Source organism: Phyllobates terribilis, unplaced genomic scaffold (genome assembly GCF_046119375.1).
Source record: "Phyllobates terribilis strain yellow unplaced genomic scaffold, ASM4611937v1 Scaffold_4__5_contigs__length_816908805, whole genome shotgun sequence".
In the NCBI taxonomy this organism is placed as follows: domain Eukaryota; kingdom Metazoa; phylum Chordata; class Amphibia; order Anura; family Dendrobatidae; genus Phyllobates; species Phyllobates terribilis.
Genome location: NW_027362764.1, coordinates 683,867,547 through 683,939,035, shown reverse-complemented (window position 1 = coordinate 683,939,035; position 71,489 = coordinate 683,867,547). Strand labels below are relative to the sequence as shown.

General features: G+C 46.3%; 2 non-coding genes and 14 pseudogenes across 2 annotated transcripts; all 16 read left to right on the top strand.

The window, feature by feature from the left end:
- The first annotated feature begins 3,750 nt into the window (after window positions 1-3,750).
- Window positions 3,751-3,870, top strand: LOC141269945 (5S ribosomal RNA; annotated as a pseudogene).
- A 2,199-nt stretch (window positions 3,871-6,069) lies between these two features.
- On the top strand, window positions 6,070-6,188 carry LOC141269047 (5S ribosomal RNA; annotated as a pseudogene).
- A 982-nt stretch (window positions 6,189-7,170) lies between these two features.
- LOC141267662 (5S ribosomal RNA) lies at window positions 7,171-7,289 on the top strand. The gene has a single exon (XR_012321326.1). It is a non-coding gene; the product is annotated as a 5S ribosomal RNA (ribosomal RNA).
- Window positions 7,290-12,907: 5,618 nt separating this feature from the next.
- LOC141267050 (5S ribosomal RNA) lies at window positions 12,908-13,027 on the top strand. The gene has a single exon (XR_012321068.1). It is a non-coding gene; the product is annotated as a 5S ribosomal RNA (ribosomal RNA).
- Window positions 13,028-14,708: 1,681 nt separating this feature from the next.
- Window positions 14,709-14,828, top strand: LOC141268949 (5S ribosomal RNA; annotated as a pseudogene).
- Window positions 14,829-15,769: 941 nt separating this feature from the next.
- Window positions 15,770-15,888, top strand: LOC141270114 (5S ribosomal RNA; annotated as a pseudogene).
- An 18,953-nt stretch (window positions 15,889-34,841) lies between these two features.
- LOC141267665 (5S ribosomal RNA) lies at window positions 34,842-34,961 on the top strand (annotated as a pseudogene).
- A 943-nt stretch (window positions 34,962-35,904) lies between these two features.
- On the top strand, window positions 35,905-36,023 carry LOC141268008 (5S ribosomal RNA; annotated as a pseudogene).
- Window positions 36,024-36,641: 618 nt separating this feature from the next.
- LOC141270258 (5S ribosomal RNA) lies at window positions 36,642-36,761 on the top strand (annotated as a pseudogene).
- A 934-nt stretch (window positions 36,762-37,695) lies between these two features.
- On the top strand, window positions 37,696-37,804 carry LOC141270059 (5S ribosomal RNA; annotated as a pseudogene).
- An 8,820-nt stretch (window positions 37,805-46,624) lies between these two features.
- On the top strand, window positions 46,625-46,744 carry LOC141268653 (5S ribosomal RNA; annotated as a pseudogene).
- A 927-nt stretch (window positions 46,745-47,671) lies between these two features.
- Window positions 47,672-47,789, top strand: LOC141268751 (5S ribosomal RNA; annotated as a pseudogene).
- Window positions 47,790-48,410: 621 nt separating this feature from the next.
- Window positions 48,411-48,530, top strand: LOC141268153 (5S ribosomal RNA; annotated as a pseudogene).
- A 941-nt stretch (window positions 48,531-49,471) lies between these two features.
- On the top strand, window positions 49,472-49,590 carry LOC141267550 (5S ribosomal RNA; annotated as a pseudogene).
- A 9,660-nt stretch (window positions 49,591-59,250) lies between these two features.
- On the top strand, window positions 59,251-59,369 carry LOC141267669 (5S ribosomal RNA; annotated as a pseudogene).
- A 621-nt stretch (window positions 59,370-59,990) lies between these two features.
- Window positions 59,991-60,110, top strand: LOC141267787 (5S ribosomal RNA; annotated as a pseudogene).
- The last annotated feature ends 11,379 nt before the right edge of the window (window positions 60,111-71,489 follow it).

Here is a 71,489-nt window from a genome sequence, read left to right as displayed (position 1 = left end):
TGCTGTTTGAGAAAATCCACATACATTATGGAGTTCATCTTTAGCGCCTTCAGGGATCCTAAAGGGGCCGACAATCTCTCTCCCCATGATTCCAGCCCAAAACATTACTCCACCTCCTCCTTGTTGGCGCTGTAGCCGTGTTTGCGTGGGGTGTCCATCAACCAGCCATCCTCCACTCCATCCATCTGGACCATCGAGCGCTGCACGGCACTCATCCGTGAACAAAACAGTTTTGAAATCAGTCTTCATGTAATGTTTGGCCCACTGGAGCCGTTTCTGCTTGTGTGAAGTGGATAGAGGAGGTCGACAGGATGGCGTATGCACAGCTGCAAACCTCTGAAGGACCCTGCATCTTGTTGTTCGGGGGACGTTGGAGGCACAAGCAGCTTCAAAAACTTGTCTGCTGCTATGACAAGGCTTTTTTGCCGCTGCTCTTTCAACCTGACGTAATTGCCTGTAGGAAAGAGTCCTCAATTTGCCCTTATCAGCACGCACACGTGTGTACTGTGAATCAGCTACATACTTCTTGATTGCCAAGACACTTCATCCTGATCATCGCACAATGTTGATTGTAGTCATGCCTTGACCTAAACACTCCACAATTTGTTGCTTCTCAGCAGCCGACACATCCTTTTTCTTTCCCATTTTGGCAGAAAATGTAGGCTGCTTAATAATGTGAGAGAGCCTTCTTAAGTAGTCTTGCCTTTCATTGGACACACCTGCCAAACTAATTAGCACAGGTGTCTGCAATTGCTTACAGTGATATAAAGAGCCCTGACACACATCACCATCAATGAGTTTAACTGACAAACAAACCAATTCTTCCCTTATCACTCCTAAACACTTTTTGCATAATAATTTGGAACGCAGTGTACATGTGCTTTTCCACAAAACACCAGTGGTTCACGTAGTGAATCTTACAGTTCTAACTTGCCAACCGTGGTCTGTATGGAGTTGTTCAATAAAGGGCCCAAAATTAAGATAACATAGATGGGAGAGGTCTCTATGAATAGGAATTCCTAAGTATTTGATACCCTGTGAGGGCCAGGCAAAGGGAAAGTTGGACTGGATGGAATCCTATATGGATTTGGGGAGGGAGACATCGAGGGCCTCAGACTTCGCTGCATTGATTTTAAAATTTGACCATGTAACAAAGTCATCTATTTCAGCCATAACAGCATGGATGGATATATGTGATTGAGTGATATATACTAGGACATCATCAGCAAATAGAGAGCACTTGTACTCGGTGCCTCCCACCTCAATCCACCTAATATTGGGGTTATGGCGAATTGATGAGAGCAGGTGCTCTGTCACTAGGATGTATAAGAGAGGGGACAGAGGACATCCCTGCCTTGTCCCATTGGTGATTGTGAAAGGTGATGAAAATGTTCTGATGCACCCCCTGGGCCTTGGGACACCCGGAGCCGGACCCTTTTTGGTGGATGCTGGTGGTTGTAGTATTCGTGGCGGCGACCCGGTTCCGTGGCTCAGGGTGGTCAAACCAGTGGCGGAACTATTTATGTGGTTTTGATGTTTAAATGTCCGACTACGCCACCCGTGGATTGCGGTCAGAGTGAACCGCCGCTGCAGGGCAGACCGCTGAGGCTGGTGTTGTGGGTGCAGCAGAGCGTAGCATAACTCCCCACGGGAGGAGTATAGCCTCAGGGCAGTGTATGCGGAGGATGGGGGTGATGGTGCAGGGCAGCAGCAGTAACGACACGGAGTCAGTGATGCAGTCCAGGGCCTTTACTCACTGTTCTTATTATCCAGACCACGTCTGCAGGTAACGGCTGCCCACGTCGTACTGTGCTCACCAGGTGAGGGGCTCAGACAACTCCCAGATAACTTTGGAGCGCTTCACAGGACCCCCTTTGTGTGTCCTTTGTCTGGCCTTTCTTACCAACCCTTCTGTCCGGCTGCCTCGGGCCTCCTCTTGGTAAACTTGGCGCCAGTTTCCCTGACCCTATGTGGTGCCTTCCTAGCGGGTGTAGCGAGGGGCTGCGCCACATAAAATGTCACAGCCTCCGTTTTCTAGCTGAGGGTCGTTTCCTGCCTCCACTAGTTTCGGGGACCGGTCTCCCCCTTTGGCCTGACCCCTCCACGCAGGTGGATTCGGGCGTGCGGTGGCGACTCGCCCGTCCGCACCCCTGGGATCCCTTCATTCCTCGTTCCTGGAGCCTTCACCGCTCCTCTTCCTTCCTTCTCCCTCTTCCAGGCCTGGGCCTCTGTTACTATGCCCGCCTCCGGAGCAGAGCTCATGCAGAGCCCCTGCTCCCTGCCACTTCTGCTCAGACTTCTCTGCACTGAACTAAGATGGTGCCCACCTTTTAAAATCCCTTCTCAATTCACCCAGGAACTGCTTCCTCCCTGCTCCTGCACTACAGGGTTCCCCTTCCTCAGTGTTCCCTCCCCCCACTCCAGCCAGGGACAGGGACTGTCGTGCCCATCTCAGAGGCATATTGGTCGCCCTGCCCCATGGCAATGTGGTGTAATGCATGCAGGTGTCGGGTCCTGATCCACACTCCATCCTTACCTGAGAGTGAGATATCACACCTCTGGGTGAGGTGCAATACCTCTGTAGCAACCGAGCCCTCAGGGTGCTACAGTTCCATTTATCTTCAGCCTAGGTGACGTATTGTGATACAGGGCCGTGATTTTGGCTATAAAAGGGTCATCTAGACCCCTACCCCAAGCTTTTTAAGAGAATCATATATGGCGTGCCAGGAGACTCTATGGAATGCTTTGTCAGCATCCAACGAGAGTATCTAATTACAAATTTTTAACTGCATCTAGCCCAGGAAATACTTTGTGCCTAGTAGCAGTGTCTGCTAGTCAGCGGATTATCCCGGCTGTTAAGCAAGCTACACCACCTGCAGTTTAGACACTTAATTTTTTCAAAGGAAGTGCTTCGGGACCATGGGATACTCAGTGAAGAGCATCAGGAGGCACCCCAAGGCATAGGGGCTGCGACTGGCAGTAGGATGCCTTGCGGTGGACAGCCAAGATCGATCCTTATAAAAGCTTTTTTACTGCAGCAGCTTTAGTCGACGCTACTGGAGCTGGAATTACGCGGCTGCTGGCATGAGACTTGCCCTCCAATAGATCCTTGTAAATGGATTTAAAGTGTATTCATTCAAATTAGAGAGACAATTTAAATTAAAAAGCTTAGAGCTGCCTCCACCACAGGGGGGCTCGCTTGACCCACCAGCGGACAGGCACCAGTATTAGGAGAGGGGGGCTTGCCATCAGGGTTCACCGCGGCTCTGGCACAAACCCGGCGACACGGAGGTGGCATGGGCAGGAGCGGACTGGCCGTGTCGGCTTCTCACTTTTTGGATTTTAGAAGGGCATGACATGCCTATATCTGTGTCTCCCCCTCCTTTTACTCCTCCACCTCTTTTATTTTCGCATGACTATATGTACTTGTCACTTTTCCATGTGTTAGTTATGTCTTCTGAGCAGTTTGTCAGCTTTTGGACACCTTTGAAGGTGTTTTCTATGTGTTTCTATGTGTTTTTGTTTGCCTGCCATTGGTTTTAACGGTGTTCGAAGGTGTTCGACGAACAGTTCGGCGAACACACGGGTGTTCGACGAACCGAACCGAACTCGAACACTACGGGGGTGGCTCTACACTAGTAGGGACGGCACAGCCTTAGCATGGACCCTGCGGAGCCCGCCCCGTCACGGCCAGATTGCTCGCCATCAAGCGATCCTGAGAAAGGCTGGCCGGGCGATGGATCGAGCAACGTCTACTGGCCATGCCACCTTGGATACGCCCGATCTCCTCTGATTTCGGAAGCAAAGGAGGGCTGGGCTCGGACAGTACTTGGATCGGAGACCTCCTGGGAACACCGGGTGCTGTAGACCATTTTGATGACGTTTTGCCCTACTGCCCAGCTCGGCTAGCATGGAACGGCGCCTTGCCGGACACCGACCTTAAGTAACTTAGATGATGGAAGCCCCAAGGCCTCTGAGCCAGTTGGCAGCTAAGTACGCTACCCCGCCGCCTTCACGCAGGCCTGACACCGAGCTCCTTGCCACGGCTAGGAGTGCTTATTGACTCCGCAGCTCGCCGTGTTGAAATGATGGCGTTAAAAGCACTCGGGGCCGTGAAGGGGCCAGGCTTTCAGCAGGTGCCCAGGGAAGATTTTCGATGCCGGCGGCCTAGCGAGGGCCAGCAGAAGTAACATGTTTCTCTGCAAAGAAGCTTGTGTAACCAAGCCAGACGGCTGACAAAGAGCTAACCTCAGTGCAAGGAAGGCAAGGAAGGTGCGGAAGGAATTGGGGAGGGGGGGGTGATTCCTGCTAGGGCCCTGAAATCATAAAACAGGCAGGAGAGTCTGACGCATGGTGACGGAGAGGTTGTAGGGGCAGATAGGGGGTGTTGTCACGTGCGAGCACGTGTGCATGCTGGCTTGTGTGTGAGAGTGCGCTTCCTAGGTGTGGCGCGCTGCAGACAGTCAAAGGGATTGTTCCCTTTCATTAAAAGTTAATCCCCGGCTGCAGGCTATTATAAAGCAACTAACCGCGCTCTACTCACCCTACCCGGGTCTACCGGTGAGTCTCGCCTCTGCTCCCGGCCTGTGGCATTGGCCGTGAAGCTGACGTTCCGTCGACAGCGCTGCAGCCAATCAGTGAGCTCAGCGGCTCTGAGTGGGGCGTTGTGTCTACAAGACCTTTTTAGGAAGCCAGCAAAAAATTGAAGAGAAGGGAAAGCACAAAAGGACCTGGTCTTGCTGAGCCCTGGAAAGGGCAGCCGACAGCCAGACGTCAAAGTAGAAAAGCAGCAAGTGAGAGGCTTGTCTCCGCCTATTGCCACACCACCCTGAACACGCCCGATCTCATCTGATTTTGGAAGCTAAGCAGGGTCGGGCCTGGTTAGTACTTGGATGGGAGACTGTAAAATAATACTCTAACCTCTATTATTTTTTTCTACTGAGGACTTCTCAAAGTATCAATATCACGATATTCTTATAAAAAAATGTATCTATTTATTCTTGGATTGTCCATTAAAAAGAATCAGATTGCAGCAGGTACATACAATAATTAGTTATAAAGTAATTGTCCATTTGTCCAAAATTAGCTTAATTGTTGAGATTCACCCATCTTTCCTTGGATCCTGGCTGGTAAATCATGTCTTTGTCCAGCATGTGTCCAGGCCTACATGTCATCTGCTTCTCAGCATGAAGATTCTGTGTCTTGTGGGGTGGGCAGAGCAAGAGAGCCCCCCCTTTCTGTACCATGGGCTTTTATAGCCAGTCGTATGGACACCTGTTCTACATATGATAGTGAACCAAAAATACACACACAAATAGCGCATGTCAACTAGACACGATGGCTGAGGCATAGAACTCAGAAAAATGATTATCGATTAACATTCCAAATGAATTTCCATAATTAACCATTTAACAGAGACCGCCTGGGAATGCCAGGTGATGTAGGCTTTTGCTTTTTCCTTCCTTCCACCAGCAGGGGGCACTCTCTTCTATGCCTTTTTTCCATTCCCTTTCACAAGTGCACACATTCATTCTCTTTTATTTTTTTCATTTGCTTTCTCTCTTGCGCTATTTCATCTCTGCAAAATACCAGCATCCTATTGATCACCGTGGGCCTCCAGCATTGCTGCTTCTTTACTTTTAATACTAGGCTCCTTTTCACCAGGACCGGCGTCTCCCGCGTGGCTGGAGGCAACAACCGTTAACCCCAAGCAGAAGACCTTTGCAGGCAACACGACCCTCCCCCCTGAAGAGCAGCTCAAAGTTACTGGCAACCATCTCACCCTCTTCCTTCATTCACCCCTGGACGTCTCGCTCCGCCCCCAAGTTACGGGTCCAGCTTGCTCTTTCTGTCACATTACCGCAATGAAGGGTTTAGCCTGCAGGAGACCCTGCGCCGAGCCATTTTTGAAGACACCTGATGCGGCGGGTGAATCACTGCTAAACAAACCACACCTGTAGGGACGGCACAGCCTTTTCATGGACCCTTTGGAGCCCGCCCCGTCACCGCCAGATTGCTCGCCATCAAGCGATCCTGAGAAAGGCTGGCCTGGCGATGGATTGAGCAGCGTCTACTGGCCATACCACATTGGATACGCCCGATCTCATCTGATCTCGGAAGCAAAGCAGGGCTGGGCTCGGACAGTACTTGAATGGGAGACTTCCTGGGAACACCGGGTGCTGTAAAACATTTTGATGACGTTTTGCCCTACTGCCTAGCTCGGCTAGCATGGAACGGCGCCTTGCCGGACACCGACCTTAAGTAACTTAGATGATGGAAGCCTTAAGTCCTCTGAGCCAGTTGGCAACTAAGTACGCTACCCCACCGCCCTTCACGCAAGCCTGACACCGAGCTCCTTACCACGGCTAGGAGTGCGTATTGACTCCGCAGCTCGCCGTGTGGAAATGATGGCGTTAAAAGCACCCCGGGGCCGTGAAGGGGACAGGCTTTCAGCAGGTGCCCAGGGAAGGTTTTGGATGCCGGCCGCCTAGCGAGGGCCAGCAGAAGTAACATGTTTCTCTGCAAAGAAGCTTGTGTAACCAAGCCAGACGGCTGCCAAAGAGCTAACCTCAGTGCAAGGAAGGCAAGGAAGGTGCGGAAGGAATTGGGGAGGGGGGGTGATTCCTGCTAGGGCCCTAAAATCATAAAACAGGCAGGAGAGTCTGACGCATGGTGACGGAGAGGTTGTAGGGGCAGATAGGGGGTGTTGTCACGTGCGAGCACGTGTGCATGCTGGCTTGTGTGTGAGAGTGCGCTTCCTAGGTGTGCTGCGCTGCAGACAGTCAAAGGGATTGTTCCCTTTCATTAAAAGTTAATCCCCGCTGCAGGCTATTAGAAAGCAACTAACCGCGCTCTACTCACCCTACCCGGGTCTACCGGTGAGTCTCGCCTCTGCTCCCAGCCTGTGGCAGTGGCCGTGAAGCTGACGTTCCGTCGACAGCGCTGCAGCCGATCAGTGAGCTCAGCGGCTCTGAGTGGGGCCTTCTGTCTACAAGACCTTTTAAGGAAGCCAGCAAAAAAATTGAAGAGAAGGGAAAGCACAAAAGGACCTGGTCTTGCTGAACACTGGAAAGGGCATCCGGCAGCTAGCCTTCAAAGTAGAAAAGCAGCAAGTGAGAGGCTTGTCTGTGCCTTCAAAGTAGAAAAGCAGCAAGTGAGAGGCTTGTCTCTGCTTACGGCCACACCACCCTGAACACGCCTGATCTCATCTGATCTCAGAAGCTAAGCAGGGTTGGGCCTGGTTAGTACTTGGATGGAAGACCACCTGGGAATACCAGGTGCTGTAGGCTTTTGCTTTTTCTTTCCTTCCACCAGCAGGGGGTACTCTCTTCTATGCCTTTTTTCCATTCCCTTTCACAAGTGCACACATTCATTCTCTTTTCTTTTTTTCATTTGCTTTCTCTCTTGCGCTATTTCATCTCTGCAAAATACCAGCATCCTTCTGATCACCCTGGGCCTCCAGCATTGTTGCTTCTTTACTTTTAATACTAGGCTGCTTTTCACCAGGACCAGCGTCTCCCGCGTGGCTGGAGGCAACCACCGGTAACTCCAAGCAGAAGACCTTTGCAGGCAACACGACCCTCCCCCCTGAAGAGCAGCTCAATGTCACTGGCAACCATCTCACCCTCTTCCTTCATTCACCCCTGGAGGTCTCGCTCCGCCCCCAAGTTACGGGTCCAGCTTGCTCTTTCTGTCACATTACCGCGATGAAGGGTTTAGCCTGCAGGAGACCCTGCGCCGAGACATTTTTGAAGACACCTGATGCGGCGGGTGAATCACTGCTAAACAAACCACACCTGTAGGGACGGCACAGCCTTTGAATGGACCCTTCGGAGCCCGCCCCGTCACGGCCAGATTGCTCGCCACCAAGCGTGTTACAACTCTCCTGTTAGGTTTTTTTTAGTTTGCTGGTCACATGACCATTTTGCCTATTTTATCCGGCTCCGCCCTCCTGGCTTTGCTGGACTTCATTTGTATTTACTACTGTTGAGCTAGCTTGCTGCTCTGTTGCCGTTCTCTGTTAGTTTTGCTAGGTCTTCTGACCCCTATGCCTTTTTGTTGTGTGTTTGTCTTTGACTGCTACTATTTCTGCTAGGAGGTGTCCAACTTTTCCCAGTCCCTAGATCTTGTAGGGATCCCTCCCTCACATCTATAGGTCTGCGTTCAGACTAGCCGAGGACTTTAGCGGGTCTGATCGCAGGATCAGGTTCCCCGCTACATCGTAGGGATCTAGTTTAGTTCTATTGTAGGGATAGATCTCCTTTCTTTCCTTAGTCTCTGTAGCAGATCATAACAGTAATTCCAGCCATAAAAAAAAAAAAAAAAATTCTCTAAGGAAAGACCTCCAGTTTTCCATCATGGTCTCGGTGCAAGATTTGGCTCAACGCTTGCAGGGACTCTCTCTGGAGGTGACCAAGCTCCAACAACACGTGAGTAGCTGTTCTGGAGCGCATTTTGTGGAACCTAAGGTACGTCTGCCTGATCTATTTTTTGGCGAAAAACAAGATTTTTTTTCTTTTAAAAATGCTTGTCTATTATATTTTCGTTTGAGACCCGGATCCTCTGGTGATGAATCACAGCGCATAGGGATCATAATGTCACTTTTGCGCAAAGATCCTCAGGGATGGGCCTTCTCTCTCCAACCTAGTGATCCGTGCTTTAGATCAGTGGATAGTTTTTTTTCTGCTTTCGGTTTGTTGTACGATGATCCTGATCGTGTCTCATCTGCTGAGTCTGAATTAAGACGTTTGAGGCAGGGATCAGGTAATGTGGAAAAATATTGTTCTCACTTCCGTCGGTGGTCTGCCCAGGTGGGGTGGAGCGATTCTGCTTTGAAAAGCTTGTTTCTTGCAGGGCTATGTGAAAGGGTAAAGGATTTACTAATTGCTTATCCCACACCTGGAAACTTGCAGGAGGCAATGCAATTAGCTATACGGGTGGACAGGAGACTGCGTGAAAGGGTTAATGAGAGCAAATCCTCTGCTATGTCAGCTTCGAGTCCTGAGAGGTTCTGTGCTGACAATGGAGAGCCGATGGAAATTGGGGCGATGGCACCCCGCTCTCAGGAAAAAGACTGCCGACTTTCTGAAGGCTTGTGTTTCTATTGCGGAAATTCTGGTCATTTTATTAAGAGCTGTGTGCTTCGTAAGAAGAAAGAAAAAAAAAATGGTCAGTCATGCTCGTATTGCCTGTTTAAATTCTAAGGGAGTATTCCTATCTGCCACTACTGCTGCTCAGGATGAATTAATTGAATTTCGGGTATTTGTGGATTGTGGATCTACTCTGAATGTGATTGATGGGGGATTCTTGGAAAAACTTAGATTAGAACCTAAAACTTTGTCATCCCCTATTGCTGTGGTTTCTGTCGATGGCTCTCCCTTGAAGAGTGTTACTCACAAGGTCTGTGAATTTCCCCTCACTATTAATGGTATTCATCAAGAGAATTTGGATTTGGTGGTATTGGATAATTTGCCTTCTCCAGTAATATTGGGGTTACCCTGGTTAAAATTGCAAAATCCTGTACTGGATTGGTCTACCAATGAAATTAAGTCCTGGAGCCCTAAGTGTTATGACAAGTGTTGTAACGGGCACATTGCTGCTGTGGATAGAGGGGAATTGCCTGTACCTATTCAGGATTTTTGGAGAGTTTTTTCTGAGGAGGAGTCGCAGGTTTTGCCTCCCCATAAAGACTATGATTGTACCATTGAATTTGTCCCTGGCGCGACTCTTCCTAAGAGTCGTTTATTTAATCTTACTATTCCTGAAAGAAAGGCTTTGGAAGAATACATACAGACAAGCTTGGCCGCCGGTCACATTAGGCCTTCCAAGTCTCCTGTGGCTGTTGGATTTTTTTTTGTAAAAAAAAAAGATGGCGGTTTACGTCCTTGTCTGGACTTTCGTGAGATTAATAAAATTACTGTACGCAATCCTTACCCACTGCCATTGATTCCTGATTTATTTAACCAGTTAGTGGGGGCCAAGTGGTTCTCTAAAATTGATCTCCGGGGGGCATACAATTTGTTGCGCATGAAGGAGGGTGATGAATGGAAGACTGCTTTTAACACTCCTGTGGGTCATTTTGAGAATCTGGTTATGCCTTTTGGTCTCACCAATGCTCCAGCATTTTTTCAGAATCTTATTAATGATATCCTTAGACCTTTAATCGGCAAAAATGTGGTTGTGTATTTGGATGACATTTTGATTTATTCGCCGGATCTGGAGTCTCATTGGCGGAGCGTACGTGAGGTATTACAGTTATTAATGGACAATTCGCTTTTTGCTAAGCTGGAGAAATGTGAGTTCGCTGTACAGAGAATTAGTTTTTTGGGCTACATTATCTCCAGTGAAGGTTTTGAGATGGACCCGGTTAAAGTTCAAGCTGTGCAGGAATGGCCTAGGCCTATTGGTTTGAAATCGATACAGAGGTTTTTGGGTTTCGCCAATTATTACAGAAAATTCATAAAAAAAATTTCTATTATTGTCAAACCGCTGACCGATCTCACCAGGAAAGGTGCTAATGCGGTTCAGTGGACTTCTGAGGCCATTGAAGCTTTTGTGTTTCTAAAGGAGAGGTTCACCTCTGCTCCCATCCTTATGCAGCCTGATGTGACTAAGCCGTTTTTGGTTGAGGTTGATGCTTCTTCGGTGGGGGTTGGTGCGGTGTTGTCTCAGGAAAACAAGGATGGAGTACATCCCTGTGCCTCTTTTTCAAAAAAAATTTCCGAGACTGAACTTAATTACGATATTGATAATCGGGAATTGCTGGTGATTAAACTCGCATTTGAACACTGGCGTCATCTCTTGGAAGGTGCTGAATTTCCCATTCAGGTTTTCACTGATGATAAAAATCTGATCTATCTTGATGCTGCCAAGCGCTTGAATGCCCGTCAGGCTAGGTGGGCACTTTTTTTCTCGCGGTTTAATTTTTCCGTTACTTACATCCCGGGTACCAAGAATGTTAAAGCGGATGCTTTGTCTCGCAGCTTTTCTCCCATAGTCGGTGTTGAGGAGGAAGAGGAGACCATTTTACAAGAAGGTGTTGTGATTGCTGCTTTGGACTCCGTTTTGGAGGATGAGATTCTTAAAGCACAGGAGAATGCCCCATCTAACACTCCCCATGGGAGGTTGTTTGTGCCTAGGACCTTTAGGAGAGATTTGTTTGTTGAGTGTCATGAGTCTCGGTTGGCAGGTCATCCAGGAATTTCTGAGACCAAGAGACTTGTGGGTCGCAGTTTTTGGTGGCCTGGATGGCAGAAGGAAGTCATTAAGTGGGTGCGCCAATGTACTGTGTGTGCAAGATCCAAGTCTTCGCATGCTCCTGCTGCGGGGTTGCTTTGTCCTCTGGAGGTTCCTAGTGCACCTTGGACACATCTGGCTATGGACTTTATTACTGACCTTCCTCCCTCTGAAGGTTTCACGGTCATCTGGGTGGTCGTGGACCGTTTTAGCAAGATGTGTCACTTGGTTCCCTTCATCAAACTGCCTTGCGCTAAGACACTCGCTAAGGCCTTTGTCAAGGAGATTGTCAGACTACATGGTGTTCCTACTGACATTATTTCTGATAGGGGACCTCAGTTCGTGGCTCATTTTTGGCGTGCCTTTTGTGACAGGTTGGGAGTTCATTTGTCGTTTTCATCCGGATATCATCCTGAGTCTAATGGCCAGACAGAAAGGAAGAACCAGGATGTTGAGCAGTTCTTGCATTGTTTTGTGGCAGACAATCAAGAGGGGTGGTCTGAGTTTCTGCCACTTGATGAATTTGCTCTTAACAACCATACATCCTCTTCTGCTGGGTGTTCGCCTTTTTTTTGTTGTTCTGGGAGACATCCGTCTTTTGGGTCATTTTCCAAATTGGTTTCGGCTGTGCCTGAGGAGGAGAGTTTTTCCAGTGATTTGGAGAGAGTTTGGACGGATGTGCGTGGTAATCTTCAGGAGGCTAACAAAAAATCTAAGAGGTACTTTGATAGGAAACGGCAAAAGGTTTTGTTTGCAGTTGGTGACATGGTTTAGTTGTCCTCTAAGAATCTGCGATTGAGGATTCCTTCTAAAAAATTGGGTCCCAAGTTCGTAGGGCCCTTTAAGGTACTTCAGATAGTTAACCAATCTGCTGTTAGGCTGGAGGTTCCTACGTCCTGGAGGATTAATCCGGTGTTTCATGTTTCTCTGTTGAAAAAAGCTGATGTGTCAGATGGTGACGCCTCTGCCACTGTTCCTCCGGTGGTGGAGGACGGGGAATATGAAATTTCCCGCATCCTAAATTCTAGACGGTATAGAGGGAGTTTGCAGTATCTCGTCGCTTGGAAGGGTTTCGGACGTGAGGATAACTCATGGGTGAGAGCGGATTATGTTTCTGCCTCCAGACTTGTCCGAGCGTTTCACAGGAGGTTTCCTGGTAAGCCTGGGCCTAGGGGATCTGGAGGATCCTCTTAGAAGAGGGGGTACTGTTACAACTCTCCTGTTAGTTTTTTTTTAGTTTGCTGGTCACATGACCATTTTGCCTATTTAATCCGGCTGTGCCCTCCTGGCTTTGCTGGACTTCATTTGTATTTACTACTGTTGAGCTAGCTTGTTGCTCTGTTGCCGTTCTCTGTTAGTTTTGCTAGGTCTTCTGACCCCTATGCCTTTTTGTTGTGTGTTTGTCTTTGACTGCTACTATTTCTGCTAGGAGGTGTCCAACTTTTCCCAGTCCCTAGATCTTGTAGGGATCCCTCCCTCACATCTATAGGTCTGCGTTCAGACTAGCCGAGGACTTTAGCGGGTCTGATCACAGGATCAGGTTCCCCGTTACATCGTAGGGATCTAGCTTAGTTCTATTGTAGGGATAGATCTCCTTTCTTTCCTTAGTCTCTGTAGCAGATCATAACAAAGCGATTATGAGAAAGGCTGGCCGGGCGATGGATCGAGCAGCGTCTACTGGCCATACCACCTTGGATACGCCCGATCTCGTCTGATCTCGAAAGCAAAGCAGGGCTGGGCTCGGACAGTACTTGGATGGGAGACCTCCTGGGAACACCAGGTGCTGTAGACCGTTTTGATGACGTTTTGCCCTACTGCCCAGCTCGGCTAGCATGGAACGGCGCCTTGCCGGACACCGACCTTAAGTAACTTAGATGATGGAAGCCCCAAGGCCTCTGAGCCAGTTGGCAGCTAAGTACGCTACCCCGCCGCCTTCACGCAGGCCTGACACCGAGCTCCTTGCCACGGCTAGGAGTGCTTATTGACTTCGCAGCTTGCCGTGTGGAAATGATGGCGTTAAAAGCACCCGGGGCCGTGAAGGGGCCAGGCTTTCAGCAGGTGCCCAGGGAAGGTTTTGGATGCCGGCCACCTAGCGAGGGCCAGCAGAAGTAACATGTTTCTCTGCAAAGAAGCTTGTGTAACCAAGCCAGACGGCTGACAAAGAGCTAACCTCAGTGCAAGGAAGGCAAGGAAGGTGCGGAAGGAATCGGGGAGGGGGGGGGTGATTCCTGCTAGGGCCCTGAAATCAGAAAACAGGCAGGAGAGTCTGACGCATGGTGACGGAGAGGTTGTAGGGGCAGATAGGGGGTGTTGTCACGTGCGAGCACGTGTGCATGCTGGCTTGTGTGTGAGAGTGCGCTTCCTAGGTGTGGCGCGCTGCAGACAGTCAAAGGGATTGTTCCCTTTCATTAAAAGTTAATCCCCGGCTGCAGGCTATTAGAAAGCAACTAACAGCGCTCTGCTCACCCTACCTGGGTCTACCGGTGAGTCTCTCCTCTGCTCCCGGCCTGTGGTATTGGCCGTGAAGCTGACGTTCCGTCGACAGCGCTGCAGCCGATCAGTGAGCTCAGCGGCTCTGAGTGGGACGTTGTGTCTACAAGACATTTTAAGGAAGCCAGCAAAAAAATTGAAGAGAAGGCAAAGCACAAAAGGACCTGGTCTTGCTGAGCACTGGAAAGGGCAGCCGGCAGCCAGACGTCACAGTAGAAAAGCAGCAAGTGAGAGGCTTGTCTCTGCCTATGCCCACACCACCCTGAACAGGCCCAATGTTGTCTGATCTTGGAAGCTAAGCAGGGTTGGGCCTGGTTACTTCTTGGATTGGAGACTCCCTTGGAAAACCAGGTGCTGTAGGCTTTTGCTATTTCCTTCCTTCCACCAGCAGGGGGCACTCTCTTCTATGCCTTTTTTCCATTCCCTTTCACAAGTGCACACATTCATTCTGTTTTCTTTTTTTCATTTGCTTTCTCTCTTGCGCTATTTCATCTCTACAAAATACCAGCATCCTTCTGATCACCGTGGGCCTCCAGCATTGTTGCTTCTTTACTTTTAATACTAGGCTCCTTTTCACTAGGACCAGCGTCTCCCGCGTGGCTGGAGGCAACCACAGGTAACCCCAAGCAGAAGACCTTGCAGGCAACACGACCCTCAACCCTGAAGAGCAGCTCAAAGTCACTGGCAACCATCTCACCCTCTTCGTTCATTCACCCCTGGATGTCTCGCTCCGCCCCCAAGTTACGGGTCCAGCTTGCTCTTTCTGTCACATTACCGCGATGAAGGGTTTAGCCTGCAGGAGACCCTGCACCGAGACATTTTTGAAGACACCTGATGCGGCGGGTGAATCACTGCTAAACAAACCACACCTGTAGGGACGGCACAGCCTTTGCATAGACCCTTCGGAGCCCGCCCCGTCACGGCCAGATTGCTCGCCACCAAGCGATCCTGAGAAAGGCTGGCCGGGCAATGAATCGAGCAGCGTCTACTGGCCATACCACCTTGGATATGCCTGATCTCGTCTGATCTTGGAAGCAAAGCAGGGATGGGCTCGGATAGTACTTGGATGGGATACCTCCTGGGAACACCGGGTGCTGTACACCATTTTGATGACGTTTTGCCCTACTGCCCAGCTCGGCTAGCATGGAACGGCGCCTTGCCGGACACCGACCTTAAGTAAGTTAGATGATGGAAGCCCCAAGGCCTCTGAGCCAGTTGGCAGCTAAGTACGCTAGCCCGCCGCCTTCACGCAGGCCTGACACCGAGCTCCTTGCCACGGCTAGGAGTGCTTATTGACTCCACAGCTCGCCGTGTGGAAATGATGGCGTTAAAAGCACCCGGGGCCGTGAAGGGGCCAGGCTTTCAGCAGGTGCCCAGGGAAGGTTTTGGATGCCGGCCGCCTAGCGAGGGCCAGCAGAAGTAACATGTTTCTCTGCAAAGAATCTTGTGTAACCAAGCCAGACGGCTGACAAAGAGCTAACCTCAGTGCAAGGAAGGCAAGGAAGGTGCGGAAGGAATTGGGGAGGGGGGGGTGATTCCTGCTAGGGCCCTGAAATCAGAAAACAGGCAGGAGAGTCTGACGCATGGTGACGGAGAGGTTGTAGGGGCAGATAGGGGGTGTTGTCACGTGCGAGCACGTGTGCATGCTGGCTTGTGTGTGAGAGTGCGCTTCCTAGGTGTGGCGCGCTGCAGACAGTCAAAGGGATTGTTCCCTTTCATTAAAAGTTAATCCCCGGCTGCAGGCTATTAGAAAGCAACTAACCGCGCTCTAATCACCCTACCCGGGTCTACCAGTGAGTCTCGCCTCTGCTCCCTGCCTGTGGCATTGGCCGTGAAGCTGACGTTCCGTCGACAGCGCTGCAGCCGATCAGTGAGCTCAGCAGCTCTGAGTGGGGCCTTCTGTCTACAAGACCTTTTAAGGAAGCCAGCAAAAAAATTGAAGAGAAGGGAAAGCACAAAAGGACCTGGTCTTGCTGAACACTGGAAAGGGCATCCGGCAGCCAGACTTCAAAGTAGAAAAGGAGCAAGTGAGAGGCTTGTCTCTGCCTACGGCCGCACAACCCTAAACACGCATGATCTTGTCTGATCTTGGAAGCTAAGCAGGGTTTGGCCTGGTTAGTATATGGATGGGAGATTGCCTGGGAATACCAGGTGCTGTAGGCTTTTGCTTTTTCCTTCCTTCCACCAGCAGGGGGCACTCTCTTCTATGCCTTTTTTCCATTCCCTTTCACAAGTGCACACATTCATTCTCTTTTCTTTTTTTCATTTGCTTTCTCTCTTGCGCTATTTCATCTCTGCAAAATACCAGCATCCTTCTGATCACAGTGGGCCTCCAGCATTGTTGCTTATTTACTTTTAATACTAGGCTCCTTTTCACCAGGACCAGCGTCTCCCGGGTGGCTGGAGGCAACAACCAGTAACCCCAAGCAGAAGACTTTTGCAGGCAACACGACCCTCCCCCCTGAAGAGCAGCTCAAAATCACTGGCAACCATCTCACCCTCTTCCTTCATTCACCCCTGGACGTCTCGCTCCGCCCCCAAGTTACGGGTCCAGCTTGCTCTTTCTGTCACATTACCGCGATGAAGGGTTTAGCCTGTAGGATACCCTGCGCCGAGACATTTTTGAAGACACTTGATGCGGCGGGTGAATCATTGCTAAACAAACCACACCTGTAGGGACGGCACAGACTTTGCATGGACCCTTCGGAGCCCGCCCCGTCACGGCCAGATTGCTCGCCATCAAGCGATCCTGAGAAAGGCTGGCCGGGCGATGGATCGAGCAGCGTCTACTGGCCATACCACCTTGGATACGCCCGATCTCATCTGATCTCGGAAGCTAAGCAGGGTTGGGCCTGGTTAGTACTTGGATGGGAGACTGTAAAATAATACTCTTCGTGTATTATTTTTTTTCTACTGAGGACTTCTCAAAGTATCAATATCACGATATTCTTATAAAAAAATGTATCTATTTATTCTTGGATTGTCCATTAAAAAGAATCAGATTGCAGCAGGTACATACAATAATTAGTTATAAAGTAATTGTCCATTTGTCCATAATTAGCTTAATTGTTGAGATTCACCCATCTTTCCTTGGATCCTGGCTGGTAAATCAAGTCTTTGTCCAGCATGTGTCCAGGCCTACATGTCATCTGCTTCTCAGCATGAAGATTCTGTGTCTTGTGGGGTGGGCAGAGCAAGAGAGCCCCCCCTTTCTGTACCATGGGCTTTTATAGCCAGTCGTATGGACACCTGTTCTACATATGGTAGTGAACCAAAAATACACACACAAATAGCGCATGTCAACTAGACACGATCGCTGAGGCATAGAACTCAGAAAAATGATTATCGATTAACATTCCAAATGAATTTCCATAATTAACCATTTAACATTTCCCCCTTTTTTGAGAATAAAAGGACTTTACCTGAAAAATCTCAAAAGAAGATACATTCATCAATCATTTTTTCTTTCCTTCTTCCTTGGCAATATCATTAAATTTCCATAATAATAATAATAGTAATAATAGTATCAATATCGGATTATTGTTATATAATGATGTGAATTCATGTTATGGTAAGCCGTGACTAATATTCATTTAATATGTATAATTATACTTCCCTATATCTAAATTGAAGCAATCGCGGGTTCAATCGTCATCATCTGATGTCATCGGGTCGTCATCTTCTTGGTTCTTTTATAACACAGTCTTTAGATGAAAACTCCTTTGAAATAAATTACAGCATGTAGATATTGTACAGTCCATAATTGTGCTCATTATTGTTCAGTCCATAAACTGTACTCTTTATTAGAAAGATCATGTGTGTCAGTTGATAAGAAAACAAAGTCCATGGATGAAATGTAGCTTTAATATCTGTGCAGTGTCACCTGGACTTACGTTGGATCGTCTTTGGAATCTTCCGTGTGTCCGCACTGGTCTCGTGTCACTTTTGGAACAGATGTGACGTCTTTGGTCAGTAAAGCAAGGGTTAACTTGACACTTTCCTGCTTTATATAGCACCATAACCAGTACTCAGTCCTTTATATACAGGACACATATGCCAGGTATTACCTGTTCACCAGCTTTCATTGAAGCGTTGCAGGTGATAAGAAACCACTGGAACGTGATGAAACTTGAACACAACACAGTACATATAGGATCATCGTCCTCTGCCGTCCTGGTGATCAGTGGTGTGAATTGTATTGTATGTAATGGACACAGTCTATTATAAAACTCAGCATTCACACCTGTTACCTTCTGAGACGTCCGGATATCAGTTGCTTCTTCTTGTAACTTTTGAGAATCTCTTTGATTTATAAAAATTAAAAGTCTTTATTAAGATAGAATTCATAATTGCGATGTCTTGATTGAAGTCTTCATTCCCTAATCTGATACCAAATCTGGCAGTTTTTCCTAACCTATAATATCACAGCGTACCATAGCAATTAGTAATATCCATCTAATTATTATCAAAATATTAAAATAAATTATGTTTGGAATAATAAACAATAATAGATAATAATTCATTATCAATCAAGTTCTCCATATGATAGAACATTTTTATGTCATAGGTGTAATTACCTTTTCCAACCCATAGGTGTCAGTGTATTTTGAAAAAACAAGTTTTTATATCTTTATTAAACCAAGAATATCAAAGAATGTATACTCCTGAACCAAAATGAATAAATATATGAATGTATGAATGAATGAATGAATGAATAAATGAATGAATGAATTGTTGTGTTTACTCAGAAAATGTAAACATTTTTTTCCTTAGCAATATATATTTAATGAAGCAATACTCTTGTATTAGACATTACTTTATTAAATATTAATGTGTTTTCTCAATTGAGATTAGAGATGAGCGTTGTTCTACTCGAACTGTTCGCCAATCTCAAATTCGAGCTGTTTTGGGCGGTGTTCGAGCCGGTCGGCGAACACGAACAATTTGAGAAAAATTCGGCTGTTCGAGGTTATGTTCGATAACTGTTCGTGCACCAAAATCATAACTGGATTTTTTCTCAGTAATGATGAAAATTAATGTTAATACGCAGTTTGAGTGTACAGCGGGGCGGGGGGAGGGGCAGGGGATGGATCTCTGCAGGAACAATGAAGATCTCCATTTTTTTTTCTCTTTCCCGCATTTGCAGTGGGGAGGTGCAATCTGTCAGCCTATCAGCAGCGCACACACGGAGCGAAGTGCTTTTTTTCACACAAGCAAGGGCATGTGTGATTGGCAGTGTATGTCACATGTCCTTGCCCTATAAGACCAAGCCATTTTCCCCGTCGCCACCATTTTCTCACTGCTGCAGCTGCGTGTTAGACGGCACCGCTGTTGCTGTGTGCGCTATACCTTGTTAATTTCAAGCCAATTTTCGCACAAATATACAGATAGCTTGGGAGTAGGGAATAGTTGTGATTGCAGTCCTTTTAAGGACTAGGTTACAGCATTTCCTACGACTTTTATCAGGCAGGTCTGTGCTCTTAAATAGATAGATTGTGGGAGTAAAGACTAATTGTAATTGGAGTCCTTTTCAGGACTAGGTTACATCAGTTCCTATCAGTTTTTGCCAGGCAGGTCTGTGCCAGTGCTGTGCAAGTTTTTTTCACAGCATTTGGCTGAATCTAGCAAAGCTAATCCTTTTTGGCCTATTGCAGAGTGTGTTAGTCAGTGGAGTAGCCTATCTGTGTTGCAAGATATACCACCTGTGTATAGAATACCAATTTTTTTACTGCACCTAGTGAAGTAAAATCTTTTGGGCATAGCATCATTCTATTAGTCCATCTATACTGACCTCCATCAGGTTGCAAACTGAATATAATTTTTTTCTGCATCTAGCTCTGAAAAAATATTTGGGCTTCTAGCAGTGTGTGGGACTTTGTCTATTAGTCCATCTATACTGACCTCCATCAGGTTGCAAATTAAAAATAATTTTTTTCTTCATTTAGCTCTGAAAAAATATTTGGGCTTCTAGCAGTGTGTGGGACTTGTTCCATTAGTCCTTCTATACTGACCTCCAGCAGGTTGCAAATTGAATATAATTTTTTTCTGCATCTAGCTCTGAAAAAATATTTGGGCTTCTAGCGGTGTGTGGGACTTGGTCTATTAGTCCATCTATACTGACCTCCATCAGGTTGCAAATTAAAAATAATTTTTTTCTGCATCTAGCTCTGAAAAAATATTTGGGCTTCTAGCAGTGTGTGGGACTTGGTCTATTAGTCCATCTATACTGACCTCCATCAGGTTGCAAATTAAAAATAATTTTTTTCTTCATTTATCTCTGAAAAAATATTTGGGCTTCTAGCAGCGTGTGGGACTTGTTCTATTAGTCCATCTATACTGACCTCCATCAGGTTGCAAATTAAAAATAATTTTTTTCTGCATCTAGCTCTGAAAAAATATTTGGGCTTCTAGCAGTGTGTGGGACTTGGTCTATTAGTCCATCTATACTGACCTCCATCAGGTTGCAAATTAAAAATAATTTTTTTCTGCATCTAGCTCTGAAAAAATATTTGGGCTTCTAGCAGTGTGTGGGACTTGGTCTATTAGTCCATCTATACTGACCTCCATCAGGTTGCAAATTGAATAAAAAAATTTTCTGCATCTAGCTCTGAAAAAATATTTGGGCTTCTAGCGGTGTGTGGGACTTGGTCTATTAGTCCATCTATACTGACCTCCATCAGGTTGCAAATTAAAAATAATTTTTTTCTGCATCTAGCTCTGAAAAAATATTTGGGCTTCTAGCAGTGTGTGGGACTTGGTCTATTAGTCCATCTATACTGACCTCCATCAGGTTGCAAATTAAAAATAATTTTTTTCTTCATTTAGCTCTGAAAAAATATTTGGGCTTCTAGCAGTGTGTGGGACTTGTTCTATTAGTCCTTCTATACTGACGTCCAGCAGGTTGCAAATTGAATATAATTTTTTTCTGCATCTAGCTCTGAAAAAATATTTGGGCTTCTAGCGGTGTGTGGGACTTGGTCTATTAGTCCATCTATACTGACCTCCATCAGGTTGCAAATTAAAAATAATTTTTTTCTGCATCTAGCTCTGAAAAAATATTTGGGCTTCTAGCAGTGTGTGGTACTTGGTCTATTAGTCCATCTATACTGACCTCCATCAGGTTGCAAATTAAAAATAATTTTTTTCTGCATCTAGCTCTGAAAAAATATTTGGGCTTCTAGCAGTGTGTGGGACTTGGTCTATTAGTCCATCTATACTGACCTCCATCAGGTTGCAAATTGAATAAAAAAAATTTCTGCATCTAGCTCTGAAAAAATATTTGGGCTTCTAGCGGTGTGTGGGACTTGGTCTATTAGTCCATCTATACTGACCTCCATCAGGTTGCAAATTAAAAATAATTTTTTTCTGCATCTAACCCAGCCAATAGTTTTGGCCTAATACCACAGTTTGGCCACTCAGCTCTGCTCGGTTACCATCCATTGTTTTTTTGTGCAAACAACTCCAGAGTTGTGAATTAGTTAACCACCAAAATGAGTGGAAAAAGGCCTGCTGCTGGTGGAAAGGGGAATAGGCGTGTTGGGAAGGGGAAAAAAGGTTGTGTCCGTGGGGTAGGTGCAGAAGAAAGACCATCTTCCAGCCAAACTAAAATGTCTACTTCTTTTAGCGGACAATGTGATAAGATCCCTTTCTTACGGCCACGCCAATCGCTACAAATTCCAGATGAGGCACAAAAACAGCAGGTGCTTCAACGGATATCAAGTGCTCCTTTAAGTGGGCTCTCCTCCACATCAACTTCAACATCACAAATACTCCAGTCCTCAAAGGTGTAACCCAAATCGCACTTGCTTCCTCACAGCTCCCAAATCTCCAGCTGCCCGTCTGAGTATGAGGTAGAACAGATGGTTGAGTCTGCAGAGCTGTTTACTCATACTATAGCCTGGGAATCAGAGGTCGACTCCAGCGCTTCTGTGAATCCAGACGAGGAAATGATCTGCACTGATGCCCAGAATCTTTATGAGTCGGATCCAGGACCAGACGCAGAAGGTTCTGACCATAATGTAGACCCTCATTCCCAAACTGTAACTCCTGTTGGTGGAGACAATGAGGAAGACGATGATAAGACTCAAATACCTGATTGGAGCGACAACTTTAGTTTTTTGTCAGGGCAGGAACAGGTTGGCTCTGAGGACGACGGGTGTGATAACGCACAGGGTGATGATGATGAGGTCGGAGATCCCACTTACTGTCAACCCACAGTCAGCCAAGAGATGAGGTCAGCAGAGGAGGTGGAGGAAGATGCTAGTGACGACGAGGTCAGGTTGCGCCTTCCTGGACAGAGACGTAGTACTGGAAGCACGTCAACAACTGCATCCTCAAACACAACTCTGCCTCTTACCACAAGTCGTGGTGGCTCTTCAGGTCGCATGGGTGCTAAGCCTTGCATAGCCTGGGCATTTTTTCAGATCGATAAAGATGACCCAACTCGTGTTATCTGTAACATTTGTCAGCAAAAGCTAAGTAGAGGCCAAAAAATACATAGTTTGAGTACTTCATGCATGAACCGGCACATGGACATGAAGCATAAGTTGCAGTGGGAAGCTCAGTGTGCTACAATGCGGTCTAGCCGGCGGGGCCAACCACCGTCTGCCATATCTTGTGCATCCGCGGCCTCTTCATCCTCTGTGACTGGGGGGACAGCAGTCACACCTGTTTTGGGGCGCAGACCTGCCACCTCTTTACCCGCAACAGCCAGCGTGATTGGCAGGTCATCATTTTCTTTGGAGGTGGTAACACCAGCTGGTCTTGAGCGCTGTCCGACATCGATAGCACCACCTTTGGATCAAGGCAACCTAACATGTCCGCCTGCATCTTCCTCACAGACCGGCAGTTTGCCGGGGACACCCTTATCAACCCCGTCTAAGCACAATAGCCAGCCCTCGGTCCCTCAGATGTGGACAAGTAAAAGACCATTCATCCTAGCCATGAGAAAGCTAAGAGGTTGAATTTCACCATCTGCAAGCTCTTGGCTACAGAAATGCTGCCTTTCCGCCTGGTGGACACAGAGGATTTTCGAGACCTTATGTCCGTCGCAGTGCCCCAGTACCAGATGCCCAGTCGGCACTACTTCTCAAAGAAAGGTGTGCCTGCGCTCCACCAGCATGTCGCACACAACATCACCGCTTCTTTGAGAAACTCTGTGTGTGACAGGGTGCATTTCACCACAGACACTTGGACGAGTAGGCATGGACAGGGGCGTTACATGTCGCTGACTGGGCACTGGGTAACTATGGTGACAGCAGGACAAGGGGCTGCTGTCCAAGTCTTGCCGTCCCCACGAGTTGTGCGTCAATCCTCTTTATGTCATTTTTCCTCCACTGCTTCTGCCTCCTCAACCTCCTCTCGGTCTTCCACCTGCACCCAAAGCCTGTCTGGTCATGCCACAAGCTTTCTAACTGCGCAGAAGGGATCCTGCACACCTCCTTACTATGCTGGCAGTAGGGCTAAACGTCATCAGGCGGTTTTTACATTGAAATGTTTGGGAAATGTGAGTCACACAGCTGAGGAGTTGTGGTCAGCTCTGGAGAACCAATTTCATGAATGGTTGTCTCCACTGGACCTGAAACCAGGGAAGGCCGTGTGCGACAATGCTGCAAACCTGGGTGCGGCCCTTCGCCGGGGCAATGTCACACACGTGCCTTGTATGGCTCACGTGTTGAACCTGGTTGTCCAGCAATTTTTAGCCCACTATCCCAGACTAGATGGCCTTCTGCAGAGGGCACGGTCGCTGTGTGCTCACTTCCGCCGTTCGCATCCCGCAGCTCAGCGACTTACATCTCTACAGAAGTCGTTGGGCCTGCCACTTCACCGGCTAAAATGCGATGTGCCTACCCGGTGGAATTCAACTCTGCACATGTTGCAGCGACTGTTGCAGAATCTTACATGTGCTTTTCCACAAAATACCAGTGGTGCACGTAGTGAATCTCACAGTTCCAACTTGCCAACCGTGGGACCGTCAAGTGTTCAGCACTCAAACCGTAACAGAACCACAGTATCTGCTGGTAACATCAATTTTGCGGAATCATTTCACCACTTTTTTAGCCCATCCTTTGCAAGGCCACAGGAGACAAGAAGTCTGACACATAGTCAACGCCTAGAGACGATGGTACAGGAGTATCTCCAAGTAAACATTGAAGCCACGACTGTGTCACTGGACCCTTGCTCTTTTTGGGCTTCCAATCTGGATAAATGGCCGGAGCTAGCCACTTACGCCTTGGAGATCTTGTCATGCCCCGCAGCCAGCGTTCTGTCTGAACGTGTGTTCAGCGCTGCTGGTGGTGTGCTGACAGATAAGCGCACGCGGCTCTCCACTGATAATGTAGACAGACTCACGTTCATAAAGATGAACAAATCATGGATCCGAAACGACTTTTCTACCCCTGTGTCATCCTGGGGAGAGTAAAAGCTTGATGATTGGTTAAAATCACCCTACCAACCGTTTTAAGCTTTCAAATTACTAATCATGTTTATCTGTATCTTGACTGGAAAATAATTTGGGCTTTGTAGCAGTGTGCAGCACTGATCCTATTAGGCCATCTATAATAAGCTTCACCAGATTTAAAATTAAAAATAATTTTTAGCTGCATCTAGCCCGGAAAATAATTTTGGGGCTCCGAGATGCGCAAGACACATAAGTGCCTTCTTGCTGCACTACCTGCAGCATGACCCTCATATTGTCAGAATTCGAAGTAATCATGACTACTGGGTTGCCACACTCTTAGATCCCCCAAACTTTTCGATCAACCTTTTCATTTTAATAAAGACCAAAAAAATGGTCATTTTTGAAATTATAAGCATTAGCAGGTTGTTAGAAACTGAAATCAAACAGTTTTCAACTCAAAACTTTATTCTAGGTGATGTTACATTTTCACATAGGACCCCTTGTTCGAAAGGAGCTTCTGAACTCTCTCGTCCATTGAATTTGTCAGGTTTTGGATGGTTTCTGCTTCAATTGTTTTGCGTGAGGACAGAATACCCTCCCAGAGCTGTTGCTTAGATGTGAACTGCCTCCCGCCATCATAGACACTCCTTTTAATGATGCTCCAAAGGTTCTGAATGGGGTAGAGGTCAGGGGAGCATGGGGGTCACACCATAAGTTTGTCCCCTTTTATGCCCATATCAGCCAGAGATGCAGATGTTTTATGTGCAGCATGAGATGGTGCATTATCATGCAGAAAAATGATCTTGCTGTGAAATACACGGTTCTTCTTCTTGAACCATGGCAGGAAGTGCTGTTTGAGAAAATCCACATACATTATGGAGTTCATCTTTAGCGCCTTCAGGGATCCTAAAGGGGCCGACAATCTCTCTCCCCATGATTCCAGCCCAAAACATTACTCCACCTCCTCCTTGTTGGTGCTGTAGCCGTGTTTGCGTGGGGTGTCCATCAACCAGCCATCCTCCACTCCATTCATCTGGACCATCGAGCGCTGCACGGCACTCATCCGTGAACAAAACAGTTTTGAAATCAGTCTTCATGTAATGTTTGGCCCACTGGAGCCGTTTCTGCTTGTGTGAAGTGGATAGAGGAGGTCGACAGGATGGCATATGCACAGCTGCAAACCTCTGAAGGACCCTGCATCTTGTTGTTCGGGGGACGTTGGAGGCACAAGCAGCTTCAAAAACTTGTCTGCTGCTATGACAAGGCTTTTTTGCCGCTGCTGTTTCAACCTGACGTAATTTCCTGTAGGAAAGAGTCCGCAATTTGCCCTTATCAGCACGCACACGTGTGTACTGTGAATCAGCTACATACTTCTTGATTGCCAAGACACTTCATCCTGATCATCGCACAATGTTGATTGTAGTCATGCCTTGACCTAAACACTCCACAATTTGTTGCTTCTCAGCAGCCGACACATCCTTTTTCTTTCCCATTTTGGCAGAAAATGTAGGCTGCTTAATAATGTGAGAGAGCCTTCTTAAGTAGTCTTGCCTTTCATTGGACACACCTGCCAAACTAATTAGCACAGGTGTCTGCAATTGCTTACAGTGATATAAAGAGCCCTGACACACATCACCATCAATGAGTTTAACTGACAAACAAACAAATTCTTCCCTTATCACTCCTAAACACTTTTTGCATAATAATTTGGAACGCGGTGTACATGTGCTTTTCCACAAAACACCAGTGGTTCACGTAGTGAATCTTACAGTTCTAACTTGCCAACCGTGGTCTGTATGGAATTGTTCAATAAAGGGCCCAAAATTAAGATAACATAGATGGGAGAGGTCTCTATGAATTGGAATTCCTAAGTATTTGATACCCTGTGAGGGCCAGGCAAAGGGAAAGTTGGACTGGATGGAATCCTATATGGATTTAGGGAGGGAGACATCGAGGGCCTCAGACTTCGCTGCATTGATTTTAAAATTTTACCATGTAACAAAGTGATCTATTTCAGCCATAACAGCAGGGATGGATATATGTGATTGAGTGATATATACTAGGACATCATCAGCAAATAGAGAGCACTTGTACTCGGTGCCTCCCACCTCAATCCACCTAATATTGGGGTTATGGCGAATTGATGAGAGCAGGTGCTCCGTCACTAGGATGTATAAGAGAGGGGACAGAGGACATCCCTGCCTTGTCCCATTGGTGATTGTGAAAGGTGATGAAAATGTTCTGACGCACCCCCTGGGCCTTGGGACACCCGGAGCCGGACCCTTTTTGGTGGATGCTGGTGGTTGTAGTCTTCGTGGCGGCGATCCGGTTCCGTGGCTCAGGGCGGTCAAACCAGTGGCGGAACTATTTATGTGGTTTTGATGTTTAAATGTCCGACTACGCCACCCGTGGATTGCGGTCAGAGTGAACCGCCGCTACAGGGCAGACCGCTAAGGCTGGTGTTGTGGGTGCAGCAGAGCGTAGCATAACTCCCCACGGGAGGAGTATAGCCTCAGGGCAGTGTATGCGGAGGATGGGGGTGATGGTGCAGGGCAGCAGCAGTAACGACACGGAGTCAGTGATGCAGTTCAGGGCCTTTACTCACAGTTCTTATTATCCAGACCACGTCTGCAGGTAACGGCTGCCCACGTCGTACTGTGCTCACCAGGTGAGGGGCTCAGACAACTCCCAGATAACTTTGGAGCGCTTCACAGGACCCCCTTTGTGTGTCCTTTGTCTGGCCTTTCTTACCAACACTTCTGTCCGGCTGCCTCGGGCCTCCTCTTGGTAAACTTGGCGCCAGTTTCCCTGACCCTATGTGGTGCCTTCCTAGCGGGTGGAGCAAGGGGCTGCGCCACATAAAATGTCAGAGCCTCCGGTTTCTAGCTGAGGGTCGTTTCCTGCCTCCACTAGTTCGGGGACCGGTCTCCCCCTTTGGCCTGACCCCTCCACGCAGGTGGATTCGGGTGTGCGGTGGCGACTCGCCCGTCCGCACCCCTGGGATCCCTTCATTCCTCGTTCCTGGAGCCTTCTCCGCTCCTCTTCCTTCCTTCTCCCTCTTGCAGGCCTGGGCCTCTGTTACTAGGCCCGCCTCCGGAGCAGAGCTCATGCAGAGCCCCTGCTCCCTGCCACTTCTGCTCAGACTTCTCTGCACTGAACTAAGATGGTGCCCACCTTTTATACTCCCTTCTCAATGCACCCAGGAACTGCTTCCTCCCTGCTCCTGCACTGCAGGGTTCCCCTTCCTCAGTGTTCCCTCCCCCCACTCCAGCCAGGGACAGGGACTGTCGTGCCCATCTCAGGGGCATATTGGTCGCCCTGACCCACGGCAATGTGGTGTAATGCATGCAGGTGTCGGGTCCTGATCCACACTCCATCCTTATCTGAGAGTGAGATATCACACCTCTGGGTGAGGTGCAATACCTCTGTAGCAACCGAGCCCTCGGTGCTACAGTTCCATTTATCTTCAGCCTAGGTGACGTATTGTGATACAGGGCCGTGATTTTGGCTATAAAAGTGTCCCCTAGACCCCTACCCCAAGCTTTTTAAGAGAATCATATATGGCGTGCCAGGAGACTCTATGGAATGCTTTCTCAGCATCCAACGAGAGTATCTACTTACAAATTTTTAACTGCATCTAGCCCAGGAAATACTTTGTGCCTAGTAGCAGTGTCTGCTAGTCAGCGGATTATCCCGGCTGTTAAGCAAGCTACACCACCTGTAGTTTGGACACTTAATTTTTTCAAAGGAAATGCTTCGGGACCACGGGATACTTAGTGAAGAGCATCAGGAGGCACCCCAAGGCATAGGGGCTGGGACTGGCACTAGGATGCCTTGCGGTGGACAGCCGAGCTCGATCCTTATAAAAGCTTTTTAACTGCAGCAGCTTTAGTGGACGCTACTGGAGCTGGAATTACGCGGCTGCTGGCATGAGACTTGCCCTCCAATAGATCCTTGTAAATGGATTTAAAGTGTATTCATTCAAATTAGAGGGACAATTTAAATTAAAAAGCTTAGAGCTGCCTCCACCACAGGGGGGCTCTCTCGACCCACCAGCGGACAGGCACCAGTATTGGGAGAGGGGGGCTGGCCGTCAGGGTTCACCGCGGCTCTGGCACAAACCCGGCGACACGGAGGTGGCACGGGCAGGAGCGGACTGGCCGTCTCGGCTTCTCACTTTTTGGATTTTAGAAGGGCATGACATGCCTATATCTGTGTCTCCCCCTCCTTTTACTCCTCCACCTCTTTTCTTTTCGCATGACTATATGTACTTGTCACTTTTCCATGTGTTAGTTGTGTCTTCTGAGCAGTTTGTCAGCTTTTGGACACCTTTGAAGGTGTTTTCTATGTGTTTCTATGTGTTTTTGTTTGCCTGCCATTGGTTTTAATGGTGTTCGAAGGTGTTCGACGAACAGTTCGGCGAACACACGGGTGTTCGACGAACCGAACCGAACTCGAACACTACGGGGGTGGCTCAACACTAATTGAGATATTGAACTCAAATAAAATCAAATGAGAATTAAAAAATGAAAAAATAGAAAAATAAGAAGTATAAAGTAAGAATAAAATTGTAAAAATGAAAAATAAAATTAAGAGTAAAAATAAGAATAAAAATAAAAAAGGCCTTTAAATTTTAATAACAAATGCAGAGTAATTATATTCTCCATAAAAAATACCCTTATATCTCCATTATTTGGATGATTTCATATTTGTCATAACCTTGTACCACCAAAAAATATTAAATTATGCAACTTTGCATGTAATACCCTTCTTAATTATACCATAGTACCTTATTATTATTTCTTCTTTATTAAAATGTGTGGAAAATAAGTATTGATCAAAAGTGATTATGTAATCAGGATCAAAAACACATTTTCCCCCTTAATACCAAAAATATTATTTTATAAAATTTATGTATATATCAGAACCAAATTAAAAATAATTATTCTTCTAGAAATATTGTGCATAAATTTCATATCGATGAGTAGCATAGATTTGACTAAAGAGATGTGTGTACCTATTTAGGTAACCATTAAAAATAATATTATAGTTATTCAAGAATATTATCATGTGGAAAATTATTCTAAATATAAATTTGCTTTGTAAACCATTTTGATGTGTGGTTGCCCTTATCCACTATTAGTTAAATCAAGAAATAATAATTATTAAAGAAATATAGAAATATATATATGTAGATAATACCTAATTATGTATTATAATTTCCTCAGAATTAAATATATTTTTGTACCTTCACATAAAGAAACATTTTTTTTTTTCAAACATACAAACATACGAGGCCTCTGTCACATCAATCACACTTAGCAGCTGCTGATTTACTCATCTGTCACCTTCACTCTGACATTCACAGATCTGTTCAACTCAAACATTCCACATATGAAGTTTTAGATATATATACAGTGCCTACAAGTAGTATTCAACCCCCTGCAGATTTAGCTGGTTGACACATGCGGAATTAACTTGGCATTGTGACATTTGTACTGTAGATCAGCCTGGAAGTGGGAAATGCACTGCAGCAAATTTTTTTTTTTTTTTTTTTTTTTTTTTTTTTTTAAAAACGTTAAAAGTTAATTCAGAGTGTCATTTATTATTCAACCCCTCAAACCACAAGAATTCTGTTCGGTCCCCCTAAAGTATTAAGAAGTAGTTCAGGCATCAAGAATAATGAGCTTCACATGTGTGGATTAAAGATCTCTTTTGCCAGCCTTTTCTGACTATTTAAGACCCTCCCCAAACTTGTGAACAGCACTCAGACATGGTCAACATGGGAAAGACAAAGGAGCATTCCAAGGCCATCAGAGACAAGATCGTGGAGGGTCACAAGGCTGGCAAGGGGTACAAAACCCTTTCCAAGGAGTTGGGCCTACCTGTCTCCACTGTTGGGAGCATCATCCGTAAGTGGAAGGCTTATGGAACTACTGTTAGCCTTCCACGGCCAGGACAGCCTTTGAAAGTGTCCTCCCGTGCCGAGGCCAGGCTTGTCCGAAGAGTCAAGGCTAACCCAAGGACAACAAGGAAGGAGCTCCGGGAAGATCTCATGGCAGTGTGGACATTGGTTTCAGTCAATATCATAAGTAACGTACTCCACCGCAATGGTCTCCGTTCCAGACGAGCCCGTAAGGTACCTTTACTTTCAAAGCGTCATGTCAAAGCTCGTCTACAGTTTGCTCATGATCACTTGGAGGACTCTGAGACAGACTGGTTCAAGGTTCTATGGTCTGATGAGACCAAGATCGAGATCTTTGGTGCCAACCACACACGTGACGTTTGGAGACTGGATGGCACTGCATACGACCCCAAGAATACCATCCCTACAGTCAAGCATGGTGGTGGCAGCATCATGCTGTGGGGCTATTTCTCTGCCAAGGGGCCTGGCCATCTGGTCTGCATCCATGGGAAGATGGATAGCACGGCCTACCTGGAGATTTTGGCCAAGAACCTCCGCTCCTCCATCAAGGATCTTAAGATGGGTCGTAATTTCATCTTCCAACAAGACAACGACCCAAAGCACACAGCCAAGAAAACCAAGGCCTGGTTCAAGAGGGAAAAAATCAAGGTGTTGGAGTGGCCAAGTCAGTCTCCTGATCTTAACCCAATTGAAAACTTGTGGAAGGAGCTCAAGAATAAAGTCCACATGAGACACCCAAAGAACCTAGATAACTTGGAGAAGATCTGCATGGAGGAGTGGGCCAAGATAACTCCACAGACCTGTGCCGGCCTGATCAGGTCTTATAAAAGACGATTATTAGCTGTAATTACAAACAAGGGTTATTCCACAAAATATTAAACATAGGGATTGTATAATAATTGACCCACATTTTTATGTTTAAAATTTAATAAAATTCAACTGAGCAACATAACTTTTTGGTTTGTAAGATTTATGCTTCTGTTCATAAAACCTACTCTCGTTTGCAGTTTGAAGGCTCTAACTTATTTGCATCTTATCAAACCAGCTAAATCTGCAGGGGGTTGAATACTACTTGTAGGCACTGTATATATATTTAACCCAAAATTGTTGTATCCCAATTTATTAATGCGCATTGCCATATCAATTGAATATCTTTATATTTCTTTGACTATTCCCCAAGTACATATTATATAATATGAGAGTAAGTCACTGGAATTTCAGACACTTGAAAAAACTCTTGTCTTAGATTCTTTTTTCACTGGCTGCCCGGTCTTAAGTTACATCAGTTGAAAATAGAATGAATGGGATCCTATACTATTAGTTCAAAGTTCAAAGGCCGCAGCTGTCACACGTCATGCTGTAAAGCTACTTTAATTTGCACGAACACTTCATGCACAGAAAATATTAGCAACACAAAAGAATTAATAAGTATTACATATATATTATAGTTCAACTAGATTTATTGTTATTATTTTAAAATGTTATACACATAAAATCATGCAATTTTTTCACTTCCTGTGTGAATAAAGAAATAAATCCATTTTAGAGTTCTTTGATCAAATCCTGCTTTGGAATGAAAACTCTAAGGAAATATAAGAAAATAAAATTAAATATCAAATTCATACAGAAACAGAATTATTTAAATATCTTATACATATATTGGTTGGTTCTAATGTAATTCAAAATATTGCTACTTAAATTTATATATATGAAGTTCTAATTTATTAATTGATATATATATATATATCTTATAAACGTATATATAAATACAATTATACGCAATCTCTACTTAGACAAGTGTATATATATATATATATATATATATATATATATGAACTATTAGAAACTATGTAACTACAATTTTACTGTATAAGATTATAAATAAATATTGAGACATTGTATTACATTTTGATACAACATTATAATTACAGTTTTTCCTTAGCCACTCCCTAAACCAAATCTTCTGTCTCTCTCAAATATCTCCAGGAACGCCCTATTTAGGAAAGACATTTTTCTATCCTTCAAAACCTCAGAGAACTGCCTGTTCTTCTGTCCACATTCCATGACGTCACTGTGAGTTGGTCGTCTCACCTGTCTCTGTCCATCAGTTTCAGCCATTTTCCTTTTTAGAGAATCACAGTTCTGACTGAGAATTAACTCATTGTGTGGAGAGATGGATCTTTGCACTGGCTGATATGGCTTATAACATATATGTAATCTTCTGCGTATTTGATATAGTTAACTATAGGGATGACTCAGTCTAGGAGAGTTTGATATTGGCTTTTGGTAAGATTTTACCTTTCCTGGTTTTATAAATTTAGCTTGATTTATTTTCTTTTCACGATTCTCATGTTTTCTAACAAAATCCAGCATCTGCGCACATTCAAATAATGAATTTTTTTGTGATGCCATAACTTGGGAAACTGAATTTAGGAATTTGAATTTTTGTACAAAAGTTGTTATCATATGTTGTACTTTTCCATTTTTGATGAGAGCTTTGTACAACCGTTCAAATATGGACATGAATGTATATGTACATTCCTTCCTACCAATCCTTAGTTTCTGCAGATCTTCTATGTTGGGAAAATCCTTTGTGACACAATAAAACAAATATCTTAATCTGTCCGAATCATTTTCCCATCCATTAGGAGAGTCATTTTCACAGGGCATTAAATGTAAACGTCTGGACAATGTCACAGGAATCCATATTTTAAATAACTGATTCCTCTCCTCATTGGATAAATCAAACTTATCAGAGAAGCTCTCAAATGTCTCTGAATTCCTACAGGCATGGATTTTGACATTATATTTTGGCATGATTTTGTATAATTTCAGCAAATTTTTCCTCATTTTAATTTGGAGTTGAGCCTGGGTAATTCCAGAATTCTCTGATATTTTTAGTGGCTCTTGTACGTCCGTTCCTCCTACGTCACTCACGTCTCCTCCCACATCACCTAGTATGTCGGTTTCTCGTATGTCAGTCATGTCTCCTCCCATGTCAGGTTTCTGTATGTCCGTCTCTTGGTCAGACCCAAGGTCACCTTCAGTTACAGACACGTGTCTTACTTCTTGTTCATTTTCCACATTACAGTCTGAATCAGTATCACCGTCTGACACTTCTACACTATTTTCCTGCTTAGAAATCTCTAACACAAGACTATGAAAAAAATCTACCAAATGTAGAATATTTCTCAATTTCTGTTTGTCTCTATTTACCAATTTAGAAGTTAACTGTAAATTCTGCAATTCACATTCTTTCTATAAACTGAGCCACAAAACTTCTGTCATCTCCTACATTAACTTTGAAATTAATATTACTTTGTTTAGCAAAAGAAGAAATTATATCCATATTTTGCTTACCTTAAGATTCCTTGGCTTCTCTTTATCAGCACGTCCTGTCTTCAGATCGTCTGATTCTTTTCCTGTGTGATTCTGTTCCTTGTTAGTACCTCTGCTTCCTGTCTTTCCTCAGTCTGTATGTCCTTTCTGCTTCTCGTGACAAACTAGTGAATTTACTGACACGTGAACAACAGCTGTTCAGCTCGTCAGGACTTCCCCCTTGTTCACGGAAGAAATTCACTAACTTAATTTAAAAAACAAAAAAACAGGACTGGCTGGCTCACCATTGTAAAATAATACTCTTCCTGTATTATTTTTTTCTACTGAGGACTACTCAAAGTATCAATATCACGATATTCTTATAAAAAAATGTATCTATTTATTCTTGGATTGTCCATTAAAAAGAATCAGATTGCAGCAGGTACATACAATAATTAGTTATAAAGTAATTGTCCATTTGTCCATAATTAGCTTAATTGTTGAGATTCACCCATCTTTCCTTGCATCCTGGCTGGTAAATCATGTCTTTGTCCAGCATGTGTCCAGGCCTACATGTCATCTGCTTCTCAGCATGAAGATTCTGTGTCTTTTGGCGTGGGCAGAGCAAGAGAGCCCCCCCTTTCTGTACCATGGGCTTTTATAGCCAGTCGCATGGACACCTGTTCTACATATGGTAGTGAACCAAAAATACACACACAAATAGCGCATGTCAACTAGACACGATGGCTGAGGCACAGAACTCAGAAAAATGATTATCGATTAACATTCCAAATGAATTTCCATAATTATCCATTTAACAGAGACCGCCTGGGAATGCCAGGTGCTGTAGGCTTTTGCTTTTTCCTTCCTTCCACCAGCAGGGGGCACTCTCCTCTATGCCTTTTTTCCATTCCCTTTCACAAGTGCACACATTCATTCTCTTTTCTTTTTTTCATTTGCTTTCTCTCTTTCGCTATTTCATCTCTGCAAAATACCAGTATCCTTCTGATCACCGTGGGCCTCCAGCATTGTTGCTTATTTACTTTTAATACTAGGCTCCTTTTCACCAGGACCAGCGTCTCCCGGGTGGCTGGAGGCAACCACCGGTAACCCCAAGCAGAAGACCTTTGCAGGCAACACGACCCTCCCCCCTGAAGAGCAGCTCAAAGTCACTGGCAACCATCTCACCCTCTTCCTTCATTCACCCCTGGACGTCTCGCTCCGCCCCCAAGTTACGGGTCCAGCTTGCTCTTTCTGTCACATTACCGCGATGAAGGGTTTAGCCTGCAGGAGACACTGCGCCGAGACATTTTTGAAGACACCTGATGCGGCCTGTGAATCACTGCTAAACAAACCCACCTGTAGGGATGGCACAACCTTTACATGAACCCTTCAGAGCCCGCCCCGTCACGGCCAGATTGCTCGCCACCAAGCGATCCTGAGAAAGGCTGGCCGGGCGATGGATCGAGCAGCGTCTACTGGCCATACCACCTTGGATACGCCTGATCTCGTCAGATCTCGGAAGCAAAGCAGGGCTGGGCTCAGACAGTACTTGGATGGGAGACCTCCTGGGAACACCGGGTGCTGTAGACCATTTTGATGACGTTTTGCCCTACTGCCCAGCTCGGCTAGCATGGAACAGCGCCTTGCCGGACACCGACCTTAAGTAACTTAGATGATGGAAGCCCCAAGGCCTCTGAGCCAGTTGGAAGTTAAGTACGCTACCCCGCCGCCTTCACGCAGGCCTGACACCGAGCTCCTTGCCATGGCTAGGAGTGCTTATTGACTCCGCAGCTCGCCGTGTGGAAATGATGGTGTTAAAAGCACCCGGGGCCGTGAAGGGGCCAGGCTTTCAGCAGGTTCCCAGGGAAGGTTTTGGATGCCGGCCGCCTAGCGAGGGCCAGCAGAAGTAACATGTTTCTCTGCAAAGAAGCTTGTGTAACCAAGCCAGACGTTTGACAAAGAGCTAACCTCAGTGCAAGGAAGTCAAGGAAGGTGCGGAAGGAATTGGGGAGGGGGGAGGGTGATTCCTGCTAGGGCCCTGAAATCATAAAATAGGCAGGAGAGTCTGACGCATGGTGACGGAGAGGTTGTAGGGGCAGATAGGGGGTGTTGTCACGTGCGAGCACGTGTGCATGCTGGCTTGTGTGTGAGAGTGCGCTTCCTAGGTGTGGCGCGCTGCAGACAGTCAAAGGGATTGTTCCCTTTCATTAAAAGTTAATCCCCGGCTGCAGGCTATTAGAAAGCAACTAACCACGCTCTACTCACCCTACCCGGGTCTACTGGTGAGTCTCGCCTCTGCTCCAGGCCAGTGGTATTGGCAGTGAAGCTGACGTTCCGTCAACAGTGCTGCAGCCGATCAGTGAACTCAGCGGCTCTGAGTGGGGCGTTCTGTCTACAAGACCTTTTAAGGAAGCCAGCAAAAAAATTGAAGAGAAGGGAAAGCACAAAAGGACATGGTCTTGCTGAGCACTGGAAAGGGCAGCCTGCAGCCAGACTTCAAAGTAGAAAAGCAGCAAGTGAGAGGCTTTTCTCTGCCTATGGCCACACCACCCTGAACATGCCCGATCTCATCTGATCTCGGAAATTAAGCAGTGTCAGGTCTGGTTAGTACTTGGATGGGAGACTGCCTGGGACTACCAGGTGCTGTAGGCTTTTGCTTTTTCTTTCCTTCCACCAGCAGGGGGCACTCTCTTCTGTGCCTTTTTCTATTACCTTTCACAAGTGCACACATTCATTCTCTTTTCTTTTTTTCATTTGCTTTCTCTCTTGCGCTATTTCATCTCTGCAAAATTCCAGCATCCTTATGATCACCGTGGGCCTCCAGCATTGTTGCTTCTTTACTTTTAATACTAGGCTACTTTTCACCAGGACCAGCATCTCCCGCGTGGCTGGAGGCAACCACCGGTAACCCCAAGCAGAAGACCTTTGCAGGCAACACGACCCTCCCCCCTGAAGAGCAGCTCAAAGTCACTGGCAACCATCTCACCCTCTTCCTTCATTCACCCCTGGACGTCTCGCTCTGCCCCCAAGTTACGGGTCCTGCTTGCTCTTTCTGTCACATTACCGCGATGAAGGTTTTAGCCTGCAGGAGACCCTGCGCCGAGACATTTTTGAAGACACCTGATGCGGCGGGTGAATCACTGCTAAACAAACCACCTGTAGGGATGGCACAGCCTTTGCATGGACCCTTCGGAGCCCGCCCCATCATGGCCAGATTGCTCGCCACCAAGCGATCCTGAGAAAGGCTGGCCGGGCGATGGATCGAGCAGCGTCTACTGGCCATATCACCTTGGATACGCCCGATCTCGTCTGATCTTGGAAGCAAAGCAGAGCTTTGATCAGACAGTACTTGGATGGGAGACCTCCTGGGAACACCAGGTGCTGTAGACCATTTTGATGACGTTTTGCCCTACTGCCCAGCTCGTCTAGCATGGAACGGCGCCTTGCCGGACACCGACCTTAAGTAACTTAGATGATGGAAGCCCCAAGGCCTCTGAGCCAGTTGGCAGCTAAGTACGCTACCCCGTCGCTTTCACGCAGGCCTGACACCGAGCTCCTTGCCACGGCTAGGAGTGCTTATTGAATCCGCAGCTCGCCGTGTGGAAATGATGGCGTTAAAAGCACCCGGGGCCGTGAAGGGGCCAGGCTTTCAGCAGGTGCCCAGGGAAGGTTTTGGATGCCGGCCGCCTAGCGAGGGCCAGCAGAAGTAACATGTTTCTCTGCAAAGAAGCTTGTGTAACCAAGCCAGACAGCTGACAAAGAGCTAACCTCAGTGCAAGGAAGGCAAGGAAGGAATTGGGGAGGGGGGAGGGTGATTCCTGCTAGGGCCCTGAAATCATAAAACAGGCAGGAGAGTCTGACGCATGGTGACGGAGAGGTTGTAGGGGCAGATAGGGGGTGTTGTCACGTGCGAGCACGTGTGCATGCTGGCTTGTGTGTGAGAGTGCGCTTCCTAGGTGTAGCGTGCTGCAGATAGTCAAAGGGATTGTTCCCTTTCATTAAAAGTTAATCCCCGGCTGCAGGCTATTAGAAAGCAACTAACCGTGCTCTACTCACCCTACCCAGGTCTACCGGTGAGTCTCGCCTCTGCTCCCGGCCTGTGGCATTGGCCGTGAAGCTGACGTTCCGTCGACAGCGCTGCAGCCGATCAGTGAGCTCAGCGGCTCTGAGTGGGGCGTTGTGTCTACAAGACCTTTTAAGGAAGCCAGCAAAAAAATTGAAGAGAAGGGAAAGCACAAAAGGACCTGGTCTTGCTGAGCACTGGAAAGGGCAGCCGGCAGCCAGACGTCAAAGTAGAAAAGCAGCAAGTGAGAGGCTGGTCTTTTCCTACGGCCACACCACCCTGGACACGCCTGATCTTGGAAACTAAGCAGGGTTGGGCCTGGTGAGTACTTGGATGGGAGACCGCCTGGGAATACCAAGTGCTGTAGGCTTTTGCTTTTTCCTTCCTTCCACCAGCAGGGGGCACTCTCTTCTATGACTTTTTTCCATTCCCTTTCACAAGTGCACACATTCATTCTCTTTTCTTTTTTTCATTTGCTTTCTCTCTTGCGCTATTTCATCTCTGCAAAATACCAGCATCCTTCTGATCACTGTGGGCCTCCAGCATTGTTGCTTCTTTACTTTTAATACTAGGCTCCTTTTCACCAGGACCAGCGTCTCCCGCGTGGCTGGAGGCAACCACCGGTAACCCTAAGCAGAAGACCTTTGCAGGCAACATGACCCTCCCCCCTGAAGAGCAGCTCAAAGTCACTGGCAACCATCTCACCCTCTTCCTTCATTCACCCCTGGACGTCTCGCTCCGCCCCCAAGTTACGGGTCCAGCTTGCTCTTTCTGTCACATTATCGCGATGAAGGGTTTAGCCTTCAGCAGCAAGTGAGAGGCATGTCTCTGCCTACGGCCACACCACCCTGAACACGCCCGATTTCATCTGATCTCGGAAGCTAAGCATGGGCGGGCCTGCTTAGTACTTGGATGGGAGACTGTAAAATAATACTCTTCCTGTATTATTTATTTCTTCTGAGTACTTCTCAAAGTATCAATATCACGATCTTCTTATAAAAAATGTAACTGTTTATTCTTGGATTGTCCATTAAAAAGAATCAGATTGCAGCAGGTACATACAATAATTAGTTATAAAGTAATTGTCCATTTGTCCATAATTTGCTTAATTGTTGAGATTCACCCATCTTTCCTTGGATCCTGGCTGGTAAATCATGTTTTTGTCCAGCATGTGTCCAGGCCTACATGTCATCTGCTTCTCAGCATGAAGATTCTGTGTCTTGTGGGGTGGGCAGAGCAAGAGAGCCCCCCCTTTCTGTACCATTGGCTTTTATAGCCAGTCGTATGGACACCTGTTCTACATATGGTAGTGAACCAAAAATACACACACAAATAGCGCATGTCAACTAGACACGATGGCTGAGGCATAGAACTCAGAAAAATGATTATCGATTAACATTCCAAATGAATTTCCATAATTAACCATTTAACATTTCCCCCTTTTTTGAGAATATAAGGACTTTAACTGAAATTTCTCAAAAGAAGATACATTCATCAATCATTTTTTCTTTCCTTCTTCCTTGGCAATATCATTAAATTTCCATAATAATAATAATAGTAATAATAGTATCAATATCGGATTATTGTTATATAATGATGTGAATTCATGTTATGGTAAGCCGTGACTAATATTCATTTAATACGTATAATTATACTTCCCTATATCTAAATTGAAGCAATCGCGGGTTCAATCGTCATCATCTGATGTCATCGGGTCGTCGTCTCGTCTTCTTCTTGGTTCTTTTATAACAGTCTTTAGATGAAAACTCCTTTGAAATAAATTACAGCATGTAGATATTGTACAGTCCATAATTGTGTTCATTATTGTTCAGTCCATAAACTGTACTCTTTATTAGAAAGATCATGTGTGTCAGTTGATAAGAAAACAAAGTCCATGGTTGAAATGTAGCTTTAATATCTGTGCAGTGTCACCTGGACTTACGTTGGATCGTCTTTGGAATATTCCGTGTGTCCGCACTGGTCTCGTGTCACTTTTGGAACAGATGTGACGTCTTTGGTCAGTAAAGCAAGGGTTAACTTGCCACTTTCCTGCTTTATATAGCACCATAACCAGTACTCAGTCCTTTATATACAGGACACTTATGCCAGGTATTACCTGTTCACCAGCTTTCATTGAAGCGTTGCAGGTGATAAGAAACCACTGGAACGTGATGAAACTTAAACACAACACAGTACATATAGGATCATCGTCCTCTGCCGTCCTGGTGATCAGTGGTGTGAATTGTATTGTATGTAATGGACACAGTCTATTATAACACTCAGCATTCACACCTGTTACCTTCTGAGACGTCCGGATATCAGTTGCTTCTTCTTGTAACTTTTGAGAATCTCTTTGATTTATAAAAATTAAAAGTCTTTATTAAGATAGAATTCATAATTGCAATGTCTTTATTGAAGTCTTCATTCCCTAATCTGATACCAAATCTGGCAGTTTTTCCTAACCTATAATATCACAGCGTACCATAGCAATCAGTAATATCCATCTAATTATTATCAAAATATTAAAATAAATTATGTTTGGAATAATAAACAATAATAGATAATAATTCATTATCAATCAAGTTCTCCATATGATAGAACATTTTTATGTCATAGGTGTAATTACCTTTTCCAACCGATAGGTGTCAGTGTATTTTTAAAAAACAAGTTTTTATATCTTTATTAAACCAATAATATCAAAGAATGTATACTCCTGAACCAAAATGAATAAATATATGAATGTATGAATGAATGAATGAATGAATAAATGAATGAATGAATTGTTGTGTTTACTCAGAAAATGTAAACATTTTTTTCCTTAGCAATATATATTTAATGAAGCAATACTCTTGTATTAGACATTACTTTATTAAATATTAATGTGTTTTCTCAATTGAGATATTGAACTCAAATAAAATCAAATGAGAATTAAAAAATGAAAAAATAGAAAAATAAGAAGTATAAAGTAAGAATAAAATTTTAAAAATGAAAAATAAAATTAAGAGTAAAAATAAGAATAAAAATAAAAATAAGGCCTTTAAATTTTAATGACAAATGCAGGGTAATTATATTCTCCATAAAAAATACCCTTATATCTCCATTATCTGGATGATTTCATATTTGTCATAACCTTGTACCACCAAAAAATATTAAATTATGCAACTTTGCATGTAATACCCTTCTTAATTATACCATAGTACCTTATTATTATTTCTTCTTTATTAAAATGTGTGGAAAATAAGTATTGATCAAAAGTGATTATGTAATCAGGATCAAAAACACATTTTCCCCCTTAATACCAAAAATATTATTTTATAAAATTTATGTATATATCGGAACCAAATTAAAAATAATTATTCTTCTAGAAATATTGTGCATAAATTTCATATCGATGAGTAGCATAGATTTGACTAAAGAGAGGTGTGTACCTATTTAGGTAACCATTAAAAATAATATTATAGTTATTCAAGAATATTATCATGTGGAAAATTATTCTAAATATAAATTTGCTTTGTAAACCATTTTGATGTGTGGTTGCCCTTATCCACTATTAGTTAAATCAAGAAATAATAATTATTAAAGAAATATAGAAATATATATATGTAGATACTGTAATACCTAATTATGTATTATAATTTCCTCAGAATTAAATATATTTTTGTACCTTCACATAAAGAAACATTTTTTTTTTCAAACATACAAACATACGAGGCCTCTGTCACATCAATCACACTTAGCAGCTGCTGATTTACTCATCTGTCACCTTCACTCTGACATTCTCAGATCTGTTCAACTCAAACATTCCACATATGAAGTTTTATATATATATATATATATATATATATATACAGTATAGACCAAAAGTTTGGACACACCTTCTCATTTAAAGATTTTTCTGTATTTTCATGACTATGAAAATTGTACATTCACACTGAAGGCATCAAAACTATGAATTAACACATGTGGAATTATATACTTAGCAAAAAAGTGTGAAACAACTGAAAATATGTCTTATATTCTAGGTTCTTCAAAGTAGCCACCTTTTGCTTTGATGACTGCTTTGCACACTCTTGGCATTCTCTTGATGAGCTTCAAGAGGTAGTCACCGGAAATGGTTTTCACTTCACAGGTGTGCCCTGTCAGGTTTAATAAGTGGGATTTCTTGCCTTATAAATGGGGTTGGAACCATCAGTTGTGTTGTGCAGAAGTCTGGTAGTTACACAGCTGATAGTCCTACTGAATAGACTGTTAGAATTTGTATTATGGCAAGAAAAAAGCAGCTAAGTAAAGAAAAACGAGTGGCCATCATTACTTTAAGAAATGAAGGTCAGTCAGTCCGAAAAATTGGGAAAACTTTGAAAGTGTCCCCAAGTGCAGTTGCAAAAACCATCAAGTGCTACAAAGAAACAGGCTCACATGAGGACCGCCCCAGGAAAGGAAGACCAAGAGTCACCTCTGCTTCTGAGGATAAGTTTATCCGAGTCACCAGCCTCAGAAATCGCAGGTTAACAGCAGCTCAGATTAGAGACTAGGTCAATGCTACACAGAGTTCTAGCAGCAGACACCTCTCTACAACAACTGTTAAGAGGAGACTTTGTGCAGCAGGCCTTCATGGTAAAATAGCAGCTAGGAAACCACTGCTAAGGACAGGCAACAAGCAGAAGAGACTTGTTTGGGCTAAAGAACACAAGGAATGGACATTAGACCAGTGGAAATCTGTGCTTTGGTCTGATGAGTCCAAATTTGAGATCTTTGGTTCCAACCACTGTGTCTTTGTGCGACGCAGAAAAGGTGAACGGATGGACTCTACATGCCTGGTTCCAACTGTGAAGCATGGAGGAGGAGGTGTGATGGTGTGGGGGTGCTTTGCTGGTGACACTGTTGGGGATTTATTCAAAATTGAAGGCATACTGAACCAGCATGGCTACCACAGCATCTTGCAGCGGCACGCTCTTCCATCCGTTTTGTGTTTAGTTGGACCATTATTTATTTTTCAACAGGACCATGACCCCAAACACACCTCCAGGCTGTGTAAGGGCTATTTGACCAAGAAGCAGAGTGATGGGGTGCTACGCCAGATGACCTGGCCTCCATAGTCACCAGACCTGATCCCAATCGAGATGGTTTGGGATGAGCTGGACCGCAGAGTGAAGGCAAAAGGGCCAACAAGTGCTAAGCATCTCTGGGAACTCCTTCAAGATTGTTGGAAGATCATTTCCGGTGACTACCTCTTGAAGCTCATCAAGAGAATGCCAAGAGTGTGCAAAGCAGTCATCAAAGCAAAAGGTGACTACTTTGAAGAACCTAGAATATAAGACATATTTTCAGTTGTTTCCCACTTTCTTGTTAAGTATATAATTCCACATGTGTTAATTCATAGTTTTGATGCCTTCAGTGTGAATGTACAATTTTCATAGTCATGAAAATACAGAAAAATCTTTAAATGAGAAGGTGTGTCCAAACTTTCGGTCTGTACTGTATATATATATTTAACCCAAAATTGTTGTATCCCAATTTATTAATGCGCATTGCCATATCAATTGAATATCTTTATATTTCTTTGAATGTTCCCCAAGTACATATTATATAACATGAGAGTAAGTCACTGGAATTTCAGACACTTGAAAAAACTCTTGTCTTAGATTCTTTTTTCACTGGCTGCCCGGTCTTAAGTTACATCAGTTGAAAATAGAATGAATGGGATCCTATACTATTAGCTCAAAGTTCAAAGGCCGCAGCTGTCACAGATTATGCTGTAAAGCTACTTTAATTTGCACGAACACTTCATGCACAGAAAACATTAGCAACACAAAAGAATTAATAAGTATTACATATATATTATAGTTCAACTAGATATATTGTTATTATTTTAAAATGTTATACACATAAAATCATGCAATTTTTTCTCTTCCTGTGTGAATAAAGAAATAAATCCATTTTAGAGTTCTTTGATCAAATCCTGCTTTGGAATGAAAACTCTAAGGAAATATAAGAAAATAAAATTAAATATCAAATTCATACAGAAACAGAATTATTTAAATATCTTATACATATATTGGTTGGTTCTAATGTAATTCAAAATATTGCTACTTAAATTTATATATATGAAGTTCTAATTTATTAATTAATATATATATATATATTTTATAAACGTATATATAAATACAATTATACGCAATCTCTACTTAGACAAGTGTATATATATATATATATATATATATATATATATATATATAAACTATTAGAAACTATGTAACTACAATTTACTGTATAAGATTATAAATAAATATTGAGACATTGTATTACATTTTGATACAACATTATAATTACAGTTTTTCCTTAGCCACTCCCTAAACCAAATCTTCTGTCTCTCTCAAATATCTCCAGGAACGCCCTATTTAGGAAAGACATTTTTCTATCCTTCAAAACCTCAGAGAACTGCCTGTTCTTCTGTCCACATTCCATGACGTCACTGTGAGTTGGTCATCTCGCCTGTCTCTGTCCATCAGTTTCAGCCATTTTCCTTTTTAGAGAATCACAGTTCTGACTGAGAATTAACTCATTCTGTGGAGAGATGGATCTTTGCACTGGCTGATATGGCTTATAACATATATGAAATCTTCTGCGTATTTGATAGAGTTCACTATGGGGATGACTCAGTCTAGGAGAGTTTGATATTGGTTTTTGGTAAGATTTTACCTTTCCTGGTTTTATAAATTTAGCTTGATTTATTTTCTTTTCACGATTCTCATGTTTTCTAACAGAATCCAGCATCTGCGCACATTCAAATAATGATTTTTTTTGTGATGCCATAACTTGGGAAACTGAATTTAGGAATTTGAATTTTTGTACAAAAGTTGTTATCATATGTTGTACTTTTCCATTTTTGATGAGAGCTTTGTACAACCGTTCAAATATGGACATGAATGTATATGTACATTCCTTCCTACCAATCCTTAGTTTCTGCAGATCTTCTATGTTGGGAAAATCCTTTGTGACACAATAAATCAAATATCTTAATCTGTCCGAATCATTTTCCCATCCATTAGGAGAGTAATTTTCACAGGGCATTAAATGTAAACGTCTGGACAATGTCACAGGAATCCATATTTTAAATAATTGATTCCTCTCCTCATTGGATAAATCAAACTTATCAGAGAATTTATCAAATGTCTCTGAATTTCTACAGGCATGGATTTTGACATCATATTTTGGCATGATTTTGTATAATTTCAGCAAATTTTTCCTCATTTTTATTTGGAGTTGAGCCTGGGTAATTCCAGAATTCTCTGATATTTTTAGTGGCTCTTGTACGTCCATTCCTCCTACGTCACTCACGTCTCCTCCCACATCACCTAGTATGTCGGTTTCTCGTATGTCAGTCATGTCTCCTCCCATGTCAGGTTTCTGTATGTCCGTCTCTTGGTCAGACCCAAGGTCACCTTCAGTTACAGACACGTGTCTTACTTCTTGTTCATTTTCCACATTACAGTCTGAATCAGTATCACCGTCTGACACTTCTACACTATTTTCCTGCTTAGAAATCTCTAACACAAGACTATGAAAAAAATCTACCAAATGTAGAATATTTCTCAATTTCTGTTTGTCTCTATTTACCAATTTAGAAGTTAACTGTAAATTCTGCATTTCACATTCTTTGTATAAACTGAGCCACAAAACTTCTATGTCATCTCGTACATTAACTTTGAAATTAATATTACTTTGTTTAGCAAAAGAAGAAATTATATCCATATTTTGCTTACCTTAAGATTCCTTGGCTTCTCTTTATCAGCACGTCCTGTCTTCAGTTCGTCTGATTCTTTTCCTGTGTGATTCTGTTCCTTGTTAGTACCTCTGCTTCCTGTCTTTCCTCAGTCTGTACTTTCTGCTTCTCGTGACAAACTAGTGAATTTACTGACACGTGAACAACAGCTGTTCAGCTCGTCAGGACTCCCCCCTTGTTCACCGAAGAAATTCACTTACTTAATTTAAAAAACAAAAAAACAGGACTGGCTGGCTCACCATTGTAAAATAATACTCTTCCTGTATTATTTTTATCTACTGAGGACTTCTCAAAGTATCAATATCACGATATTCTTATAAAAAAATGTATCTATTTATTCTTGGATTGTCCATTAAAAAGAATCAGATTGCAGCAGGTACATACAATAAGTAGTTATAAAGTAATTGTCCATTTTTCCATAATTACCTTAATTGTTGAGATTCACCCATCTTTCCTTGGATCCTGGCTGGTAAATCATGTCTTTGTCCAGCATGTGTCCAGGCCTACATGTCATCTGCTTCTCAGCATGAAGATTCTGTGTCTTGTGGGGTGGGCAGAGCAAGAGAGCCCCCCCTTTCTGTGCCATGGGCTTTTATAGCCAGTCGTATGGACACCTGTTCTACATATGGTAGTGAACCAAAAATACACACACAAATAGCGCATGTCAAATAGACACGATGGCTGAGGCATAGAACTCAAAAAAATGATAATCGATTAACATTCCAAATGAATTTCCATAACTAACCATTTAACAGAGACCGCCTGGGAATGCCAGGTGCTGTAGGCTTTTGCTTTTTCCTTCCTTCCACCAGCAGGGGGCACTCTCTTCTATGCCTTTTTTCCATTCCCTTTCACAAATGCACACATTCATTCTCTTTTCTTTTTTTCATTTGCTTTCTCTCTTGCGCTATTTCATCTCTGCAAAATACCAGCATCCTTCTGATCACCGTGGGCCTCCAGCATTGTTGCTTATTTACTTTTAATACTAGGCTCCTTTTCACCAGGACCAGCGTCTCCCGGGTGGCTGGAGGTAACAACCGGTAACCCCAAGCAGAAGACTTTTGCAGGCAACACGACCCTCCCCCTGAAGAGCAGCTCAAAGTCACTGGCAACCATCTCACCCTCTTCCTTCATTCACCCCTGGACGTCTCGCTCCGCCCCCAAGTTACGGGTCCAGCTTGCTCTTTCTGTCACATTACCGCGATGAAGGGTTTAGCCTGCAGGAGACCCTGCGCCGAGACATTTTTGAAGACACCTGATGCGGCGGGTGAATGACTGCTAAACAAACCACACCTGTAGGGACGGCACAGACTTTGCATGGACCCTTCGGAGCCCGGACCGTCACGGCCAGATTGCTCGCCATCAAGCGATCCTGAGAAAGGCTGGCCGGGCGATGGATCAAGCAACGTCCACTGGCCATACCACCTTGGATACGCCCGATCTCATTTGATCCTGGAAGCAAAGCAGGGCTGGGCTCGGACAGTACTTGGATGGGAGACCTCCTGGGAACACCGGGTGCTGTAGACCATTTTGATGACGTTTTGCCCTACTGCCCAGCTCGGCTAGCATGGAACGGCATCTTGCCGGACACCGACCTTAAGTAACTTAGATGATGGAAGCCACAAGACCTCTGAGCCAGTTGGCAGCTAAGTACGCTACCCCGCCGCCTTCACCGAGCTCCTTGCCACGGCGAGGAGTGCTTATTGACTCCGCAGCTCGCCGTGTGGAAATGATGGCGTTAAAAGTACCCGGGGTCGTGAAGGGGCCAGGCTTTCAGCAGGTGCCCAGGGAAGGTTTTGGATGCTGGCCGTCTAGCGATGTCCAGCAGAAGTAACATGTTTCTCTGCAAAGAAGCTTATGTAACCAAGCCAGACGGCTGACAAAGAGCTAACCTCAGTGCAAGGAAGGCAAGGAAGGTGCGGAAGGAATTGGGGAGGGGGGGTGATTCCTGCTAGGGCCCTGAAATCATAAAACAGGCAGGAGAGTCTGACGCATGGTGACGGAGAGGTTGTAGGTGCAGATAGGGGGTGTTGTCACGTGGGAGCACGTGTGCATGCTGGCTTGTGTGTGAGAGTGCGCTTCCTAGGTGTGGCGCGCTGCAGACAGTCAAAGGGATTGTTCTCTTTCATTAAAAGTTAATCCCCGGCTGCAGGCTATTAGAAAGCAACTAACCGCGCTCTACTCACCCTACCCGGGTCTACCGTTGAGTCTCGCCTCCGCTCTCGGCCTGTGGCATTGGCCGTGAAGCTGACGTTCCATCGACAGCGCTGCAGCCGATCAGTGAGCTCAGCGGCTCTGAGTGGGGCCTTCTGTCTACAAGACCTTTTAAGGAAGCCAGCAAAAAAATTGAAGAGAAGGGAAAGCACAAAAAGACCTGGTCTTGCTGAGCACTGGAAAGGGCAGCCGGCAGCCAGACTTCAAAGTAGAAAAGCAGCAAGTGAGAGGCTTGTCTCTGTCTATGGCCACACCACCCTGAACACGCTCGATCTCGTCTGATCTCGGAAGCTAAGCAGGCTTGGGCCTGGTTAATACTTGGATGGGAGACTGCCTGGGAATACCAGGTGTGTAGTCTTTTGCTTTTTCCTTCCTTCCACCAGCAGGGGGCACTCTCTTCTATGCCTTTTTTCCATTCCCTTTCAGAAGTGCACACATTCATTCTCTTTTCTTTTTTTCATTTGCTTTCTCTCTTGCGCTATTTCATCTCTGCAAAATACCAGAATCCTTCTGATCACCGTGGGCCTCCAGCATTGTTGCTTATTTATTTTTAATACTAGGCTCCTTTTCACCAGGACCAGCGTCTCCCGGGTGGCTGGAGGCAACAACCGGTAACCCCAAGAAGAAGACTTTTGCAGGCAACACGACCCTCCCCCTTGAAGAGCAGCTCAAAGTCACTGGCAACCATCTCACCCTCTTCCTTCATTCACCCCTGGACGTCTCGCTCAGCCCCCAAGTTACGGGTCCAGCTTGCTCTTTCTGTCACATTACCGCGATGAAGGGTTTAGCCTGCAGGAGACCCTGCGCCGAGCCATTTTTGAAGACACCTGATGCGGCGGGTGAATCACTGCTAAATAAACCACACCTGTAGGGACGGCACAGCCTTTGCATGGACCCTTCGGAGCCCGCCCCGTCACGGCCAGATTGCTCGCCACCAAGCGATCCTGAGAAAGGCTGGCCGGGTGATGGATCGAGCAGCGTCTACTGGCCATACCACCTTGGATACGCCTGATCTCGTCTGATCTCGGAAACAAAGCAGGGCTGGGCTCGGACAGTACTTGGATGGGATACCTCCTGGGAACACCGGGTGCTGTAGACCATTTTGATGACGTTTTGCCCTACTGCCCAGCTCGGATAGCATGGAACGGCGCCTTGCCGGACACCGACCTTAAGTAACTTAGATGATGGAAGCCCCAAGGCCTCTGAGCCAGTTGGCAGCTAAGTACGCTACCCTGCCACCTTCACACAGGCCTGACACCGAGCTCCTTGCCACGGCTAGGAGTGCTTATTGACTCCGCAGCTCGCCGTGTGGAAATGATGGCGTTAAAAGCACCCGGGGCCGTGAAGGGGCCAGGCTTTCAGCAGGTGCCCAGGGAAGGTTTTGGATGCCGGCCGCCTAGCGAGGGCCAGCAGAAGTAACATGTTTCTCTGCAAAGAAGCTTGTGTAACCAAGCCAGACGGCTGACAAAGAGCTAACCTCAGTGCAAGGAAGGCAAGGAAGGTGCGGAAGGAATTGGGGAGGGGGGGGTGATTCCTGCTAGGGCCCTGAAATCAAAAAACAGGCAGGAGAGTCTGACGCATGGTGACGGAGAGGTTGTAGGGGCAGATAGGGGGTGTTGTCACGTGCGAGCACGTGTGCATGCTGGCTTATGTGTGAGAGTGCGCTTCCTAGGTGTGGCGCGCTGCAGACAGTCAAAGGGATTGTTCCCTTTCATTAAAAGTTAATCCCCGGCTGCAGGCTATTAGAAAGCAACTAACCGTGCTCTACTCACCCTACCCGGGTCTACCGGTGAGTCTCGCCTCTGCTCCCAGCCTGTGGCATTGGCCGTGAAGCTGACGTTCCATCGACAGCGCTGCAGCCCATCAGTGAGCTCAGCGGCTCTGAGTGGGGCGTTGTGTCTAAAAGACCTTTTCAGGAAGCCAGCAAAAAAATTGAAGAGAAGGGTAAACACAAAAGGACCTGGTCTTGCTGAGCACTGGAAAGGGCAGCCGGCAGCTAGACGTCAAAGTAGAAAAGCAGCAAGTGAGAGGCTTGTTTCAGCCTATGGCCACACCACCCTGAACACGCCCGATCTCATCTGATCTTGGAAGTTAAGCAGGGTCAAGCCTGGTTAGTACTTGGATGGGAGACTGCCTGGGAATACCAGGTGCAGTAGGCTTTTGCTTTTACCTTCCTTCCACCAGCAGGGGGCACTCCCCTCTATGCCTTTTTTCCATTCCCTTTCACAAGTGCACACATTCATTCTCTTTTCTTTTTTTCATTTGCTTTCTCTCTTGCGCTATTTCATCTCTGCAAAATACCAACATCCTTCTGATCACCGTGGGCCTCCAGCATTGTTGCTTATTTACTTTTAATACTAGGCTCCTTTTCACCAGGACCAGCGTCTCCCGTGTGGCTGGAGGCAACAACCGGTAACCCCAAGCAGGAGACCTTTGCAGGCAACCTGACCCTCCCCCCTGAAGAGCAGCTCAAAGTCACTGGCAACCATCTCACCCTCTTCCTTCATTCAACCCTGGACGTCTCGCTCCGCCCCCAAGTTACGGGTCCAGCTTGCTCTTTCTGTCACATTGCCGCGATGAAGGGTTTAGCCTGCAGCAGACCCTGCGCCGAGACATTTTTGAAGACACCTGATGCGGCGGGTGAATCACTGCTAAACAAACCACACCTGTAGGGACGGCACAGCCTTTGCATGGACCCTTCGGAGCCCGCCCTGTCACGGCCAGATTGCTCGCCATCAAGCGATCCTGAGAAAGGCTGGCCGGGCGATGGGTCAAGCAGCGTCTACTGGCTATCCCACCTTGGATACGTCTGATCTCGGAAGCAAAGCAGGGCTGGGCTCAGACAGTACTTGGATGGGAGACCTCCTGGGAACACCGGGTGCTGTAGACCATTTTGATGACGTTTTGCCCTACTGCCCAGCTCGGCTAGCATGGAACGCCGCCTTGCCGGACACCGACCTTAAGTAACTTAGATGATGGAAGCCCCAAGGCCTCTGAGCCAGTTGGCAGCTAAGTATGCTACCCCGCCGCCTTCACGCAGGCCTGACACCGAGCTCCTTGTCACGGCTAGGAGTGCTTATTGACTCCGCAGCTCGCCGTGTGGAAATGATGGCTTTAAAAGCACCCGGGGCCGTGAAGGGGCCAGGCTTTCAGCAGGTGCCCAGGGAAGGTTTTGGATGCCGGCCGCCTAGCGAGGGCCAGCAGAAGTAACATGTATCTCTGCAAAGAAGCTTGTGTAACCAAGCCAGACGGCTGCGAAAGAGCTAACCTCAGTGCAAGGAAGGCAAGGAAGGTGCAGAAGGAATTGGGGAGGGGGGGGTGATTCCTGATAGGGCCCTGAAATCATAAAACAGGCAGGAGAGTCTGATGCATATGACTCACCCCCTGGGCCGTGGGGCACTCGGATCCGGGCAATAGGGAGACGATGGGGGTAGTAGTGGCGACCCGGTTCCGTGGCTCAGGGTGGTCAGGCCAATGGTAGTCTGCTACGTTCTGCTAATAATGTCCGACTACGCCACCCGTGGATTCCGGTTATTAGGAACCGCTGCTGCATGCAGACCGCTGGGGCTGATGAGGTGTGCAGCTAGGGTAGTGTGACTCCCCGCGGGAAGAGTGCGGCCCCAGGGCAGTATAATGGATGGTGGGAGTGATGGTAGTGAGAATCCCAGTGCTGATACTGCGGGAGGAGCAAGGAGCACACAGACAACAAGTTGCAGTCCAGGGTCTTTACTACAACAGGTAAACTGACCCATAAACAGTCCCGGCTAGGAGGGGACCTGGACGTCTGAGAGCAATGGGGAAATTGGCCCTGGTCAGGGTGAGGGTGTAGGCCTACCGTGCTTTCTGCGCTCCTTCTGGCTATCTCCTCCTGATAGGGTAGCAGCCCACGTTTCCGAGCTTTCCGTGTATTCTCGCCTGTATGGCCTGCGACGTGGGTTCCTTTCTGCTCCCAGCCTTGTACGGCTTTACTGGTCTCTTCAGTTGTGGCAGGGCCTCCAGGCTTCTTAGGCCAAGGAATGTACAGTCCCTTGCGGACTGGTTCTCTGCTGGGGGATGTGGAATCCTTCCAGCCTCAGACACCAAAGTCTGGTAAAATTAAGTCTTTTCTCTGCCAAGACAGACTCTCTTCGCCTCTTGTCTCTGGCTTGTGGCTCTCCTCCTGCAACACTTCCTCTTAGGTGCAATCAACTTTCTGTCCCTGCTCCACTCTGGGACACGTCTCAGAGCTGAGACAGGCAATCCAGTTCTCTCTAACCCTGCCCCCAGCACCAGCTTTTATAGGGGCAGCCTGCTCCCCCTTCTGGCCTGAGACAGGAGGCATTGCATGCTAATGTTCCCCTGACCAGAGAACCTCCCCCTTGCTCTCAGACACAGCTTTAATACATTTTGTGGCATCCAGGCCAGGGTGACACATTCCCCCCTAGTGAAATTTAGTACTCCGGGACTAAACAATAAACAAGACAATATGCATAACAATAAAACATTAATAGACAGACGACGCACAAATTGAGTTCTTAAGGTCACAGTGTGGCCTGTGACCGGGTGTCCATATCACCAATACAACGGGAGCCTTAACCAGGTGGGGGTCTGTCCTACCCCAAGGCCTTCACAGTCTTAGTTCATTCCTGGGTTAGGCTCAGAATGCACTCCATACAAGGTCCCGGTTATAAAAAGTCCATAACCTGTGAGTCCTTACGGTAGCTGCAAGAAACTGAAATACACTATTAATAAACATGCAGGTAACTTGGCAAACATTTCAACATTTGGCAACAGGGTTATTTACAATCTTAGTACACTCTATATTCTCCAGCGAGCGGGTATCTGCCCCTTTGTGCTCCTGGTTGACCTCCTTAACCCACTGTCTGGTGGTGGACCAACCTGGCTTTCCCCACTAGCGTTAGGGGTACAGCTACCAACTGGGTGTACAGGTAGGGCAGGCAGCTGTCTGCGGGTTCTTTGGCTTACCGCAGGCATGGCAGGCTCACTGTCAGCAGAGGGTTGACTCTCCTGGGCTGCTGGTACAGGCTCTTCTGCCTCTGAAACTGCTGGCTCCTCTTCACCTTCCGGCTCTGGTGTTGGTTGTTGCTGGGCCGGTTGCAGGAAATGCAGGACGGGTACCACTATGGCATCATTTATGCGAGTCCAGGACTGAGGGACCTCTCCGAGAATGGTGCTGATCATTTCTTCCTTGTCCTCTGCGGGTTCAAGGTCACTCTGATCCTCTTCTGCACTACGGAGTTGCTCGGGGCACCTTTTGAGGTGGTCTCTGGAGACGACACTAGTGGTTTCTCCTCCGTCCTTGGTGATTACGCACACCTTTGGGTTGTCGTGGTCAGACTGCAGTACGGTGTAGGGTTCCCTTTCCCACTGGTCGTCCAACTTATGTAGCCTTCTTTTTCGCTTTAGGACTTGCTCACCAGGTTCTAGGGGACCAGCAGGGGCGTGTTGATTGAAGAGTCTTTCTTGCTTCTCTCTCACCTGGGCCAGGCTCTTCTCCACACTCTCCTGTACCTTCTTGTACTGCAGTTGCCTTTCCGTATTCCAGTCCGCATCCGGGGAGGTGTCCTCAGGTATTAGGACTTCCATCTCCAGGTCTACGGGCAGCTTACCCGGTCTGGCTCGCATCAGGTAAGCCGGGGTGCAGTTGGTAGCATTCACCGGGATATTGTTGTATAGGTCTATCAGGTCCGGCAGTTTTTCTGGCCACAGGCTGCGTTCCTCCAGGGGCAACGTCTTCAGGAGATCAATGACTATATTGTTCATCTTCTCACACATCCCGTTGGTTTGTGGATGGTAAGGCGTTGTCCGAATTTTCTTACAGCCATAGAGGTTGCAGAACTCCTGGAAGATTTCAGCCTCGAACGCTGGACCCTGGTCTGTCAGGACCTGTTCCGGATACCCGTGTGGACGGCAGAAGTATTGCTGGAAGGCTCTGGCCGCTGTTTGGGCTGTCAAGTCCTTTACCGGGACCACCACTAGAAAACGGGAATAGTGGTCCACGATTGTCAGGGCATAGATGTATCCTGACCGGCTGGGAGCCAATTTGACATGGTCCAGAGCTACCAGCTCAAGAGGCTGCTTGGTGACGATGGGCCTCAAGGGTGTCTTCTGGCTGGTGCGGTCCTTCCTCCTCAGGTGACAAGGGCCACAGTCTCTGCACCATTTTTCTACAGCTCCTCTCATGCCGACCCAAAAGAACCTTCCTCTTAGTAGGAACTCCAGTTTCTTCCAACCGAAGTGTCCCGCTCTGTCATGGAAAGCCCCCAGGACCATAGCTGCATCTCGCCTTGGGACCACGACTTGCCAGGTCAGCTCGTGCGTCCGGTGGTTGACAATCCTTCTGCACAACTTGCCTTCGTAGAGGAACAGCTTGCTCTTCTCCTTCCTTAGCTGCTTGGCTTCCTCTGGGGCATCAGGATCTAGGCGGGCGTCTTCCCGGGTCAGCAGATCTTTCACCAGGCGGACTGCAGGGTCACTATCTTGGGTCTCGGCCCAGCTGTGGTGAGGTAGGGGATTCATCATCACAGTTGTTAGATAGTCCTCCTTCAGGCGGTGAGAGTGTTGAGCGGCTCCATACCGGTGAAACGCGGGGAGTTCTACCTCCTCCAGCTCTTCTGGGTCTTCGTCACCTTCAGGTAAGTGAGGCATTCTTGATAGGGCGTCCGCGTTGGCGTTGGTTTTGCCTGCCCGGTACTTGATCACGAAGTCATAGTTGGAGAGACGGGCCATCCACCGCTGTTCCAGGGCACCCAGTCTTGCATTGTCCAGGTGTGTCAACGGGTTGTTGTCCGTGTACACGGTGAACTTTGCGGAGGCCAGGTAATGCTTGAAGCGCTCCGTCACGGTCCACACCACCGCCAAGAAATCTAGCTTGAAGGAGCTGTAATTCTCCGGGTTCATCTCGGTGGGCCTCAGCTTCCGACTGGCGTATGCGATCACCCGTTCTCTGCCCTGTTGGTTTTGGGACAGTACGGCTCCCAGTCCCACATTACTGGCATCTGTGTGGAGAATGAAAGGCTGGCCGTAATCAGGGTAGGCCAGGATCTCATCCCCCGTGAGGGCCATCTTTAGCTGGCGGAAGGACTCCTCTTCCGGTTTATCCCACTTGAAGGGTGGCTTTTGACTTCGGGACTTAGACTGTCCGATCAGGAGGTCCTGCATAGGAGCTGCCATCTTAGTGAACCCGGGGATGAACCTTCGGTAGTAGCCTACCAACCCGAGAAACTGTCTCACCTCTTTGATGTTCGAGGGGCTTGGCCAGCTCTTGATTGCCGTGACTTTGTCAGGGTCGGGGGCCACTCCTTCCGCGCTTACCACGTGCCCTAGGTACTGGACCTTTGGTTTCAGCAGGTGACACTTCCATGGTTTCACCTTCAGGCCATAGCCTGCCAGGGCTTCGAACACCTCGGCCAGGTGCTTTAGATGGTCCTCGTAGGTCTTCGAATAGACGATCACGTCGTCCAGGTAAAGGAGGACCGTATTGAAGTTTTGGTGCCCTAGACAGCATTCCATCAGCCGCTGGAAGGTCCCTGGTGCGTTGCAGAGCCCGAAAGGCATACAGTTGAACTCGCTCAGTCCCATCGGGGTGGTGAAGGCGGTCTTCTCCTTGTCAGCCTCTGCCACAAGAACCTGCCAGTACCCGCTAGTAAGGTCCAAAGTAGAAAAGAAGTTAGCAGATTTTAGTGCGGCTAAAGACTCCTCTATTCTAGGCAGCGGGTATGTGTCTTTGTGGGTGATACGGTTGATTTGTCTATAGTCCACGCACATTCTCATGGTGCCGTCTTTCTTTTTCACCAGAACCAAGGGGGCTGCCCAGGGGCTACAGCTATCTCTAATGACCCCAGCTTCCTTCATCTCTCTTAGCATGCCCTTGGCGTTCTGATAATGTGCAGGGGGTACAGGCCTGTGTCTCTCTTTTATTGGTGGGTGGCTCCCTGTGGGGATGTGGTGTTCTATCCCCTTTACTCTGCCGAAGTCCAGCGGGTGCTTACTAAAGACTCTCTCGTACTCCTGTACCACCCGGTAGACTCCTTGTTTTTGGTGCAGGGGAGTGGAGTCAGCACCCACATGGAGTTTCTGGCACCAGTCCTCCTTTTGTTTCTGGGAGCCATTACCCTCCGCCTGAGGAGATGGAGGCAAGGGTTCCACGGCCCTGATAGCTTGGTGTTCGACAACAAACAGTTTGGCGAGTGTAGCGTACCTGGGTAAGTGTACTTCCCTCTCCCCAATGTTGAGGATGCGGACGGCCACCCTCCCATGACGGACATCAACCACCCCCCGGGCTGTCAAAATGGTGGGCCTGCTGTCTGAGTACACGGGTTCTACCATGGCTTGGTAGTCTCTACCTCTCAACCCGATTGCAGTCCGACACCAGATCATCATTTCACTTTTGGGAGGCATGGAAATGGGGAATGGGTCACACAGTCTTACGCTACCGATCTCACCACCAGACAGTTCTACCTGCTGCCGTCTCATCAGGGCTTTTATCTCCTTGTTGAGGACCCTCTGTTGGCAGGAACTAGCATTCACCGCCACCTGTTGTAGAATTACAATTACCTCTGAAAGACAATTTTCAATTATGTTAGTACCCACAGTTATTTTAGGGTGACTTTCATGACCGTCAATGTCCACAATAATCACTCCCTGTGCCGGCAGTTCAACTTTACCAATTTTAATGGTCATCTCCTTGAACCCCATCTGCGGCACGGGTAAGCCATTACTGGCGATGATGCTCAAGTTACTGTCTGGATACCGTGTGATATTAGCATCAGTCCAATACTGCTTAAAAAGTACATAAGGGATTGTGGTTACTTGCGACCCAGTATCCAGCAAGGCGCTCATGGGGATACCGTCCAGCACCACGGGTAAAACCGGGTGCCCCCCAACGTACTTATCACGCCAATTATAAGGGCCTGGTGATCTTATGCCTGGGGGTCGGCCCTCTGCCCCAGGTTGGACCCGTTTAAATTACAGTACCTGGAAATGTGTCCGGGCTGGTTGCATCGACGGCAAATGGGCTGTCCATCCCCTGCGTAGCGGTCTGTGGGCCTCCCTCGGAATGACGGGATCCTCCTCTGTCGACGCCACGGGACATCCTCCGGACTTGAAGCCAGCTCGATGGGTCTTGACGGGTCCACTTGCAATGCCTGGACGGTTCTGGTCAACGCCACGACGCTCCTGGTTAGCTCCTGGACTTGGTGGTGCAGGCCTTTCGACGGGGCTTGGTTCAGGGCCTGTGCATCAGCCTCCACGGAGTCCATAGAGGAGGGCGCCGCCTCCTGGTGGTAGGTGATAGCAGGGCGCGGGGGTTTATAGCGCCACTGGTTGCAGATTCACGGGGCACCCTTATGGCCCTGTCCTTAAATTGGGCAAAGGTCAGGTCGGGGTTCTGAAAGAACATGAGGCGCAGTTGGGCCCTGTGGGCGCTAGATAGCAGACCTTCTATAAATTGTTCTGTTAGCAGCTTATCGGTTTCCTGCACACTGCCAGGGTCAGTTTGTTGAATAGCCCTCAAGGCTTCCTGCAGATTTAGGGCATAGTCTCTAATGCTGTCCTGTGCATGCTGCCTACATCCATAGAACCTCATTTTAATCTCAGCGGAGGTACGTTTATCAAAGGTACCCCACAGCCGGGCCAGGATACCCTTCACAGTCCTTTTCTCCTCAGTGGGCCATGATTTTACCTCCCTTTGGGCTGCGCCAGTTAACTGCCCTGTCAATATGCTGACCTTCTGCTCCTCTGTCAGGGGGTAAACCTGGAACAAACTGTATAGTCTTTCCTTAAAGTCAGTTAGGGCATGGGGCTCCCCTGAGTATTTGGGCAGCCAGGCCGCTCCAGGGATGTAGGGCAGGGAAAAGGGCATCACTGCTGCTGCAGCTGCGTTGGTGGTAGTGGGCGCCTCTGTGTCTGACATCTTCCTCCCACCTAGTTAAGCGTGGCCTACCTTCCAGCGATCCTCTTCTGTAGGCCGCGGCTCCGCTGCTGCTGCTATGGACGAGGACCTGGCGTCGCGTCCTGATGACGTCAGCGTCGCTCTCTCTCCCTTCCAGGACCTTGCGCAGCGTCGGAGCGTGGGGCGGAGCTTCGGATCTCGCGCGGTTTTGACGTCCACGCCCCTCTTCTTCCCGCGCGGCGTCCTGAAGATGGCGTCCGATGGCGGGAAGCAGCTGCGGATGGCGGGAAGAAGGCAGAAGACGGCGGGAAACGGTCCAAGATGGCGTCCGATGGCGGGAATCGGCTCCGGATGGCGGGAAACTTCGCCACAGGTAAGTTTACAAAAGTCTTTTTCAGGCACGCAGTACCCGGTGGTTGCGGGCACGAAATCCTGCCGACTACGCCAAAGCTGACTCGCCCCCTGGGCCGTGGGGCACTCGGATCCGGGCAATAGGGAGACGATGGGGGTAGTAGTGGAGACCCGGTTCCGTGGCTCAGGGTGGTCAGGCCAATGGTAGTCTGCTATGTTCTGCTGATAATGTCCGACTACGCCACCCGTGGATTGCGGTTATTAGGAACCGCCGCTGCATGCAGACCGCTGGGGCTGATGAGGTGTGCAGCTAGGGTAGTGTGACTCCCCACGGGAAGAGTGTGGCCCCAGCGCAGTATAATGGATGGTGGGAGTGATGGTAGTGAGAATCCCAGTGCTGATAGTGCGGGAGGAGCAAGGAGCACACAGACAACAAGTTGCAGTCCAGGGTCTTTACTACAACAGGTAAACTGACCCATAAACAGTCCCGGCTAGGAGGGGACCTGGACGTCTGAGAGCAACGGGGAAATTGGCCCTGGTCAGGGTGAGGGTGTAGGCCTACTGTGCTTTCTGAGCTCCTTCTGGCTATCTCCTCCTGATAGGGTAACAGCCCACGTTTCCGAGCTTTCCGTGTATTCTCGCCTGTATGGCCTGCGACGTGGATTCCTTTCTGCTCCCAGCCTTGTACGGCTTTACTGGTCCCTTCGGTTGTGGCAGGGCCTCCAGGCTTCTTAGGCCAAGGAATGTACAGTCCCTTGCGGACTGGTTCTCTGCTGGGGGATGTGGAATCCTTCCAGCCTCAGACACCAAAGTCTGGTAAAATTAAGTCTTTTCTCTGCCAAGACAGGCTCTCTTTGCCTCTTGTCTCTGGCTTGTGGCTCTCCTCCTGCCACACTTCCTCTTAGGTGCAATCAACTTTCTGTCCCTGCTCCACTCTGGGACACGTCTCAGAGCTGAGACAGGCAATCCAGTTCTCTCTAACCCTGCCCCCAGCACCAGCTTTTATAGGGGCAGCCTGCTCCCCCTACTGGCCTGAGACAGGAGGCATTGCATGCTAATGTTCCCCTGACCAGAGAACCTCCCCCTTGCTCTCAGACACAGCTTTAATACATTTTGTGGCATCAAGGCCAGGGTGACACACATGGTGACGGAGAGGTTGTCGGGGCAGCGTGTGCATGCTGGCTTGTGTGTGAGAGTGCGCTTCCTAGGTGTGGCGCGCTGCAGACAGTCAAAGGGATTGTTCCCTTTCATTAAAAGTTAATCCCCGGCTGCAGCCTATTAGAAAGCAACTAACCGCGCTCTACTCACCCTACCCGAGTCTACCGGTGAGTCTCGCCTCTGCTACCGGCCTGTGGCATTGGCCGTGAAGCTGACGTTCCGTCGACAGCGCTGCAGCCGATCAGTGAGCTCAGCGGCTCTGAGTGGGGCGTTGTGTCTACAAGACCTTTTAAGGAAGCCAGCAAAAAAATTGAAGAGAAGGGAAAGCACAAAAGGACCAGGTCTTGCTGAGCACTGGAAAGGGCAGCCGGCAGCCAGACGTCAAAGTAGAAAAGCAGCAAGTGAGAGGCTAGTCTCTGCCTACGGCCACACCACCCTGAACACGCCCAATCTCGTCTGATCTAAAAAGCTAAGCAGGGTTGGGCCTCGTTAGTACTTGGATGGGAGACCACCTGGGAATACCAGGTGCTGTAGGCTTTTGCTTTTTCCTTCCTTCCACCAGCAGGGGGCACTCTCTTCTATGCCTTTTTTCCATTCCCTTTCACAAGTGCACACATTCATTCTCTTTTCGTTTTCTCATTTGCTTTCTCTCTTGCGCTATTTCATCTCTGCAAAATACCAGCATCCTTCTGATCACCGTGGGCCTCCAGCATTGTTGCTTCTTTACTTTTAATACTAGGCTCCTTTTCACCAGGACCAGCGTCTCCCCCGTGGCTGGAGGCAACCACCGGTAACCCCAAGCAGAAGACCTTTGCAGGCAACACGACCCTCCCCCCTGAAGAGCAGCTCAAAGTCACTGGCAACCATCTCACCCTCTTCCTTCATTCACCCCTGGACGTCTCGCTCCGCCCCCAAGTTACGGGTCCAGCTTGCTCTTTCTGTCACATTACCGCAATGAAGGGTTTAGCCTGCAGGAGACCCTGCGCCGAGACATTTTTGAAGACACCTGATGCGGCGGGTGAATCACTGCTAAACAAACCACACCTGTAGGGACGGCACAGACTTTGCATGGACCCTTCAGAGCCCGCCCCGTCACGGCCAGATTGCTCGCCACCAAGCGATCCTGAGAAAGGCTGGCCGGGCGATGGATCGAGCAGCTTCTACTGGCCATACCACCTTGGATATGCCTGATCTCATCTGATCTCAGAAGCAAAGCAGGGCTGGGCTCGGACAGTACTTGGATGGGAGACCTCCTGGGAACACTGGGTGCTGTAGACCATTTTGATGACATTTTGCCCTACTGTCCAGCTCGGCTAGCATGGAACGGCGCCTTGCCGGACACCGACCTTAAGTAACTTAGATGATGGAAGCCCCAAGGCCTCTGAGCCAGTTGGCAGCTAAGTACGCTACCCCGCCGCCTTCACGCAGGCCTGACACCGAGCTCCTTGCCACGGCTAGGAGTGCTTATTGACTCCACAGCTCGCCGTGCGGAAATGATGGCGTTAAAAGCACCCGGGGCCGTGAAGGGGCCAGGCTTTCAGCAGGTGCCCAGGGAAGGCTTTGGATGCCGGCCGCCTAGCGAGGGCCAGCAGAAGTAACATGTTTCTCTGCAAAGAAGTTTTTGTAACCAAGCCAGACGGCTGACAAAGAGCTAACCTCAGTGCAAGGAAGGTGCGGAAGGAATTGGGGAGGGGAGGGGGTGATTCCTGCTAGGGCCCTGAAATCATAAAACAGGCAGGAGAGACTGACGCATGGTGACGGAGAGGTTGTAGGGGCAGATAGGGGGTGTTGTCACGTGCGAGCACGTGTGCATGCTGGCTTGTGTGTGAGAGTGCGCTTCCTAGGTGTGGCGCGCTGCAGACAGTCAAAGGGATTGTTCCCTTTCATTAAAAGTTAATCCCCGGCTGCAGGCTATTAGAAAGCAACTAACCGCGCTCTACTCAACCTACCCGGGTCTACCGGTGAGTCTCGCCTCTGCTCCCAGCCTGTGGCATTGGCCGTGAAGCTGACGTTCCGTCTACAGCGCTGCAGCCGATCAGTGAGCTCAGCGGCCCTGAGAGGGGCGTTGTGTCTCCAAGACCTTTTAAGGAAGCCAGCAAAAAAATTGAAGAGAAGGAAAAGCACAAAAGGACCTGGTCTTGCTGAGCACTGGAAAGGGCAGCCGGCAGCCAGACGTCAAAGTAGAAAAGCAGCAAGTGAGAGGCTTGTCTCTGCCTACGGCTACACCACCCTGAACATTCCCGATTTCATCTGATTTTGGAAGCTAAGCAGGGTTGGGCCTGGTTAGTACTTGGATGGGAGACTGTAAAATAATACTCTTCCTGTATTATTTTTCTCTACTGAGGACTTCTCAAAGTATCAATATCACGATATTCTTATAAAAAAATGTATCTATTTATTCTTGGATTGTCCATTAAAAAGAATCAGATTGCAGCAGGTACATACAATAATTAGTTATAAAGTAATTGTTCATTTGTCCATAATTAGCTTAATTGTTTAATTGTTGAGATTCACCCATCTTTCCTTGGATCCTGGCTGGTAAATCATGTCTTTGTCCAGCATGTGTCCAGGCCTACATGTCATCTGCTTCTCAGCATGAAGATTCTGTGTCTTGTGGGGTGGGCAGAGCAAGAGAGCCCCCCCTTTCTGTACCATGGGCTTTTATAGCCAGTCGTATGGACACCTGTTCTACATATGGTAGTGAACCAAAAATACACACACAAATAGCGCATGTCAACTAGACACGATGGCTGAGGCATAGAACTCAGAAAAATGATTATCGATTAACATTCCAAATGAATTTCCATAATTAACCATTTAACATTTCCCCCTTTTTGAGAATAAAAGGACTTTAACTGAAATATCTCAAAAGAAGATACATTCATCAATTATTTTTTCTTTCCTTCTTCCTTGGAAATATCATTAAATTTCCATAATAATAATAATAGTAATAATAGTATCAATATCGGATTATTGTTATATAATGATGTGAATTCATGTTATGGTAAGCCGTGACTAATATTCATTTAACATGTATAATTATACTTCCCTATATCTAAATTGAAGCAATCGCGGGTTCAATCGTCATCATCTGATGTCATCGGGTCGTCGTCTCGTCTTCTTCTTTGTTCTTTTATAACACAGTCTTTAGATGAAAACTCCTTTGAAATAAATTACAGCATGTAGATATTGTACAGTCCATAATTGTGCTCATTATTGTTCAGTCCATAAACTGTACTCTTTATTAGAAAGATCATGTGTGTCAGTTGATAAGAAAACAAAGTCCATGGATGAAATGTAGCTTTAATATCTGTGCAGTGTCACCTGGACTTACGTTGGATCGTCTTTGGAATCTTCCGTGTGTCCGCACTGGTCTCGTGTCACTTTTGGAACAGATGTGACGTCTTTGGTCAGTAAAGCAAGGGTTAACTTGCCACTTTCCTGCTTTATATAGCACCATAACCAGTACTCAGTCCTTTATATACAGGACACATATGCCAGGTATTACCTGTTCACCAGCTTTCATTGAAGCGTTGCAGGTGATAAGGAACCACTGGAACGTGATGAAACTTGAACACAACACAGTACATATAGGATCATCGTCCTCTGCCGTCCTGGTGATCAGTGGTGTGAATTGTATTGTATGTAATGGACACAGTCTATTATAACACTCAGCATTCACACCTGTTACCTTCTGAGACGTCCGGATATCAGTTGCTTCTTCTTGTAACTTTTGAGAATCTCTTTGATTTATAAAAATTAAGAGTCATTATTAAGATAGAATTCATAATTGCGATGTCTTGATTGAAGTCTTTATTCCCTAATCTGATACCAAATTTGGCAGTTTTTCCTAACCTATAATATCACAGCGTACCATAGCAATCAGTAATATCCATCTAATTATTATCAAAATATTAAAATAAATTATGTTTGGAATAATAAATAATAATAGATAATAATTCATTATCAATCACGTTCTCCACATGATAGAACATTTTTATGTCATAGGTGTAATTACCTTTTCCAACCCATAGGTGTCAGTGTATTTTGAAAAAACAAGTTTTTATATCTTTATTAAACCAATAATATCAAAGAATGCATACTCCTGAACCAAAATGAATAAATATATGAATGTATGAATGAATGAATGAATAAATGAATGAAAGAATTGTTGTGTTTACTCAGAAAATGTAAACATTTTTTTCCTTAGCAATATATATTTAATGAAGCAATACTCTTGTATTAGACATTACTTTATTAAATATTAATGTGTTTTCTCAATTGAGATATTGAACTCAAATAAAATCAAATGAGAATTAAAAAATAAAAAAATAGAAAAATAAGAAGTATAAAGTAAGAATAAAATTTTAAAAATGAAAAATAAAATTAAGAGTAAAAATAAGAATAAAAATAAAAATAAGGCCTTTAAATTTTAATAACAAATGCAGAGTAATTATATTCTCCATAAAAAATACCCTTATATCTCCATTATTTGGATGATTTCATATTTGTCATAACCTTGTACCATCAAAAAATATTAAATTATGCAACTTTGCATGTAATACCCTTCTTAATTATACCATAGTACCTTATTATTATTTCTTCTTTATTAAAATGTGTGGAAAATAAGTATTGATCATAAGTGATTATGTAATCAGGATCAAAAACACATTTTCCCCCTTAATACCAAAAATATTATTTTATAAAATTTAGGTATATATCAGAACCAAATTAAAAATAATTATTCTTCTAGAAATATTGTGCATAAATTTCATATCGATGAGTAGCATAGATTTGACTAAAGAGATGTGTGTACCTATTTAGGTAACCATTAAAAATAATATTATAGTTATTCAAGAATATTATCATGTGGAAAATTATTCTAAATATAAATTTGCTTTGTAAACCATTTTGATGTGTGGTTGCCCTTATCCACTATTAGTTAAATCAAGAAATAATAATTATTAAAGAAATATAGAAATATATATATGTAGTTAATACCTAATTATGTATTATATTTTCCTCAAAATTAAATATATTTTTGTACCTTCACATAAAGAAACATTTTTTTTTTCAAACATACAAACATACGAGGCCTCTGTCACATCAATCACACTTAGCAGCTGCTGATATACTCATCTGTCACCTTCACTCTGACATTCACAGATCTGTTCAACTCAAACATTCCACATATGAAGTTTTAGATATATATATATATATTTAACCCAAAATTGTTGTATCCCAATTTATTAATGCGCATTGCCATATCAATTGAATATCTTTATATTTCTTTGACTATTCCCCAAGTACATATTATATAATATGAGAGTAAGTCACTGGAATTTCAGACACTTGAAAAAACTCTTGTCTTAGATTCTTTTTTCACTGGCTGCCCGGTCTTAAGTTACATCAGTTGAAAATAGAATGAATGGGATCCTATACTATTAGCTCAAAGTTCAAAGGCCACAGCTGTCACACGTCATGCTGTAAAGCTACTTTAATTTACACGAACACTTCATGCACAGAAAATATTAGCAACACAAAAGAATTAATAAGTATTACATATATATTATAGTTCAACTAGATATATTGTTATTATTTTAAAATGTTATACACATAAAATCATGCAATTTTTTCACTTCCTGTGTGAATAAAGAAATAAATCCATTTTAGAATTCTTTGATCAAATCCTGCTTTGGAATGAAAACTCTAAGGAAATATAAGAAAATAAAATTAAATATCAAATTTATACAGAAACAGAATTATTTAAATATCTTATACATATATTGGTTGGTTCTAATGTAATTCAAAATATTGCTACTTAAATTTATTTATATGAAGTTCTAATTTACTAATTAATATATATATATATATCTTATAAACGTATATATAAATACAATGATACGCAATCTGTTATGCACACGCCCGGACTGACTGGCGTGTGCGTGTTTATGTAGTGATTCCACTGTGCCATGAACCGGAGAGTGCCTGGAGGGGCGTAACTAAGTATCTGCCCGATCCGACCAAGGTCGCACGAAGGCATACGACGCCAGTGCACCAGGGAGGAACCGAGCAGAGGAACCAGGGTCTACTCCAGGTCAGACTCCGGACACGGCTGTTGACCCACACCGGGGAATACAGGAACAGGCAGACTAGAGCACAGGCTTGGTAGGGTCCAGTACAGACTGGGAGACAAATTCGAAACCACAGACGCGGTAGACAGAGCTGAGCAAAGCGAAAACCGCAGACGCGGTGGACAGAGCTGAGCAAAGCGAAAACCGCAGACGCGGTGGACAAAGCTGAGCAAAGCGAAAACCGCAGACACGGCGGACAGAGCTGAGCAAAGCGAAAACCGCAGACGCGGCGGACAGAGCTGAGCAAAGCGAAAACCGCAGACGTGGCAGACAGAGCTGAGCAAAGCGAAAACCGCAGACGCGGCGGACAGAGCTGAGCAAAGCGAAAACCGCAGACGGGTCGGACAGAGCAGAGCAAAGCGAAAACCGCAAACGGGGCGGACAGAGCAGAGCAAAGCGAAAACCGCAGACGGGGCGGACAGAGCAGAGCAAAGCGAAAACCGCAGACGGGGCGGACAGAGCAGAGCAAAGCGAAAACCGCAGACGCGGCGGACAGAGCTGAGCAAAGCGAAAACCGCAGACGCGGCGGACAGAGCTGAGCAAAGCGAAAACCGCAGACGCGGCGGACAGAGCTGAGCAAAGCGAAAACCGCAGACGCGGCGGACAGAGCTGAGCAAAGCGAAAACCGCAGACGCGGCGGACAGAGCAGAGCAAAGCGAAAACCGCAGACGCGGCGGACAGAGTTGAGCATAGCGAAAACCGCAGACGCGGCGGACAGAGCTGAGCAAAGCGAAAACCGCAGACGCGGCGGACAGAGCAGAGCAAAGCGAAAACCGCAGACGCGGCGGACAGAGTTGAGCAAAGCGAAAACCGCAGACGCGGTGGACAGAGCTGAGCAAAGCGAAAACCGCAGATGTGCTGGACAGAGCTGAGCAAAGCGAAAACCGCAGACGCGGCGGACAGAGCTGAGCAAAGCGAAAACCGCAGACGCGGCTGACAGAGCTGAGCAAAGCGAAAACCGCAGACGCGGCGGACAGAGCTGAGCAAAGCGAAAACCGCAGACGCGGCGGACAGAGCTGAGCAAAGCGAAAACCGCAGACGCGGCGGACAGAGCTGAGCAAAGCGAAAACCGCAGACGCGGCGGACAGAGCAGAGCAAAGCGAAAACCGCAGACGCGGCGGACAGAGTTGAGCAAAGCGAAAACCGCAGACGCGGCGGACAGAGCTGAGCAAAGCGAAAAACGCAGACGCGGCGGACAGAGCAGAGCAAAGCGAAAACCGCAGACGGGGCGGACAGAGCAGAGCAAAGCGAAAACCGCAGACGGGGCGGACAGAGCAGAGCAAAGCGAAAACCGCAGACGGGGCGGACAGAGCAGAGCAAAGCGAAAACCGCAGACGGGGCGGAGAGAGCAGAGCAAAGCGAAAACCGCAGACGCGGCGGACAGAGCTGAGCAAAGCGAAAACCGCAGATGCGGCGGACAGAGCTGAGCAAAGCGAAAACCGAGGACGCGGCGGACAGAGCTGAGCAAAGCGAAAACCGCAGACGCGGCGGACAGAGCTGAGCAAAGCGAAAACCGCAGACGCGGCGGACAGAGCTGAGCAAAGCGAAAACCGCAGACGCGGCGGACAGGACTCTGTTCACACGGAACAGACTAGAAGGGAAAGGCAGAACCAGATACCCACAGGGTACTTGCAGAGAAGTAGCGAGTGGACCACAAACTCACAAACGGAAGTACAGTGACAACGAGCAGGAGTTAGGTACGAGTTCAGACTCTGCAGAAAAAGGAATGGAACGGACATAGAGAAAAAACAGGTAAAAGATAGGAGAGAGTTCAGACTGGAACTGAGTGTACGGAGGAGACCGACACTGCAGCGGGATACAGGAGCGGGTCTGGGAATACGGCCCCCAGAGAGGCAGGTCGAACAGGCAAGGAGCCTGTTCAGACTGGCATGGAAATACAGCCTCCAGGAAGGCGGAACGAACAGGCAAGGAACGAGTACAGACTGCAGGTTAAGGTACACAGATAGGACACGGTACAGACACGGGAACTGATACCGCAAGGCAGGAGACATAGACAGGACTCAGTTCAGACACGGGAACTGATACCGCAAGGCAGGAGACAAAGACAGGACTCAGTTCAGACACGGGAACTGATACCGCAAGCAGGAGACATAGACAGGACTCAGTTCAGACACGGGAACTGATACCGCAAGGCAGGAGACAAAGAACGGGACCCAGTTCAGACACGGGAACTGATACCGCAAGGCAGGAGACAAAGACAGGACTCAGTTCAGACACGGGAACAGATACCGCAAGGCAGGAGACATAGACAGGACTCAGTTCAGACACGAGAACTGATACCGCAAGGCAGGAGACAAAGACAGGACTCAGATCAGACACGGGAACTGATACCGCAAGGCAGGAGACATAGACAGGACTCAGTTCAGACACGGGAACTGATACCGCAAGGCAGGAGACAAAGAACGGGACCCAGTTCAGACACGGGAACTGATACCGCAAGGCAGGAGACAAAGACAGGACTCAGTTCAGACACGGGAACAGATACCGCTAGGCAGGAGACATAGACAGGACTCAGTTCAGACACGGGAACTGATACCGCAAGGCAGGAGACAAAGAACGGGACCTGGCACCTTCAGAGTGCAAGCACACACTGAATGAAACACTATGCTCAGGCAGGGATAGATGGGAGCAGCTGAGCTATATACCAGGTGACAGACAGCAATAGGCTGAGGACGCACAAGGGGTGTGACCCACAGCAGGTACAAAAAGCAGGAAGTGATCGGGCGCCGCCCTTAAGCAGCAGAAACAGACAAACAGACAGCAAGGAGGGAAGCCAGAGAGACATTCTGGACTGGAGATCAAGTGCGCGCTCTTGCACAGTGGGAGATGGACCACCATGCAAGGACGCCGCCAGGTATGTTACACAATCTCTACTTAGACAAGTGTATATATATATATATATATATATATATATATATATATGAACTATTAGAAACTATGTAGCTACAATTTTACTGTATAAGATTATAAATAAATATTGAGACATTGTATTACATTTTGATACAACATTATAATTACAGTTTTTCCATAGCCACTCCCTAAACCAAATCTTCTGTCTCTCTCAAATATCTCCAGGAACGCCCTATTTAGGAAAGACATTTTTCTATCCTTCAAAACCTCAGAGGACTGCCTGTTCTTCTGTCCACATTCCATGACGTCACTGTGAGTTGGTCGTCTCACCTGTCTCTGTCCATCAGTTTCAGCCATTTTCCTTTTTAGAGAATCACAGTTCTGACTGAGAATTAACTCATTCTGTGGAGAGATGGATCTTTGCACTGGCTGATATGGCTTATAACATATATGTAATCTTCTGCGTATTTGATAGAGTTCACTATGGGGATGACTCAGTCTAGGAGAGTTTGATATTGGCTTTTGGTAAGATTTTACCTTTCCTGGTTTTATAAATTTAGCTTGATTTATTTTCTTTTCACGATTCTCATGTTTTCTAACAAAATCCAGCATCTGCGCACATTCAAATAATGAATTTTTTTGTGATGCCATAACTTGGGAAACTGAATTTAGGAATTTGAATTTTTGTACAAAAGTTGTTATCATATGTTGTACTTTTCCATTTTTGATGAGAGTTTTGTACAACCGTTCAAATATGGACATGAATGTATATGTACATTCCTTCCTACCAATCCTTAGTTTCTGCAGATCTTCTATGTTGCGAAAATCCTTTGTGACACAATAAAACAAATATCTTAATCTGTCCGAATCCTTTTCCCATTCATTAGGAGAGTCATTTTCACAGGGCATTAAATGTAAATGTCTGGACAATGTCACAGGAATCCATATTTTAAATAATTGATTCCTCTCCTCATTGGATAAATCAAACTTATCAGAGAAGCTCTCAAATGTCTCTGAATTTCTACAGGCATGGATTTTGACATCATATTTTGGCATGATTTTGTATAATTTCAGCAAATTTTTCCTCATTTTAATTTGGAGTTGAGCCTGGGTAATTCCAGAATTCTCTGATATTTTTAGTGGCTCTTGTACGTCCGTTCCTCCTACGTCACTCACGTCTCCTCCCACATCACCTAGTATGTCGGTTTCTCGTATGTCAGTCATGTCTCCTCCCATGTCAGGTTTCTGTATGTCCGTCTCTTGGTCAGACCCAAGGTCACCTTCAGTTACAGACATGTGTCTTACTTCTTGTTCATTTTCCACATTACAGTCTGAATCAGTATCACCGTCTGACACTTCTACACTATTTTCCTGCTTAGAAATCTCTAACACAAGACTATGAAAAAAATCTACCAAATGTAGAATATTTCTCAATTTCTGTTTGTCTCTATTTACCAATTTAGAAGTTAACTGTAAATTCTGCAATTCACATTCTTTGTATAAACTGAGCCACAAAACTTCTATGTCATCTCCTACATTAACTTTGAAATTAATATTACTTTGTTTAGCAAAAGAAGAAATTATATCCATATTTTGCTTACCTTAAGATTCCTTGGCTTCTCTTTATCAGCACGTCCTGTCTTCAGTTCGTCTGATTCTTTTCCTGTGTGATTCTGTTCCTTGTTAGTACCTCTGCTTCCTGTCTTTCCTCAGTCTGTAGGTCCTTTCTGCTTCTCGTGACAAACTAGTGAATTTACTGACACGTGAACAACAGCTGTTCAGCTCGTCAGGACTCCCCCCTTGTTCACGGAAGAAATTCACTTACTTAATTAAAAAAAAAAAAAACAGGACTGGCTGGCTCACCATTGTAAAATAAAACTCTTCCTGTATTATTTTTTTCTACTGAGGACTTCTCAAAGTATCAATATCACGATATTCTTATAAAAAAATGTATCTATTTATTCTTGGATTGTCCATTAAAAAGAATCAGATTGCAGCAGGTACATACAATAATTAGTTATAAAGTAATTGTCCATTTGTCCATAATTAGCTTAATTGTTGAGATTCACCCATCTTTCCTTGGATCCTGGCTGGTAAATCATGTCTTTGTCCAACATGTGTCCAGGCCTACGTGTCATCTGCTTCTCAGCATGAAGATTCTGTGTCTTGTGGGGTGGGCAGAGCAAGAGAGGCCCCCCTTTCTGTACCATGGGCTTTTATAGCCAGTCGTATGGACACCTGTTCTACATATGGTAGTGAACCAAAAATACACACACAAATAGCGCATGTCAACTAGACACGATGGCTGAGGCATAGAACTCAGAAAAATGATTATCGATTAACATTACAAATGAATTTCCATAATTAACCATTTAACAGAGACCGCCTGGGAATGCCAGGTGCTGTAGGCTTTTGCTTTTTCCTTCCTCTCTTCTTTGCCTTTTTTCCATTCCCTTTCACAAGTGCACACATTCATTCTCTTTTCTTTTTTTCATTTGCTTTCTCTCTTGCGCTATTTCATCTCTGCAAAATACCAGCATCCTTCTGATCACCGTGGGCCTCCAGCATTGTAGCTTCTTTACTTTTAATACTAGGCTCCTTTTCACCAGGACCAGCGTCTCCCGCGTGGCTGGAGGCAACCACCGGTAACCCCAAGCAGAAGACCTTTGCAGGCAACACGACCCTCCCCCCTGAAGAGCAGCTCAAAGTCACTGGCAACCATCTCACCCTCTTCCTTCATTCACCCCTGGACGTCTCGCTCCGCCCCCAAGTTACGGGTCCAGCTTGCTCTTCCTGTCACATTACCGCGATGAAGGGTTTAGCCTGCAGGAGACCCTGCGCCGAGACATTTTTGAAGACACCTAATGCAGCGGGTGAATCACTGCTAAACAAACCACACCTGTAGGGACGGCACAGCCTTTGCATGGACCCTTCGGAGCCCGCCCCGTCATGGCCAGATTGCTCGCCACCAAGCGATCCTGAGAAAGGCTGGCCGGGCGATTGATCGGACAGCGTCTACTGGCCATACCACCTTGGATACGCCCGATCTCGTCTGATCTCGGAAGCAAAGCAGGGCTGGTCTCGGACAGTACTTGGATGGGAGACTATTTTGATGACGTTTTGCCCTACTGCCCAGCTCGGCTAGCATGGAACGGCGCCTTGCCGGACACCGACCTTAAGTAACTTAGATGATGGAAGCCCCAAGGCCTCTGAGCCAACTGGCTAAGTACGCTACCCTGCCGCCTTAACGCAGGCCTGACACCGAACTCTTTGCCACGGCTAGGAGTGCTTATTGACTCAGCAGCTCGCCGTGTGGAAATCATGGCGTTAAAAGCACCCGGGGCCGTGAAGGGGCCAGGCTTTCAGCAGGTGCCCAGGGAAGGTTTTGGATGCCGGCCGAATAGCGAGGGCCAGCAGAAGTAACATGTTTCTCTGCAAAGAAGCTTGTGTAACCAAGCCAGACGGCTGACAAAGAGCTAACCTCAGTGCAAGGAAGGCAAGGAAGGTGCGGAAGGAATTGGGGAGGGGGGGTGATTCCTGCTAGGGCCCTGAAATCATAAAACAGGCAGGAGAGTCTGACGCATGGTGACGGAGAGGTTGTAGGGGCAGATAGGGGGTGTTGTCACGTGCGAGCACGTGTGCATGCTTGCTT